Source organism: Malus sylvestris, chromosome 5, assembly GCF_916048215.2.
Source record: "Malus sylvestris chromosome 5, drMalSylv7.2, whole genome shotgun sequence".
In the NCBI taxonomy this organism is placed as follows: domain Eukaryota; kingdom Viridiplantae; phylum Streptophyta; class Magnoliopsida; order Rosales; family Rosaceae; genus Malus; species Malus sylvestris.
The window spans coordinates 42718771-42787750 of record NC_062264.1 but is presented as its reverse complement, the minus strand read 5'-3'; the positions used below and the strand labels follow the sequence as shown (position 1 = coordinate 42787750).

The 68980-nt window shown below is 38.0% G+C and overlaps 10 protein-coding genes and 1 non-coding gene across 11 annotated transcripts; 8 read left to right on the top strand and 3 right to left on the bottom strand.

Moving 5' to 3' along the window:
• The first annotated feature begins 3725 nt into the window (after window positions 1–3725).
• LOC126622261 (LOB domain-containing protein 6-like) lies at window positions 3726–5823 on the top strand. Its single transcript, XM_050290945.1, has 3 exons — window positions 3726–3768; window positions 3854–4931; window positions 5527–5823. The coding sequence occupies exons 2-3, from the start codon at window positions 3869–3871 to the stop codon at window positions 5565–5567; spliced, it is 1104 nt and encodes a 367-aa protein (XP_050146902.1). The 5' UTR covers window positions 3726–3768; window positions 3854–3868; the 3' UTR covers window positions 5568–5823.
• Window positions 5824–10806: 4983 nt separating this feature from the next.
• LOC126622260 (pathogenesis-related genes transcriptional activator PTI5-like) lies at window positions 10807–11715 on the top strand. The gene has a single exon (XM_050290944.1). The coding sequence runs from the start codon at window positions 10952–10954 to the stop codon at window positions 11522–11524; it is 573 nt and encodes a 190-aa protein (XP_050146901.1). The 5' UTR covers window positions 10807–10951; the 3' UTR covers window positions 11525–11715.
• A 125-nt stretch (window positions 11716–11840) lies between these two features.
• On the bottom strand, window positions 11841–13484 carry LOC126622259 (ethylene-responsive transcription factor ERF091-like). The gene has a single exon (XM_050290943.1). It carries the CDS (start codon window positions 13398–13400, stop codon window positions 12609–12611), a length of 792 nt encoding a protein of 263 aa, XP_050146900.1. The 5' UTR covers window positions 13401–13484; the 3' UTR covers window positions 11841–12608.
• A 2622-nt stretch (window positions 13485–16106) lies between these two features.
• Window positions 16107–16179, top strand: TRNAE-CUC (transfer RNA glutamic acid (anticodon CUC)). Its single transcript has one exon. It is a non-coding gene; the product is annotated as a tRNA-Glu (tRNA).
• LOC126622257 (negative regulator of systemic acquired resistance SNI1-like) lies at window positions 16111–21241 on the top strand. Its single transcript, XM_050290941.1, has 16 exons — window positions 16111–16488; window positions 16747–16813; window positions 17012–17105; window positions 17200–17280; window positions 17378–17461; window positions 17709–17780; window positions 18400–18481; window positions 18562–18611; window positions 18723–18935; window positions 19011–19081; window positions 19196–19265; window positions 19379–19444; window positions 19613–19768; window positions 20419–20555; window positions 20708–20790; window positions 20949–21241. Exons 1-16 carry the CDS (start codon window positions 16383–16385, stop codon window positions 21002–21004), a joined length of 1488 nt encoding a protein of 495 aa, XP_050146898.1. The 5' UTR covers window positions 16111–16382; the 3' UTR covers window positions 21005–21241.
• Window positions 21242–22467: 1226 nt separating this feature from the next.
• On the bottom strand, window positions 22468–24478 carry LOC126622258 (peroxidase 19). The gene is made up of 3 exons (XM_050290942.1): window positions 24025–24478; window positions 23697–23897; window positions 22468–23233 (listed from the first exon to the last, which is right to left on the bottom strand). Exons 1-3 carry the CDS (start codon window positions 24301–24303, stop codon window positions 22652–22654), a joined length of 1062 nt encoding a protein of 353 aa, XP_050146899.1. The 5' UTR covers window positions 24304–24478; the 3' UTR covers window positions 22468–22651.
• Window positions 24479–36669: 12191 nt separating this feature from the next.
• LOC126622256 (glutamate receptor 2.7-like) lies at window positions 36670–40555 on the top strand. Its single transcript, XM_050290940.1, has 5 exons — window positions 36670–37553; window positions 37692–38950; window positions 39066–39372; window positions 39633–40027; window positions 40247–40555. Exons 1-5 carry the CDS (start codon window positions 37259–37261, stop codon window positions 40514–40516), a joined length of 2526 nt encoding a protein of 841 aa, XP_050146897.1. The 5' UTR covers window positions 36670–37258; the 3' UTR covers window positions 40517–40555.
• Window positions 40556–45836: 5281 nt separating this feature from the next.
• Window positions 45837–48345, top strand: LOC126622248 (uncharacterized). The gene is made up of 4 exons (XM_050290936.1): window positions 45837–46261; window positions 47158–47237; window positions 47322–47380; window positions 47793–48345. The coding sequence occupies exons 1-4, from the start codon at window positions 45962–45964 to the stop codon at window positions 48095–48097; spliced, it is 744 nt and encodes a 247-aa protein (XP_050146893.1). The 5' UTR covers window positions 45837–45961; the 3' UTR covers window positions 48098–48345.
• Window positions 48346–49112: 767 nt separating this feature from the next.
• Window positions 49113–55740, top strand: LOC126622242 (apoptosis inhibitor 5-like protein API5). The gene is made up of 17 exons (XM_050290928.1): window positions 49113–49273; window positions 49375–49494; window positions 49608–49769; window positions 50003–50102; window positions 50198–50263; window positions 50511–50608; window positions 50697–50771; window positions 50948–51097; window positions 51983–52048; window positions 52144–52209; window positions 52885–52995; window positions 53478–53567; window positions 53653–53759; window positions 54054–54168; window positions 54254–54319; window positions 54426–54529; window positions 55081–55740. Exons 2-17 carry the CDS (start codon window positions 49408–49410, stop codon window positions 55286–55288), a joined length of 1671 nt encoding a protein of 556 aa, XP_050146885.1. The 5' UTR covers window positions 49113–49273; window positions 49375–49407; the 3' UTR covers window positions 55289–55740.
• Window positions 55741–56577: 837 nt separating this feature from the next.
• Window positions 56578–59324, top strand: LOC126622245 (E3 ubiquitin-protein ligase At1g63170-like). The gene is made up of 5 exons (XM_050290932.1): window positions 56578–57328; window positions 57606–57725; window positions 57830–57962; window positions 58507–58671; window positions 58884–59324. Exons 1-5 carry the CDS (start codon window positions 56781–56783, stop codon window positions 59058–59060), a joined length of 1143 nt encoding a protein of 380 aa, XP_050146889.1. The 5' UTR covers window positions 56578–56780; the 3' UTR covers window positions 59061–59324.
• Window positions 59325–60326: 1002 nt separating this feature from the next.
• Window positions 60327–64007, bottom strand: LOC126622236 (glutamate receptor 2.7-like). The gene is made up of 5 exons (XM_050290923.1): window positions 63661–64007; window positions 62299–63548; window positions 61897–62203; window positions 61243–61622; window positions 60327–61066 (listed from the first exon to the last, which is right to left on the bottom strand). Exons 1-5 carry the CDS (start codon window positions 63944–63946, stop codon window positions 60506–60508), a joined length of 2784 nt encoding a protein of 927 aa, XP_050146880.1. The 5' UTR covers window positions 63947–64007; the 3' UTR covers window positions 60327–60505.
• Between the last annotated feature and the right edge of the window lie 4973 nt (window positions 64008–68980).

The window sequence follows — 68980 nt, the reverse complement described above, 5'->3', positions numbered from 1 at the left end:
GTATGAATGCTAGCCAAGAATGTCAATGCTGGTAAGTCGTATCGTAGTGGAAGAATCCGTGGCTTAATATTCATATATAGCTGCGGAAGACAAATGTTTTGGGATTATAAGCACTCTTATTATATATATCAAGTGATTGGAGAATATACGTACCCATGTGTCCTAAGGGGAGGCAAATAACGATCTTTAAAAAGGTAATTGGGTTTTGCAATTTCTAATGTAAATTATATACTTATACATTAAGATTCTGAATCACGTACATATGTGCATAAAATTCTCAATCACATACATATTTGACCTCATTATAATTTCGAATACCCTACTTACATGCGCGGTTGTCTTAGCATTTGCGTGTTTATTAACTCATTAACAATGAAATTACAGTCACATGTTCTCTTATTTATGTATTAACTACTCATGGTTAAAACTTAAAATAAGAAAATAAAATGAAAGAGAAAGTGATAAACCAACAAGCCATAAGCAAGCAACGGCCTTTATGAAATATGATTGTTTAATTCTCGTTGACCAGTGTTGCATTGATTTAAGTAAAAATTCTAAGTACTCTTCTTCCTTAAGATAATGTGTTCAGATAAAGGGAGACCGACTTTATGGTTTCAGATTCATAATCTTTTTAACTTCGAAAATTTTATTTAGGGTCTAGGTTTAGTTGGAAATTAAGCGTAATGATAGTGAGACTAAATTTCTAAATAAAATTTTGTAAAATAAATGACATAGAAGTTGACAATTGAATTGTTGCTTAATCGTTGATAAATGTGTTTATTTCTTATTGGTAACATATTATTTAGTTTGTAAATTTTATTTATAAATTTATTCTCTCTAGCATTATCCTGGAAACTAATGACCATGTTTGTAACTTTGGTTTGAAGTTTGGTTTAGGATTAACCAAGCTAAAGCAGGCCAAGAAAGCCACCCTGCATCCCTTTGTACGCCAATCTCAGTCCAAGTACGGACATCCGGGATTCAGGGCCCGATGGCCCTGCACTGTTTCCAAACTAACGAATATATTCTTTTAGAGGTTTAATTTTTATTTTTGTTATTTTAAAATTTTTAAAATTAATTTTTGGATTCAAACTTCGTTGGTGGCTAATCTAGCATTTAATTTAATAAAAATCTATCATTTGACAAGAAAATTTACTTTTGGAGGTTAAACCCATAATTTTTAGGGAGTCTTAACAAAACGCTCCGGGTAATGTTCACTTTTAATATTAACGACATTTTTACTCTAAAAAGTCACTTCTGATTATTCACTTACAACATTTTTTTATCATTTTGGTTAAAACTCAAAGTTTTTAAACATTTTTCGTTATTTTTCCTTAATTTTTAGAGTAAAAGACACATTAATGGTTTACAGTTATATATTTAAAATTTGAAATATGAAAATACGTTTTTTAAAACATAAATTTCAATTTTTTTTCAGATTATGTGATCAAATTTGATGGGATACTAGTTAAACCTAACAACCTAATATAAAGTTACAATGGAAGAATTTATATACCCATTCCCATTGTCTTTTTTTATGGTATGATAATATTACAACTATAGATAATGACCTCACATTCAAGTAAAACCCAATCTTAGACGCACCACAGACCTTAATACAAAAGGGTAGGCGATTAATTGTTTTCACTCATTATAAGACTGTAAAAGTTCATTAGATAGCAAGGATAAATACCACCCGTTTATCGCTGATTAATAAGTTTTTAGGTTGATAAAACGAACGGCTATGATTAGCTAGATATATAAGGATTATGCGTAGGTAAGATTTTCAAACATAATCTTATAGTAGATACGAAATGAAAGCAAACATAATTAAGTTATAATTAGTGGTGGATTTTTTTCACATAAAAACAATTAGGGGAGATTTTTTGGTACATATAGATTTTGGCTTGAAAACATATAAAAATCTTGCCCTAATTTTAGCACTGCCTTATTGACTCATTCTTTTACTCCTCCAGCGTCTTTAGCTTTTCTCTTGTCTTGGACCAAAAAAATAAAATAGGGTTTAGGGTTTATCATAACACAATCTTAAACCCTAAACCCTAAACCTAGTAAAATATATAATAGAAGAATTCATATACCCATTTTCTTCAATATTGGTATGTATATTGTTCGGGCAGGAATATCACTGGTGGGTGTTCCTGGCTCGAGCACACAGCTCCCCGAGAAGTTGGCACTTTGGTTGATTGTCGATCTCCTGCTCGTTACAATGCTGCAAGAGGAGAACAAAGTTAGTTTTGAAAAGGTGCGTTTGCGGAGCCTTAGGTATAGGCTTGGAGGCTCACAATCAAAAACTAACTTTAAGTGCTTAGGCATGCCACTACCATCTTCGTATGGCAGATGTAAAACAAGTGTATTTAAGTCGATTACTTGTTCCCCAAGTTACTCTAACTTCTTGTTATCAAAGGATTGTCGTAGATGAGTTAAGTCTACATTAAGTTCTTTTTTATGCCTTGAGGTCAAGGACTTTTGTTCATCTTGTATGCTTTAAAGAGCAAATATCCAAATCTGGCTAAATGGTTTTATTTCAATAGTAATGCCCAAATGATACACTTTGAACCACTAAAAGACTGGAAATAACTTGGATATATATCGAAGGATACATGATAATGCTAGATCTATTAAGTAAGGAACAAAACAAAGGGAGTCGGGCTAGATTTAACCTTGTCGAGCAAGGTTGAATCTTGTATAGCGTCACTTCTTTGTAAGTACAATGGTTTGGGGAGAAAAGGGAGTGAATGGTGAGCAAGGTGAACATAAGAGAATTGATACTACTATGGTTGAAAGAGTAGCAGAGCTATTAAACTAGACAAAATATAGCTTTTGTGAGGGCTGATCCTGAAAAAAAATTGAGGTTGGGGGCTGACTACAGCTTCGTATGCAAATCTGGCTTGAACAAAGTTTGTGTATTTGTTTGTTTGATTGGTTGAGTGTCTGGTCTATGGGCCTTCTTCCTCCTTTTATAGCCGAATTAGCCTGACTGCTTGCAACTTGGCTTCTGCCCGAAAGCAACTAAGGGGTAGTGACTCATCAGTAATTTACGTACTCTGCCATTTAGAAAGTGCTTTTAGGCTGAGAGTAGACTGATTTGCATCAAGTGTCACTTCTTTCAAGCTACTAGCATTTGCATTTAATGTGGAATCATCATTTTGCCTTGGGCTGGGTGAATGGATTTGATGTTGGGCCTTCGGGCAGAGTCATGTCTTCTAGGCTTCCTTTTAGGCTTCTCTTCCTCCAGCTCAAAGTTTAAATATTAACCCAAACATATATCATAACATTATAACTGTAGATTATAACCATCCATACAGATAAAATCATATGTTATACTGAACACTTACTCTAATACAAAAGAATAGGCGATTGATTGGTTCTGCTCTTTATCTGATGGGAAATCTCATTAAATTGCAAGGATGAATATCACCCGTTGATCGCAAATTTTTTTGGTCAACAACATAAATGGGTATGGTTAGCTTCATGAGGAATGTGCGTAGGTGAGATTTGAGAAAATCTTATGATAGATACGTAATAGGGTGTAAATAAATAAATTATAACAGCGGTAGATTTTTTTCGAAAAAAAACAGTAGGGGTAGATTTTTTGGTACATATAGTTTTTGGCTTCAAGTATACATATAAAAAATCCTAACCTAATTTCACCACTGCCTTCTTGATTCATTCTTTCACTACAACACCCTCTTCTCTGTCTTCTTCCTCCCCTATATACGGCTTTCACCCTGCTGGTCTTTCTCTCTCGTACGTGCTTCTTTCTTCTTTTGTTTTTCTTCTGTAACATATATATAGCAAAAATTTTACATACTTGAAGCTAATATCTGTGCAGGTTTATCATACAAGTATGTCAATGGGTAGCAGTAGTTCTGCAGGGGAACTAATTGCATGCCGCCATGCATGTGCGGCGTGCCGGCACCAAAGGAAGAGGTGCGAAGACGATTGCGTTATGGCTCCTTACTTCACAAACAAGGATGAAGATTTTAAAGCAGCGCACAAAATTTTTGGCGTTAGCAACATGACAAAGTTGCTTAAGCAACTAGATGACCAAAATCATAGGGGCACAGCCGTACAATCTTTCATGTGGGAAGCCTATATATGGAAGCAAGACCCTGTGAACGGACCCCTAGGGATGTACAGAAAATTGGAGAGAGAGAATGAACTGCTTAGGAACGCATTGAATGAAGAACAAAAGGCTCTGGCTTTGGCTTTTGCTGCATCCACAATGGAGGAGGAGCCACTAGCTTTGGACCAAGAGAACCATAGCAATAGTGGCAATATCAATGATGATGTGGAAGGAGTGATACCTATATATGGAAATGCCCTGAATTATGGTTATGCTAATCAAAGTTTAGCAATTGATGGGTCTACTAATGGCACTTATACTAAATTATTACAAGGGCAAGAGGCCACTGAAATGTCACAGGAGCAACAAGTATTAGGGCAAGGGAGAGGCTTTCATCATGGAGCTGCATTGGCCAAGCAACAAGCACGAGACCAACAAGGAGTCGTTGGCCTCGATTCTTCTGCAGGACAGTTTGGGATGGTCGGCTTGATGTCCACCCTTCAGTCCCAAAGGCCTATGCAATTTGAAGGACGCCCTGATATAGGACCTTATATGTATGGGCAAGGAAGAGGTCAAGTGGTTTTTGACCCTTCTGTTGGGCAAGGACAGCAAAGAGCATTAGGCTCAGCCGGGGCAGCTCAAATTGGCCCACATTTTGGAGATTTTTCTTTACTGGGCCACACGAGATCAGCTATTACTCAAAGCCCTTATTCACCTTATCACCACCAACAACCGCATCATCCTGTGCACGCGCAGAGACTGGTGATGAGCCAAGGGCAAAATCACCCTAACTTTCAACAATACAGCTCGTTGAACAATTGCCACAATTACGACAACGTTCAAGGTAAATATCATACAATAATTGCATTCTCCTTCCATCTTCTTGTTCAAAGATTGATTTTGTATGATAATTATGGGCATGTGTACATAGCAAATTAAGTTGTATCAAGGTTGAGCAAGTGATTAACGGAACTACTTGGTGTCTGTTTGATGTGAACATGTATCATATCATTGTATTTCTACATTGTGTTTTTCATATTCAAAGTTTATCATGTCAAATTGTCAATCTTAATATGTGACGTGTTTAGGATGAACATTTTGTAGTTTTTGAAAGAATTGAGTCAGTTTGAAATGTATTATTATGAGGCAATCTTATTGTGGAATTATGTGAATTGGATTTTAAGTATACAAATACAATTAGGACAAGTAAATCAAGCCTAACTGTAGGAGGAAAGAGAATCCTAATTGGATTCACCCTCATTAATATATTCCTATTTAGAAAATATATTTTGAATAACACTTAGTACTGACTTTTTGTTTTGGTCCAATATTGATATTTTAACACAATATTTTATTGTTTTAAAATATAAGACGTTATTTAATTTGGTTGTTTGTCAGCTCCTGATGTGTTACTTGCTCTATCTTTTATATGATTGTAGATGGAGAGCAGTTCCATCAAGGGAAAAGTGAAAGGCCATAAAAGATCCAAAGTGGAAGGAAGGCAAACTACTCCTTTAATTCTAGCATCTATAGGTTTTTTGGGGGGTCAAAGTTGATCAAACTCCCATGTTCGTCCCCATTACTTTTTTTTTTGTATATATAGTGGGCAGATGAACAACACATTGTTTTTCTTGAAAATTAGTTAAGGTAATGCCTCCATCATAAACTATTTTATTGTCTTGTTATTTTGTTTTTAATTAATGTACGAATATAAATTCGAACTTAGAAACTCTTAATTCGAAATAGAAGTGGTTCTACTGCAGTACTTTCTTCTTCAATCCTCTTCCATGTGATATTTGTATCACGGTCTTTTAGTTAAAATGGTATTTAAATTGAAATTTAAAATCAATATAAGTAGTCTCTAAGATTGTCCACCTATCATTCTGTCATTCCGTGAAAAATCTCCGTTAAATTAAAGGTATTTTTATCAATTTAACCCCTCCACTTAAACAGGTGGTTTCTTCAATTTAATGGAGATTTTTTTACAAAAGGACAAAAATAATTGACAATGGACAATCTCGGGGACTATTTGTATCAATTTTAAATCTCAATGACCAAAGTAAGGAGTTATAACAATCTCAAAAACCATTTTGGCTAAAAAAAACCTTTGTGTTGCTCAATCTTGCATGGAGTCACCAAATGTGCAAAAACTAATGGTGCAAAACCGTAGTTTGGCCATCTCCAATCATAGAAAGTTAGGCATAGCTTAGGCTACGTTTAAGCTCTTCAAATATATAGTCTAGGCTATATTTTTTCCTTAATAGTTTGGTTAGAATTCATCTTTAGTGAGAATTGAATATAAGATCCTTCAAAAAATCACTCTCATTGCAACCAAAATTTTGGCCCATTGTAAAAATTTGATGGGTTTTTATCACAAACAGTCTCTGAAATTGACCCACGCCATCAAGATGGTATCTGAAATTGAAAATCAATTGGATCCACAAGTCTAATTGAAAATCAATTCCGTAAAAAATTATGTTATATGGTGATGTGACTCATAATTGGATCCACAAGTTTAACTAAATATAGTTATGTGGATTAAAAATAATAATATTTTTATTTTTATATAATTAAAAACTTTAAAAAAAGTTGAACAGTTCCCCATTCCCGGTGGCTCACGTCTTTCGCCACCTCCACCGTGTTCCAGACTTCAGAAGATCCTTCAGGATCTTGTTCGACAACACTCCTCTCGATCGAAACTGTAAAGTTGTGGAATTAGAAATGGTATGGAAAAAACTCAAATAATCCCCAAATCAAAAAAGAAGAAAACTGGAATGGGGGAGTTTTCAAGCAATTAGACCAAACCTAGTAAAAAGAAAACTCAATTCAAAACCAAATCGCAGCAATTCAAACCCAGTGTGGTTGAAAGGCTGGTTGGGGTTATGAAAGTAAGGCAACGCCGAGAAGAGCTCAGGGATGTCGCTGGGCTTGTAGTTCACCTTCTTTTTCTTTTCTTTTTTTTTTTAAAGTTTTTTTAATTATATAAAAATAAAAATATTATTATTTTTAATCCACATAACTATATTTAATTAGATTTGTGGGACCCAATATAAGTCACATCACCATATAACAGAATTTTTGACGAAATTGTAACGGAAGAACCATATTGATTCGCGACACCAAATTTCAAGGACTACATTGATTGATTTTCAATTTCAAAAATCATTTTGATGGAGTGGGTCAATTTCAGAGACTGTTTTTGATAAAAACCCAAATTTGATTTCTATATTGACGTCACACTTAATTTTTCCCACTCATCATAAAAGATCTTACAAATACATTCATTGTAAATAAACATACCTTTAACCAATCAAGCTACAATGAACAGTGTTAATAAACGTAAGTGATAGAATAAATTATTCCCACTACCATAAAACATAGTCTTCCCAGAATTATTAAATTTCAACGCCGTGAGTTAATTGTAAATCTTTAATTAGGACCTTCCACCTTCCTTAATATTTGTCACATTCCGATCCGGGCCCTCACTAAATTCCGAGCTCGACTCCACCGTAACATGATATTATCCGCTTTGGGTCCTGACCACGCCCTTACTCGGGCCGCCACCACATCCCGGACTCGACTCCACCGTAGCACGATATTGTCCGCTTTGGGCTTCGACCACACCCACACAGTTTTGTTTCTAGGAACTCACACGAAAACTTCCCAATGGGAGCCAATAAGTTCTCAAAATGCCTCGTGCTAGGTAGAGATGATAATATACATATAAAGCTTACATGATCCACCCCATGGACGATGTGGGATGTTACAATATTCACAAAAAATTTAGGATTTTTTTGCGGTTGCTTTTTGATTTTGAAGTCTTGGATAATTCTTAAAAAATAATGCTGGTTAAACTAAATTTACAAATTAAATAATTAGAAAACTTCATTTTAATCCCTAAATAAGATTGCTTTTTCAATAATACCGTATGTAAGATTAAAAACTAAAAATAGTCCTCCATGTCAGATTATAGTATTCCATGTCACATTTAATCATTTTTTAATAAATTTATTGCATTTTTAGTTTCCCTATTTACCCTTATTACTCTTTAAAACCAATTAGAGAAACAAATATATAATTAATTTTTCAAGAATGCTTAATTAACTAGATCCATAATTAACATGTTTGTTATAACATAAATCTCCATGTGTTATTCCAATCAAAGAACCCAGAAAACTCAGAAACCATAATCAAACAAAAAAAGCCATAAAACTTACAAACCAAAAATCTTGTTGTATTCAGAAGAAAGAAGAAAAAAGGGGTTTTTAGATGCCAAATTGAAGGTGAATCCAGAGATAAATGAAAAAAATATATACAAATTGAGAAAATAGAATGTGAAATCACAACTTAATTGACCGTACCAAATTAATCGGACATACACTATATAGTACATAACCGACCATACCGAATGGATAAGACCTAATTAATAGTGCCTAAATGATTAAGGTACATTCATATAGGTACCATGATTTAGGTGCATTCATATAGGTACCATGATTTAGGTGTATTCATATAGGTACCATGGTTTAGGTGCATTCATATAAGTACCATGGTTTATGTGCATTTGACTTGGTACTATGATTTATGTGCATTCGACTAGGTTATATGATTTAAGCACATTAGGACATGGTTTAAGTGCATTCGATTATGTAAAATATATGATTTGGCTATTTATATTTCCTCTATGCTTTGAATGGTGATAATGAATAATTTGAATTAGGTATTTGTTAATTCTTGTAATGTATCACTAATATTTTTTTGAATTATGTTTATCATTTTAGAAAGTCAAACAATAATCAATGCCAAAAAATATGGAGCAAATTAAAATCAAATATTTAATAGGGGCATTATAGGAACCCAAAAAACGCATTAAATATTTCAAAACAAGAAAATATAAATTTTAGGGTAAAAGACTGTTTACTACCCTCATGTTTCGTGGTTTTCAATATTTAGTACATCAAGTTTTTTCGTCTCAGATTCATACCTAAAGTGTAAATTTTGGGACAGTCTCATACATCCGTTAGTCAAACTGTTAAGTTTTCTGTTAACTGTGACGTGGCGCACTGATTGGGCGCCACGTGTCATCCACGTTTTTTTTTCTTTTTTCTTTCTTTTCTTTTCTTCTTCCTTCTTCTTCTTCTTCTTCTTCTTCCTCCGACTGCAACTTTTCCTTCCTCCTTCTTCCTTCCCCTTCTTCCTTCTTCTTCCTTCTCCTTCTTCTTCTTCTTCCTCCGAAATCTGGGGAAGTTTGTTTGTTTTTTTTTTTTGTTTCTTCTTCTTCTTCCTTCTTCTTCTTCTTCCTCCGACCTCAACCTTTTTTTTTTCTTCCTCCTTCTTCTCCTTCTTCCTTCCCCTTCTTCTTCCTCCTTCCTTCCTTCTTTTTCTTCTTCTTCTTCTTCCTCAAAAAAAAAAAGAAAAAACTTTCATCTTCCCCCAGATTCGGAGGAAGAAGAAGAAGAACGAAGAAGGGGAAGGAAGAAGGAGAAGAAGGGGAAGGAAGAAGGAGGAAGGAAGAAGGAGAAGAAGGAGGAAGAAAAAAAAAACTGAACTGGGCAGATTCGGAGGAGGAAGAAGAAGAAGAAGAAGGAAGAAAAAGAAGAAAGAAGAAAGAAAAAAAAGAAAAAACTGAATCTGGGTAGATTCGGAGGAAGAAGAAGAAGAAGAAGAAGAAGAAGAAGGAAGAAGGAGGAAAGAGAAGGAAGAAGAAGAAGAGAAAAAAAAAAAAAAAAAGCTTCCCCAGATTTGGAGGAAGAAGAAGGAGAATGAGAAGGAAGAAGAAGGAAGAAGGGGAAGAAAGGGAAGGAAGGAGGAAGGAAGGAAGAAGGAGAAGGAGGGAGGAAAAAAAAAAAAAAAAAAAAGAAAAGAAAGTTGCAGTCGGAGGAAGAAGAAAAGAAAAGAAAGAAAAAAGAAAAAAACTCGGATGACACGTGGCGCCCAGTCAGTGCGCCACGTCACAGTTAATAGAAAACTTAACAGTTTGACTAACAGATGTATGAGACTGTCCCAAAATTTACACTTTAGGTATGAATCTGAGACGAAAAAAACTTAATGTACTAAATGTTGAAAACCACGAAACATGAGGGTGGTAAACAGTCTTTTACCCTAAATTTTAATATTTATGCTGACATGGAAATTTAGTCAAAGGACTATAATGAATATATAATCTAACATAAGGTTTTAATTGAATTTCAATCTTTATCAAGGATTAAAATGGAGAAACCCCTTAAATAATATGTTACTAATTAAAAAAATAAGCATACTAATCAACACTTAATAATCTAATCATTATCTTTCATGTCATTTAATTTACAAAATTTAGTCTACACATTCAATCTCTCTAACATTATCCATTCTTAGATCATAGTATTAAAAAATTGTTGAAAGGTCAAGCTAGGGACCATATTGGGTCAATAACGCCACCCACAACCTAAGAAAGTTTATATCACGAACGCCACGACGTCATATACCCAAGAAAAGTTGGAGTTGTGATGTATATCTATATGAGCCCAAAATCAAATTGCTCGTCCAAATTCGAGCAAGAAACATCTTCATGCGCTCTTTGCAGATACAGTCACCTTTGTTGACTTTACTAACCCACCCATATCAACAAGCCAAAGTATATAGTGCAAATGAATTATTAAATTAGCTAATTTGACTACAATAATTACATATATTTAAATAATCATAATTTCTACAATTAGATATCATCATCTCTCTCATGCCAAAGAAAATTATGGCCCTACGTTTGCCTCCCTTTTTAGTCAAAGTTAAATACAAGTCTTGAGCTACATACAACAATCTTCACTATCCTTTTGTTTTTTTGCCAATTCATAAAGCTTAGGAGGAAGAACTAGCTAGGAAGCTATGGCTTTACACTTCTCACAACAAAATGAACTCCCATTGAATGAGAATGATTCACAAGACATCGTCATATACCAAGTCCTAAATGAACCCGTGTCTCTCATCCCCTCATTGTTGCCACAAAGATACCCAATTAATCGTCAACCAAATCGCCTCGAACCCACAAAGAACATCGGAAAAAAGCACTATAGAGGCGTGAGGAGGCGTCCGTGGGGCAAGTACGCAGCTGAAATCCGTGACTCTGCACGACAAGGTGCGCGTATGTGGCTAGGAACATTTAACACGGCTGAAGAAGCTGCCTTGGCATATGACCGAGCAGCTTTTCGAATGCGCGGTACTAAGGCCATGCTTAATTTCCCAGCTGAAATTGTGGCTGCATCTTCTTCACCAACATCATCAGTTCACAAAGTCGGGCCAAGTTTTGGTGTAACTTGCAGCTTAAATGGTAAAAACAGTACTACTAATTCAGACTCAAGTGGAAGTTGTAGTATGCTTTCAGTTGGGACACCAAGATCGGAATCTGAGACTGAATTAAGTGCCGTGGAGGTACCAAATATGCAGGGTCAGATCATCTAGTAATGTTCTTTTTAGTTATAAACTTCTGGTTACTAAGCGTTAGAAAAGTGTGTAATTTTTCTTTCATTGGCTAGTTATTCTCTTTTGCTATGCCAACATAAATGTACTGTAAGTCTGCAATAAGTGAGTTTTATTGGTTTTGTAATATGATTGAATGAGTTGGAGCTTATTTTGTACAGATACATTCTTAATTTTGGTTTTCTTTCTTTGAGCTTCACAATATTGATAAGGCTGTAGGTAGATACTAGAAATCATAATCTGCCAGTCACAATTTTGGTTTTGTTGTTAAGAAAAAGAAATGTAAAATGTCATTTGGATACGCTGATCAGGTATATAGAATGACTTGACTTCGAATACGGAAGAGAGATTAGTAAATAATTCAAAGATTTAAGGTCGGTTATGCAGTGGGTTTGCTTTCTTAATTTGTTTTCTTTTAATAATTTCAAAAAGATGGTTCATCATGTGAAACTAGGTACACTTGAGAGTTGAGATGGCCAGATTGAACTTGGTATTCATGGGAACCTTTATGTCCTTTACATGAGAACCTCTATATCCTTTTCCAGCCTTTTCTTTTTATCTCGCTTTCCATTTTAAGCCAGCTTAGAGAGGTCCTTTTGATGGTAACCAATCTCTCAGATTTAGAATAGTAAACTAAAATTAAACATGTCAAAGAACATAAAATTATTCGGAAGCCTGACAACATAAATTACAGCATATAATGAGCGGTTATAACATTGAAGCCTTTTGTTTTGTATAAAATCCTAACACTTGCTGATATGTCGACGGGGTTAATTAAGTAGGGGAGCCACTAAACGCTTCTCTGAAATCTTAACAAAGCACACTATAATTGTTGATTGATGATGTTGCATATTACATAAGAAATTGTGTATGTATATCGTGTTCTGCTATCTCTTCTTCTAAGGCTAGTTTCAAAGAAACTTACACAGCATGTTCTTGACTACAATTACAAATAATTCCGGACTGCTAAATTTTTATTTGGGCAGCAAAGAATGTTTTACAGACTCACTCATGTAGAAGATAAATATACATCAGAAGCATATTTCCTTTCTTATTCTAAGTTTTGTCAAAAAGAAGACAGCAAACTGTCCAAGTAGTCACTTCCCAGGTCTTGGAACTCAAATACATCAAATTCATCATGATCACCCAACATCTTTTGCATGCTCGCCTCCCTCTTCACTGCAGGTTTTCTTTCCGCAACATTTTCTTCCCAATCTCTCAACCTTCTCCTACGAGGATTTGAACCGATATTTGTGGATGAACAAATGCTGAAGCAATCCAATCCCATAGCCCTTGCAACTGTTTCAAGGGGGAAGTTAAGATGTGCTTTTGAGCCTCTAATTCTCAGAGCTGCCTTGTCATAAGCCAAAGCGGCATCCTCTGCAGTCTCAAAAGTCCCAAGCCAAACCCTAGCTCCTTTTCTTCTTGAGTCCCTAATCTCGGCTGCATACTTGCCCCACGGCCGCCTCCTAACTCCGCGGTAGTGCTTCGTAATTTCGACTTTCTTTGCTCTCTCAACCTTTGCTTCGCATTCCGAATTTGCAGCTCCATTGCCTTCTAACTTGTCATTGCAAGACTGCTCCCTATTTTGTGCAGGAGCAGCACCACTGTCCAGAAGTTTTTCCCAGGCCTCAGTTCCCATTGATATCCACCTACCTAGACTTGGTAGCCTTTGTAGAACTTCCATTGACCCTTCTCTCCCATCAAGAGGAGGCATATCTTCCCAGGATTGAGACTCTGTTGCGCTTTTCACTTCTTTTTTCACTCCATTCACACCGATAAAGCTCGCCCACACATCCTCTAGTTGTATAGCTTCAGATGCTGGCTTTTCTGCAGGATTATCATTATGTATAGTCATATTTACACAAAATAGTAAGTTGATATGAGGGGAGAGGGGAGAGAGGAGATTGAGAGAATGGGGAAATATAAAGGTATAAAGAGAAACGCGTGAATAGCTGAGATTACTTGTGGCTCAATCCAGCTGCTAACTTCATGAAGGATTTCAGGATTTTAAGTGCTTATTAATAAAACAAGATGTGGGATTCATATTTTAAGTCTCCCACATCGACTTGTTGCGGTGTTCTAATCATTTACGCGGCTTGATCCATGTAGATTCTATGCACTTAGTGTTTTATATTGTTAAAACCTTCCTCAAATTCATGAAGATCACATAAGAAATAAGGAAGACGACGAATTGAAAGCTGGATATAGAGTATAAGTTGAATTTTTATATTGGCGTGTTTACTCCTCTCCCTATTAAACGATCCTAATGTCACTGAAATTCTACATATAAAACCGTTTTTCCCTTACAGTACCCTCTAAAAATAATTGAAGAAAAGTGATGTCTGCAGAATTTAGAATTGTATTTTAGAACTCAGCTGAGACAATATAATATCATAAATAGATGGCAGAGTCAGGTGGAAAAGGATTTGGATCATTTTAGTAGATTACTTAGCAGAAATATCCAATCTGAACATAAATTAATTAGCAGAAATATCCAATTTGAACATATATAATTAATTCTTGCAGATCAGATCCCTTTGACTTGTAATTGAAGCCACTGTATTCACAAGTAAAATCCTTGTGTACTCTTGAAAAAAGATGAAATATTGAAACCCCTTTAGGGCTGGTTTGGTATTTCTGTGCTTTGAAAAAAACTGTTTCTGCTGTGATGTGAGAATAAGCTTATTTTTGTTGTTTCACGTTTTCAGCTTTTTTTTCACCCAAAAATGTGAAAATAAGCTGTTTTTAAGTGTTTACCAAACACCTTTTTGAACTCAGCTTTTTTTTATACCCATTTTTTATAAAAGCACCTAAGTACCAAACCAGTCCTTAGTCTTTTGAAATATTATATGGCAAATAGAATTGTTTAAATAATTGTAAAACTACATCCGATTCAACCTTTGTGATATTCATTTTTTGGACTAGTCCAGTCCAATCTAAGAAACCGAGAAATTGCAGTGAACACACGGTATCCAATAAGCTGGCATATCTTAGAACCCAAGACATGCCAACTTGATTGACAAGTAGATGCATAAATACAAGCTATCAATGTCATGAACTAGCCACAAGCTCCACCTTAGAATAATAAAAATAATAAGGGCTGATGACAAAAGGGGAGCTTTGATTGTTGCAGATCAAAGCAAGGGATGTTGTTATGAATATGCGGCGTATGAACAGGATTTGGAGTGGAATAGTTATCAAAATCAGTGGGTGCATTTGAATTAGGCGTTTTAGAAATGCATGCAGAGCAAAAGGGTTTGACTTTGATCACTTCTCTTTGCTTCTGTTGATGGCAAAAGGAGAACGTATTCTTGCAAACCTTAAGATGTTTGGTAACTCTCGCTGATTTTTTTCACTTGTGCTAGGATGTCATGCACTCCCTCAAGCTTCAACTTGATGTCGGTTTTTCTAGACCTAAACATTTGCGTTCAAGTTCGATTATACCTTCTTCATAAAGCATAATAGAGCTAACTACATTTTATACTCTCCAGGATTTAGGTGGTTTTTGAAAGACTTTTTAGCTATATTGGTCCATGAGATTGACATAACTACTCCTCACTGTGAATAATTTTGATCTTTTCGTAAAAAAACTATTAATATCTTATGCCACATGAACAACCACGTAACCTGCTTTTAAAGAGTATTTTTATCATCGATCATAAAGATTTGGCTTACTTATACCTAACTTGGAGGATTTCAAGGTGGCTTAGCGCGAAATACCATGCATTAATACGTGCTTAAATCAATCATAAACTTTATTAAGGCATAACTTCTTTTTGGTTTTTTGATAGCGAGAGAGGAGTAAATGAGAGATAAAAAGGGTGTGGAAAATTTATAATAAAATAGGTGAAGAAAAAGTGTATATGAAAACTAAAAGCAAAAAAATTTGAATGTTTTAAGTTTTTTTCACTTTCAACTCTACATTCTCCCTCCCTTCTTCTATCTTCTCCAAGGTTCTAAAAACCGCTAGGCACTATTCGGGTTGCGGGTTGGGGCCTAGCGCCTAGGCGGCTAGGTGGGGTCTAGGTGGGGGCATAGGTAGATTAGGCGGATTTAAGTAAATTTATTGCATATTGTATAAATAAATGCCGATATACTTAAAAAACACACATAATTGTATTGTGATACATAAATTGCAGCATAAAATAAGATATAAATTATAAAGTATTAGAACATATTGAAAACATGGGGAACAAACATATAATGAGTGTTCATCAAAGTATTCAACAGGTTTCTTACATTTTATTGAAAAATTAAAATGCAAAATGAAAGTTATCGATTTTCTGTCTAAGTGAGAGTCTCAACATAGGCGGATGCCTAGGTGAATTTGGCAGGCTATGCGAGTGCCTAGGCGGACACCTAAGCAGCTATAAGCGCACTTTCTTAATTTTCAAACGCCTAGGAACTAATCAGGGCGATGACCCAACGCCTAGCGCCGCCTTTAGAACAGTGATCTTCTCCTCCCTCTACTGTTCCACCCATTTTGTTCCTATTATCTCTTGTTGTTGCATCCAAAACAAAATTTACTTAAAATCAACCACTTAAATGAAATAGCAACACCTCCGTTGTAGTCTAGTTGGTCAGGATATTCGGCTCTCACCCGAAAGACCCGGGTTCAAGTCCCGGCAACGGAACTCTTTTTGTTACCAATTTTCTTATTTCATGTTCTAAATACAAACGGCGGCAGTCCGCGGGTATTTGGCGGGAGCACAATCAAACAAACGCCGTCAGTCCGTCTCCGGTATTTGGCGGGAACACAAACCCAATTTCTTTTCTTTTTACTTTTTCCTCAGTCCAAAATACGAATTAGGGTTTCGAAATTCCGACAGAGCAAAAGATGGAGAAGCCCGGCAGTACGAGAAACGTGGGAGGAATCGAAGAGAACATATTAGCGATCCTCGATTCTTCCGAAGCTAAAGACAATCAGGATGCTTACGAGGATAGTAAGTCTTAATTCTTTTGTTCCCTTTTTGTTGATAATTTTCTGTTTGGTTCCCGAGAAAATTTGCCAAGAAAATGAACATGGGGAACTAAAATCAATTCCGCTATCAGTTGTTTTGATGCCTGGAAAACGAAAGTTATAACCCTGTTCTGTCTCGAAGTGGGAATTTTACCGGTTTATTTCTATTTTTTTTTTCTTCCAACATTTTTGTCATGGATCAAAACAATGGTTGCTTATTTATTTGGAACTTGATGAACAGGAATCACTTTTCTGGAAGCCGTTCGCGCTGCTTCCATTGTACCGAAAGACGGAACTCCACCTACCTAGTCTCTCTCTCTCTATCTCTGTGTATTTAAATTCAAAAGGAAGGAAAAAGATTGGATCTTTAGAGTAAATTACCTTGTTAATAGGCATAAGTTTTACAAAAGATGGAAACTTTTGTACATTGTAATAGATGTTTACGATATATATCTTTGCCCAAATAAGAATAACCAACTTCTGTTCATGTCAATTTTGTTTGACAGTGCCATGTTTGAGGCAATCTTCTCCATCTTGAGGATTGGGAAGTCTCTAGAATTGACCATGGAAAGTTTTCGGCTTTTGAATGAGTTAGATAAGGTACTCCAACACTACTTTGAATCTTCAATTTATGTTTTTATACAATCAAATTGTGCAGTGTTTTCTTACAATTTTTTCCCCCTGTATGTTTTAGCGTTTTCCTCGGATATATTCTTCCGATGTAGATAATTCAACATCATCCAGTAGCGTGCCCGAATTAATCGTGGTTGAAGAGGTACTAAGATTTTGTTTTCTTTCCCATCTGTTGATATATGTTTTATGTTGTAACTGATTAATATTGCATCATAATGACATTTATGTGTGCTTGTTAGGCTTGGTATCCCTTCGCTTCCTCCGAAAATGCTAGTAATGAGAGGGGAGCTACTAATAACTCTGGGGGACCAGTTGACTCCTCTGTGAGTTTGCATTATCTCGATGTTCATATTCATTAGTAAATTGTAATAAGTTTGTTTAGTTTAACTTTTCTATTTCTTTTCGGAGGAGTCACAATGCATAGACAAAGAGTAATAGATGCACCGTAGACACTTGAGTCTAGTGTGAAAGCTTCTTCCCTTTGTTATGTTTAAGATCCTGGGGAATCTTAATTTCTTAGCTCAGATCTTAAATTACACCTTGATTGAAGTGTTCTCATGCCAATGGTAGGGTTTCCAACTTTTGATACAAGACCTTGCTGATGCAACTGATGAAGCAAACTTCCAAGCATCAGAAACAAAGGTTAGTTTACTTGCACTAAGATAATAGAAAAGGTATATGACAAGATTGTGAATTAGTGTATATCTATGGATATGTCTGATAAAATTGGTTTCTTTATGACTGTTTATGACTTGTGGGACATGTGCAAAACGCAAATGCATCTTGGTCTTGAACCAGCATACATGTGATATGTACCTTAGAAACTAAGATAATTGTGGAATGCAAAAATGTGAGGATGATCATGGAGACAACTAATAGTGTCCATCTATGTGCATAGTGATTCAGGCACAAATATGAGTCAATCAGGTTCAATATGCCTCACTTGATATGTAGTTCTGTGTTCACCAAATGTAGGAATTCTTCTTATGTTCTGAAGATTCATTCCATGGTTTAGATATTGGTACACTGTCGTTATTTTCTTTTTAAAGAGGAATCTGAAGAGGTAGGTGTCAGATTCAGAGAGCATCTTATGACTGTATTGTGCATAAGCACTCAACCTGTGGTTATGAGTTTTGACTGAGTTTTATGTTTCCGGTAGTTTAATGCAATAGAATTACTTAACCTCTAGTCTTGTTTCCCCAGATAAGCGAATTTTACCACCCTTATTTGGTCTTATATGATTTTTTTTTTTTTTTTGCAGACTTTAGCAAACATGCTATTGTTTCAATACCTAATTAATGTTTTGGAATGGGACTTTCTACCTCGTAACCGTATCTATAAAGGTAAGTTGATATCTGATTATCTGTAATGTTATGTGCCACTAGCTTTCTGGAAGTTTTAACGTGCTCCTTATTGTGTGCAGAAACCATGAACTGGGTAGTTCTGAGAGAGTCGTTAATCAACATGCTTCTGGTATACCTTTCTCTTTCAAGCCATGAATACCGAAGAGCCTGTTTTTCGATTGTGGAATACATTAAGTGATTCTTATACCACAACTCTTACCCTCAAACGTATTATTTGAAGGTGTCAAGGAAAGTAAACCAGAAAAGCTTGACGAAGGATTGCTTGACCATTATGTGTAACCTGTATCAAACCCATGCTGGATTCACCGATGATCTGATATGTTCAAAGAAATCTGTGGCACAACCCGCTGAAAAATTTGATGCTGCTGCTGCAATTGCTTTACTCGAGATAGGAAATAATACTTGCATAGCCATGCAGAAGTTTCTAGTAATTGTAAGTTGCTTAGAAATGTTTGAATGGAGGTTTGTATAATGATTTCAGCAGTGGCACTAATTTTGGACTTTTCAGATTATGGAGCTTGATGTGTCCAAGCAGAGTGCAGATATCCAAGGTTCTACTACCCGAGCTGATGGTATCAGGTACTAGTTTCGTGTTCTTGAAAGAATGATGGTTGCTTCCTCTCTCCTATTGTTATGTATCATCTTTTATTTTGATCATCTTGATACGAAAAATACTTTTGGCATTTGGTGCAGATCTCCTCTGTTGGAGATAATTCTGGAGGAACTAACGTACAATAAAGATATTCTTGACCCATTTCTCCAGGTTCATATTTCTTTAATTGCTATCCTCACCCTCTCCCATTTGCGGGTTTATATGTTTCTGTTTCCCTGTACTGTTTTCTTCTGCTAGTATATTTTATGAGGGTGCATTTGCAGGTTTTCGATGAACCTAAATGGAAGCTTGAGATAGTTGTTAAGTACTTGTGGAAATATATTGCTAAAGTAAGTTTCAGAATGCCTAGATATTGTCCTGACATTACTTTTATTATTTATGTTCCCTGTTAATGTCTTCCTGAAGGCATTTTGATATTGTTATGACGGAAGTTGAAGCACACTTTTCCCTCATTGATAATGTCCTCCCTTAACTTCATCATGTTCTACATGTTGTAGCCTTCCATTCGCACTCGTAGGTCAAATGGTCCTCCAGATGATGATGCATCTTTCAACGGAGCGTTGAAGTGCTTTTCAAATATCACCAGCGCAAAAAGTACCATAAAGAAGATTAGGACAGAAGTAGTGCAGTTGCTTTTAGCACATGGATTTCAGGTGATTATTTTCATTATTCATTCTAGGGCGATGTTTTGGTTGATTCTTCAAAGGATGTGATGTTATTTTTAACGTAACATTCATATTGTGTGGGCACCTGTTTGCATGGGTGCAAAAATGTTCATTTGTGGACTGTTTGTAGCACATAAATATAGCTTGGCTTTTCTTGTGGGACTACCGAAATTTGTCAATTACTGTCTTACATGGCCGGTCCCAAGCCCGGATAAAGGAGGAGGGGGAGGGCGTCAGGTAGTCGACAGCCGGCACTCCATGATCACGTCGAATCCTTATGAAAACTGTGTGCTGTTGATTTTGAGGTGGTAATGCAGTCAATGACGTTTAGAGGGCATTGTGCAAGCAAAATGCCTGAAAATTGTCTGCAAAGACCTTAGATGAGGTCTTGTTTTCCAATTTCATGACACTTGGACAACTGGGATGAATCGAGATACATCCATATCTGATTTGATGGCTAAACAAACATACTATGTACAACGTGTATCTGTGCATGATCTCGCACCCATATTCTATGATAAATTAACACTCCAAATGGCATTTATCTTATGCTGTAAGGCTTATAATGTTAAGTCTATCAGAGTAGCATGTCTTACGCTTTAACCATAAGTTTCTTAGACTTCCCAAGTTTTTTTCAGGCTCATTTGTCGCTGCCATGTGAAAACCTTCTTGTTGGAGACACCTCTACTTCTGATGGAGAAACAAGTAGCGGCTTGCTTGTTGAAATATGTGAGAATATAATATCAGCATTCAAAAATATGAAGGCAGCAGACAAGTAAGCTCGAATTAGAATCAGTTTTTACTTGTTTGTTTCTTTATTTCCTTTGCACATGTTTTATGCACGGTAACTTAAGCACGTAGGCTTTTTCTTCTTAACCTCGTATTATAACCAAACCTGGTTTCGTATTATAACGAAACATGGTTTAGGCGCATGGAGGTCTTGTCACTTGGAAAGGAAGCACTATTTACGGCAGCTACGATCGTATCAGCAAAGTCACAGTATGTTACAGGTAACCTGGATCAAAGCTCTAGTATCCTTACGTGTATTGGCTGTACTTGAATCTTGATCGCGTCGGTTGCTCAGGGAAAGATTCTGATCCTAGTCTACAACTGTATTTTTCGTCCGAAGAAACAATGATTGAGCTTTGCTCGTTTCCTCATTTTTCAGGTCAGCTGCAAATAGCTATTGGTGAAAGCTTAACAAGAACTGAGGAACGTGCGTGAGAGTTGTTTTTTTTTGGTCGGTCCTAAACCGTCATGGCCGTCTACTTTTGTTTTAGGATTAATCTGCATTAGGTTGTACAATCGCAGTGATATACTTCAGTCAGGATAGAATTCAAGTATTCGAACGGGTTGTCCTGGACTGCCTCATGAAATGGCTAGTATTAAACAGAAAAACCCAGAAGAATGTATAAACATTGACGAATGCCATCTTTCAATGTACCATATTTTCTACCTGAAGATTCACATGATCAATCAAGAAAGACAAATATTACACCGCACAAGTTTCAAATTCCAGTCCTTTCCACTGCTAAATGATTCTTCACTCGATCCGACCGATTCAATCATGATCGGTGTTCGATCACATCATTCGAGTTCCTGACATGATTGCTGACACAATTAAGTTCAGTCGAACGCAAACGCCGACGGAATACACTGCAAATACAAGGGGAGTACACTAATCTTGAACCCGTGTGGCCAACCAATTCATCAATGCCTTCTTGCATTCAGCACATACACTATATATACGTACTATTTTGTGATTATTTGAGATTTTTTTTTTTTTGGTCGAGAATGAAGCTCCATTGATGAAAGGGAAACCCAATTTGTGCTTAGAAAGGCTTAAACCTAAACAAAGCACAAAGTCTTACAAAACAAAGTAAACATAAAATAGAAACCAAGCGCAATAAAACAAGCCCAAAAAAGAGAGCTACAACCCTAGCCACAAAGGGAGGCCCACACAGATTTAGGCCCGTAGGCTACAAAAAAAGCAATGAACATTAAAACCCTAAACTCCAGAAGCCAAAAACCAGTCACCACCGCCACAACCGCTACTACCTCTGCGAAAGAAGACATCACACCAAACTGAAAACTACACCCGAACCAAAAACTAGACCTAAGAGTATTGCATAGAGTCAATCCATTAAGAGCCAAAGCCTCCATAGCCACACCTGCAAGAAAAGTCACCAAAAGTAACAGGAGGAGGGGGAGGGCAAAGGGGGTGTGTATAACACCCTTGTTCCGACGTGAATCGTTCCACACTTCGTCCAATTTTTTCGGTAAGCCGGATCGACAGTGAGTTATAAAGGTTGGGCCTTGTGTCAAGATAGAGCCCAACACTCAGAGATCTAATTCATGGTTATGAGTTGGAAAAGATGAAGGGCAGGAAGAAGGAGGTAGGAGAAAAGGGTGTGATGGGGAGGGAGGAGGGGGATGGTGGTGAGCGGCAGTTGACTGAGGAGAGGGTACAAAAGTGAGACAAAAGCTTAGATAGATGAGATAGAGCTCATAAAAAAGCATAGAAAAAGAAAAAAACAGGAAGAGAAGAAGGAAAAGTAGAAGAAAGCAAGAGAGATTGAGGACTGCCACAGACCCAAAAGCCAAAGGCTAGGGCCGGCGGCTGAGCAAAGTTTTCTTTTGGAGCTTTTTCAGAGAGAGAGAGAGAGAGAGAGAGAGAGAGAGAGAGAGAGCATCAAATGTTGGCGGCATTCCTTGGTAATATTACAATGGTCGTTGAACGTGTAGCTAGGCTAGCAATATACAACAAACCAAAACAACGAAAAAGAGAAGAAAAAGGCCGAACCAAGGGTAACCCAAGAAAAAAGAGTTACCCAAGATTCAATCGAGTAATTCAAAACAAATAAAAATATATCATAACATATGCAGGCTACAATCCTTCCTTTTCTCCCCATGCTTTCTTCCTCTTTTCACACCTATTGAACCCATTTTCTCCATGGCCACCGCAAAAGCTTGAAAGAATTTTTGTTTATCTTGTGCCAGAGCCTGGACAATTGGCTTGGTTCTTGGATCCGAAGATAGAGCTTGGTCTGAAGCTAGCAATCCCAGTTTAGCCTCTAAATTCCCGTAATAAGCATGATCAAACACAAACGGCGTAGTCACATCAAATGGTGCAACAACGTCGGCATTTCCACCAAAATGTGGGCATGACATTCTTAGGGCCCTCAGGAGTCTCTGGTCGATAGCTGGGTCGGGCTGCTTCGAGCCCCGGTAGTCATACAGCCTGCTTACAAAGTTCCTGCAATGAGCAAAGCCAAATGTATGTGCACCAGAAAGAACAACCAAGTCTTCAAGTGTTAGCCCTTTTGAATTGAAGAGTTCGAGTAGCTGATCCACTGTGAAATTTGCTTGGGGAATATTAGAGGGCACTCTTGAAGCCATTGATATTTTTCCATCCCACCTCCCTTTCGTAACTTGATAGTATGGACCCCCTGCCTGTCCCAGTTAAATTAGAATTAGAAAAATGTCAATATGTACGTGCATAAAATTAAAAGGGTAGCGATTTTGAAACTCCTACATACGAGTTCCATAAGCTATAGTGAATGTGTCAAACCATGGTATTATGTTATATCAGAGAAGAGTTGGTACTGCTGATGTTGGATACTCTCACTTTAGCTTATGATCCGAGTGTTTAATAATTTTAAAAGTTAAATTGGAAGTGCCGAAATCATAGCATATGTCATATATTACATATGTGTTGGCAATGATTTTGACACTCCCACTTCGAGGTGTGTAAAATTATTGAGTACTCAATTTCGACTGCCAAAAGCTTAATTGAAAGTGCTGAAATTACTACGTTATGTCTTATCACACATAAGAGTGGATAACAACCACAGGTCCACACTCCACATTGCAACTTAATAGAAATTAGAGGGCAAATAATTGATCTAGGACTTACCAAGTGGACATAATCTCTGGCTGCAATTGCAAGTATGTCTGCACAAGACACGACACCAGGACATTTGCTCTCCACCACAGCTTTGGCTTTAATCACGCTTTCAAAACCTTCCTGTCTCAGGTCCTTGTTATCAGCTGCATCCTTCTCGGCCAACATTTTGTTGCCCGGCTTTGAGTTTATGATTATCGATGCGTCGCAGCCCTTCGAAAAATAGCGTACCAGAAAAATTAATAAGGTGAATATGCATTAAAAGTACATTAAAACTTACATGCATGCACATTATTAAACCAAACAGATGTGCATTATTGTTGCGTGGAGTTGTGATTACTTCTACAAAGCAGTCGTGGAAGAAAAGGCGAATGGTTGCCGGGCCGGACACAGGCGATGCTTTGAACTGTTGGGATGTGATGGATCCGACAAGTTGTTCGAGTTGAGGACATGATCTGGCATAGTAATTAACCGAGAGTTGGCGGCTTCGATGAGTCACATTGGCGGCGGTTTTGGATGAGGAAATTGCAGTACTATTGTGCAGAATAAGCAGCAAGAAAATGGTCAAACAAGTGAATGCAAACGAAGAAGAAGAAGAAGAGGAAGTAAGGACAGGCATGGTTTTTGGAACTTTGGATATTGTGATGCAGCTTAAGACAAAGAGTGGAGCAAGTGGAAGTTCGCTGGGGACAAATTGCCGTTGTTGAACATATAAAGAGAATCAGGACCCGTGAAATGAAGTGGAAGCACATGAAGGTCTAATGTATAAAAAGCTAAAATGAAGCAGCCGCTTTGAGGCTTGCAGAGTTATAAAATTACACAAGTGGACTGGCTTATATATTTAGAAAAGTGATATACCATCGTTTTATCTGGCATTCATTTTTGTTTCCTTGTTTTCGCACTGAATAAATTAAAGAATAATCAAGAGACAAAACGATAAGACAAATCAGAAGGAGAAAACGAGAGTGTGAAAATCTATCATTTGTATATATTAATTGAGAATAAAATATCTAATGAGGTCTAGATGCTTAATCTTACTTTTATAGAGAATCATTCACGTGTATGAACACCAAATTAGCTAATTATATTGGCTAACCACCTAGTTTTCTCTATTGATTCTGTTTAGCCAAATAAATATGCATATTTTCTTATGTAACTGAATAAGTCTATAATAGCATAGACATAGTTTTAAGCTGGAGCGTTTGTCTCTTTGCACTCAAGTTCAAACTCTTTTTACGTAGATTAGAATTTATATTGGTGTAAAAAAAGAAAAAAAGTTCTGAAATATATAGCTAACTAGTTTCAAATGGCGATGTAAGGTTTGGGAAATTTGTGAGAAGATTAAGGGCAAATGCTCATCAGTGCCATGGAATGGAACAGTGACTACAAATTTAGTTGTGATTCAGAGGCTGATCAGTAGCTGATGCTTGCTGGGTGCATGCTTGGGGTAAGATGGACCCCAAACCCACTGACCACCCAAACCTGATGAATTCTTTTATTGCAGAGAGCATGTGCAAGGAGGGACCTTATATATCAGATCATAAATTCCTTTGTACGTATATTTGTTTTGATTTGGAAGAATAGCTTATTCACTTGCCCATTTTTGTATGTCTGAATAAATGCAAGCTTTTTGTTGTGAGTGCAGTGAAAGCTGTGGACCATCTGATTTATGGACCTGAAAAAGAGAAGGCAAAGCAGCCAATGGCTGAAAGGTCAAAATTTAAGTGGGAGTCCAGGCCCCAGAAAGATTAATGATGGTAAATTGGTGATGTAGACAAAAATAAAAGGACTTTATATCTTACCTTTACATACTGTCATGTAAAAAAATTAAAATACATATTAGTGTGTGATAATTTTTTTAATATTATTATCGTGGTATTTTAATTGTAGAAAGGGTAAACTTTGTATTCAACTATTTAGTAATGGCCACATTGCACTAACAATACTTCTAGCTTATCACCTAAGTTCATATAATTAAGGTAAGGTGAGGACTCTAGAGTCAGACACTTCTAATTAGGAAATTTTATATATCTTAAAAGATTTCGATACAATTTAAAAAAAAAATTACTTAAGATATATATACCCTTCTCGATGTGTGACGATTGTATTTGATCCACTTTTTTATTTTTTATTTTTTTTACAGTACGAGGATAATTTTATTGATAACGAAAAAATAAGTTACACCTAGTCAGGGAGGACATAAACCTTACCCCTCAAAAAACAGAGACAACAAAAAGGAATACACTAAAAAGAAGGGGGGACATAAACCTTATCCTTCTAAAAACAAAAAACGAGAATGATACAAAGAAAAGGGGGGGGGGGGGAGACATGAAACCTAACCTCTCTAGAACCAAACATAAAGGTCTAAACCTGCAAAACAAGTTAAACAACACCATAAAGTTAGGAGAAAAAAAAGAAAGTGAGACAAACATGGATGCCGGCATGCACATTAATTTGAGAAGCGGTAACCAGGCAAGCCAACATAGTCAGAAAACAGAGCAGCACGAACCGCCATCGGAGGAGAATCATGTCATGTTAAAGATGGAGAAGACAAGCCCATGTTAGCAAAATTATCCGCAGCAAGATTTCATTCGCGATATATGTGAGATGCATAGAAAGTCATTTTCCAAATGCGATCAAAACAAATAGACCATTGCGTATGAAGAGGCCAAGGAGGATCAAAATTAGACGATTGAAGAGCAAAAATAACACTAGAACTATCAATTTCCAACCAAAGACAATGCCAACCCCGCTGATAAGCAAACTCAATACCAATAATAATTGTTTATAACTCTGCAAAAAAAGAGTTGCGATGACCAATCCGTTGACAGAAACCTCTAAGAAAATGACCATGACAATTCCTGAAAACTCCTCCACATGCAGCAGGACCGGGATTTCATTTAGACAAACCATCTGTATTAAGCTTAACCCAAGGAGGAGACCAAAGGACATGAATAATAGTAGGTGCCTTGCAAGGGATATGTTGGATCCCCAAAGAAGAAATGATCTGAGTGTCGAAACCTTGAGAATAACCAGGAATAAACTTCCCACCATGAACAATCGCTGAATTGTTAGACATGCAAAAACGATGAAAATAGATTAGACGATCCTCAAAAATAAATTTATTTTGAGCCTTCCAAATGGACTTGGATTCTCTGCCCTCCTAATTCGGTGCCCTCCCCGTGCCCTCCTGTTTGTGTGGTCACGGTTAAGCCACGTCAATATTTTATATTACTATTTTTTTTTGTCTTATTATTTTTATAAAAAACAATATAAAATGTTAGCATGAATTAACCGTGACCACACAAAACAGAAGGGCACGGAAAGGGCACCGAAATGGGAGGGCAGAGAATCCAAGTCCTTCCAAATAGCTGAAACAGTAGAAAGACCTGCAAAAATCATTCTAACCTAATTGACATGCTGTTACATCTCGGAATAACTAAATTGGTGCACACGTAATCATCTGTTCACATACACCATAAAATAAACATAACCTGATGCTTACAGCGCCATTAGATTAAATAATTGTAATTATTGGCGCAGGAGCCCATAACCTAATGCTTATTAAGCTTTCATATTTTTATTCCCCATCAATTCATATTTTTATTCCCCATCAAGTAGGTCCTCTCCTTCCAGATTTGTTTCAGCTTTTTAACAGAAAAATGATTTGTTTAAAACCTGCAGGCTTCTCTTTTGAGGCCAAATATATACAAAAAGACCTGCAGGCTTTGAACTTTGAAGTCAAACTTGAACATACTTGGGTTTTGAAGTCAGGGGCTTAAAATATGGATCATGTTTGTGCTGGCTAGCGGCTGCCTGAGACTCTAAATTTCCCATCAAAGGATCAGTTTATCTAGGATTTTGTTTTCTCTTGGGCTTGCTGGAGCGCACCCAGGCACCCAGCCAAGGGTTGGACCCACCGAATAACCGAGGTTGTAGAGAAACCCTAGCTAGGGTTATATACACATGCAGCTAGGTTCAAATTCAGAAGTTGTAAACTTATATTTTTGTTGCCCATCTAGGAGATTTTGATCATTTAAGCTTATATAGACGCAGAGTTTTAGGACCTGACTATTGGGCCTTACTCCTCTTTTCCAGTCCCGAGCCTTTTGTTAATAATTACTTTTTCTTGACTTCATGCCTAAGCCCCATAGCTAGGGTTTCCCTTTATTGGCTTGATATATATATATATATATATATATTAATCTCAGCCTCAGAGGGCTTATGAATGAAAGAAAGAATCCTTTTACTCTTTGTCTCAACTTCTCCCTTTCTCTCCCTTTAAATTCCTGTACTATTCTTTATTTTCTAACAATTTCAGCTTCTGATCCAATTGGGCGTACCAGTTGGTATCAGAGCCCGTCGACAGATGGGCAAAAACACACCATCCGCTAGCTCTGACCCTGACGTCGTCGCCGCTGCGGTGGATGTTCATCATGAGCACCTCCATTGCCAGGTTGATGATGTTTACGACACCATTGCAGTTTTGGAAAACCAACAAGCCTCATTCCAGAAGTCGCTCAACCAACTAAGCGACTCAAACACGACCTTCCAAAATACCATGACCTCTTAGTTCTCAGCCTTCCAGTCCTTGTTGCTTGACGAGCTGCGCCTCTTAAAATCAGCCCTCCCACTGCTACCCTCAACCCCCCGCGATGCTCTACACCCAACCTCCAACCCTCTTTCCACTCCCTCTTTCCTCCACCGACTACCACCTACATGGGCCTAGGCCTTTTTAATCCACCTACCTTAAACCCAATACCCACTTACACTCAGGCCCACTCCATCTTCTAATACCATCACAAACAGGCCCACCCACTCTCAACCGAACCAAGCCTCTTCATCCAATTGTCACCTCACCCTTACACCCCCAGCCCATCCTTTTCCCATTCATTTCATGTTGCACCATCCCCCACCCTTACTTCTACTACCCACACCCACCCAACACCATATACTCACCAACAACCTCTCAATCACGTCAAATCCATCAAAATGGAACTCCTTCGTTTCAATAGGGAGGACCCCTAAGGATGGTTAGCCATGGCAGAACGCTATCTTGACTATTACGAGGTCCCCCCTCAATAATGGGTCCTTATGACAACACTTAATTTTGGGGCAGATGCCTCTATTTGGATGTGGGGTTTCGAACAAAGACATGGCATAGACAATTGGGGTCTTTTTGTTGAACTGTTGCTACAACGTTTTGGTGGGGGTGATAGAGCTAATATTGAATCACAGCTCACCCACATCTAACAAATGGGCACTGTGGATGACTATATAACAGAGTTTACTAAACTCTCATGTAGGGTGATTGATTGGACAGAAAATCAGCTTAAACATGTTTTCTTTAGAGGCTTAAAATAGGATATTCGCCATGATGTCCTAGCTCTCGAACTCGATTCCTTACACCAAGCTTAAAAATTGGCCAAAATTTTTTATACCAAAAATAAGTCCAAAAGAATTTCTCGCCCAAATTACTATCGGCAATACCTTCCTTCTAACTTTCCAAACCCATCCAACCCCAACTCCATCCCTGCCATCTCATCCCCTAAACCCCCATAAACCCCAAACCACTCATTTCGAGTTGAGGTTCAAGAAAAAATTCGCAAACGTGAATGCTTCCATTGCACAAAACATCATGTCCCTGGACACAAATGCAAAGTTCCTATGATTGTGATGCTTGATTCCCCTACCACTGAGGATGATTCTATTGAATTTCATGATCACCAGTCGGAGGAAGAACTCCCTCATAATCCCCCATGTCACATGCTAGAGCTCTTTCTGCTCCCTGAACTTAGCATGGGTCAACCAATGAGATTGCAAGGCTCTATTAACTCCCTTCCGATTACGGTCTTGATCTATTCTGGAGCTGTTTGCAATTTGCTCCATACGGATGTTGCACACCACCTAGGCCTGCCAATTGAACATATTGCCCCTGTTCATTTCACCACAGCCTCTCACACTCAAGTTGCTACATCTTCGCGAGTTCATGATGTTGATGTGAATCTGTAAGGCTACACCCTTTGAGGTTCATTCCTCATTTTGAACATACCAGGCTATGACCTTATCTTGGGGTCTGAGTGGTTGGAGCCTCTCTGTTTTATAAGATGGCACTTCAAACATAAAACAATGATATTCAATGTCCAAGGCCATACCCACTCTTCAAGGACTAGTCAAAGCCACCCCACCTTTTTGTACCTGTCACTCACTGAAACCCATTTACGCACCCAACCATCTCACTTCCCAACCAACCCCACCTACGGCTACCTCTTTCTCTCCACCAACCCATACCCACCCATCCATTCTTTCCATCCTAACACAATACCACCATCTTTTCACCATACCATCTGGTCTCCCACCTCAACGCCACATAGACCATAAAATTCCACTCTTACCTAACATTACACCTATCTCAGTATGTCCTTATTGATACCTACATTCCCAAAAAGCTGAAATTGAGAAACAAGTGCAGGAACTCCTATAATCAGGAGTAATTCGAAACAACAATAGTCATTTTTCCTGTCCAGTTCTCCTTGTCAAAAAGAAGGATGACTCATGGCATCTTTGTATTGATTATCGAGCTTTGAATGCAGCAACCATCTAAGACCGTTTCCTCATCCCAGTTATGGATGAGTTACTTGACAAATTGCATGAGGCATCCATATATTCCAAGCTGGACCTTCAGTCAGGCTACCACCAGATCCGCATGTGTTTCGAGGATATCCCAAAAATAGCATTTCGTACACACGATGGCCATTTCGAATTCTTTGTGATGCCATTCGGCTTATCCAATGCTCCATCAACTTTTCAAGCATTGCTGAATTCCATTTTTAGGCCATACTTGCGTAAGTTTGTTCTTAGTTTTTTTAATTTTATGATATCCTTATCTATAGTCCTTCATTGGCTACTCACCTTTCCCATTTGGATATTGTTTTTCAAGTTTTGTCTACTCACAGCTTGAGGGTAAAGCTTAGCAAATGTTCATTCGGGCAAGCTACGATTGACTATTTGCGCCATTCTATCTCGGGCCAAGGTGTGGCAGTGGACAGTTCCAAAATTCAAGCAATCACAAAATGGCCTCAACCGTAGTCTTTCAAAGGCCTCCATAGGTGCTTGGGGTCTCACGGGTTATTATCGGAAGTTCGTCTGTCATTATGGCCTAATTGCAAAGCTCTTGAATGATATGTTAAAACGGGGCAATTTCTCATGGACACTAGACTCCATTGTTACATTTAACAAGCTTAAGCATGCGTTGGTAACCATACTTGTGCTTGCTTTCCCCGATTTCACCAAACAATTTGTAGTGGAAACAAATGCATCTGGTATGGGTATAAGTGTTGTCTTATGCCAAGAAGGTCATCCAATAGCTTACCTCAGTAAGGCTTTGTCCGGTCAAAATCTCAATATCTCTACGTATGATAAGGAAATGTTTGCCATCATCTTTGATGTGCATAATTGGCGCCATTATCTCTTGGGTCAACAATTTCGGATTGTGACTAATCACGAACCCATCAAGTTTATCCTTGAGCAGCGTATGATGACTCCACAATAACACAAATGGCTTGTTAAGCTTCTTGGGTATAATTACACAGTAGACTACCAGCTGGGTTCCCAAAACGGAGCCCCGGATGCACTTTTTCGCCAACATGAGTTGATGCCTCTTATGGGTTTGTCCTCTCCAGTTTTTAATTGTATATCGAACCTGCAACAATCATATGCTACAGATCCACAGGTTCAAACACTTTGGCCTTCATTGCTCTAAATACCAAACAGTAGTGTGCGCAGCTTCACACTTGTTAATGGTGTCTTTCATTACAAACAGAGAGTTTTTATCCCTTTTACATCACAATGGCGTCCAAAGATCATAGAAGAATTCTACTCCTCATTGCAAGGTGGCCACTCCGGCTTTCTCCGTACTTACAACTGAGTATCTTGTAACTTTCTCTGGCCCGACATTCGTAAGGATGTAAAGAATTTTGTATCCACATGCTCAGAATGCCAACGCTAGAATCATGAGAATATTCCCCATTCCCGCCAGCATATGGCAGGATATAACTTTTGACTTCGTCAAAAGATTACCGTCTTCCAATGGCTACACAATCATTTTGGTAGTTGTCAATCGCTTCACTAAATATGGCCATTTTATTCCACTAAAACACCCATACACAGCTGCAACCGTTGCCGACACATTCATCAAGGAAATCTTTCGTCTCCATGGCATGCCAAAGTCGATTGTCTCGGATCGTGACCCAACCTTTCTAAGTCACTTTTGGCAAGAGTTTTTTCAACAAAAAGGGCACCAAACTGTGTCATAGTTCAGCATACCATCCACAATCTGATGGCCAATCAGAAGTCTTAAACCGAACACTCGAGCATTTTTTTCGATGCTTTTCAGCAGATTGTCCTCACAAGTAGGATGCCCTCCTTCCCTGGGCCAAGTGGTGGTACAACACCACTTTTCAATCTTCCATTAAAATGTCGCCCTTCCAAGCGTTATATGGACTACCACCCCCAACCATTCAATCATACATCCCTGGTACTATGGCAGTTAACTCGGTTGATGTGGTGTTGCAGGACTGTGACAAGCTACTCCTTCTCTTACGTGCTAACTTGCAGCTGACACAGAATCGAATGAAACAAGTTTACGATAAAGGCCAAACTGAACGCCAATTCAATGTGGGTGATTGGGTCTATCTCAAGGTCTATCCCTATCGCCAACAATTTATGGCAACTAGCCAATTCAACAAACTTGCACCCAAGTTTTATGGCCCATTCCAGGTGAAAGCTCGCATAGGTGAAGTGGCTTACCATTTGAATCTGCCTCTTGACTCTAAAATACACCCAGTCTTCCATGTTTCTCTGCTCAAGAAGAAGATAGGTGCTGCCATTTCTCCAACTTTAATCCTGCCCCCTATTGACTCTACAGGTCACTTACATTGGCAACCTGAGAAGATTTTGGACAGAGGGATGTTCAAGAAGAAGAACGTTGCAATCACAAAATGGCTTATACAGTGGTCGGGCCTTCCCACAAAAAACGCCACATAGGAGAAAGCAGACGAGATCATCGCACGCTATCCAGACTTTCAAACCTGAGGACAAGTTCCTTCTTAAGGGGGGGAGTTGTTAAGACCTGACTGTTGGGCCTTACTCCTCTTTTTCAGTCCCGAGCCTTTTGTTAATAATTACTTTGTCCTGACTTCAAGCCCAAGCCACATAGCTAGGGTTTCCCTTTATTGGCTTGATATATATATATATATATATATATATATGTTAATCTCAACCTCAGATGGCTTATGAATGAATGAAAGAATCCTCTCACTATTTGTCTCGACTTCTCCCTTTCTCTCCCTTTAAATTCATGTACTATTCTTTATTTTCTAACAATTTCAGCTTCTGATCCGATTAGGCGTACCACAGAGCCTCCAACTCTGGGAAACTTAGGTAAAGTTGATCCGAAACAAAGAAGAAAAAAAAAAAGAAAAAGAAAAACCTAATTCAGTTCGAAAAGAAAAAGATTGAGAAAACCAAACCACTAAGAATTGTTACGAAAGCACTAAAGAAAGGTAAGTCATGCTCAAGTGGGTAACAAAAGTTCTCCTGATCGATTGGGGCTTCCGTGACCAATTGGTCTATATCTGCAAAAGGGATGAGAGTTGCAAAAACGGTACAAATGCGACGCAATTGGAGGGTGCTGATTGCTCGATTCATCATCGTGAAACACCACAAGGGTGCGCACTTTCCTTGTGTGATTAGGCAACACAGTCCCTAGTTAGTTTTGTTTCTCATAATATCATCATTCACCAATAAAACACAAGAAGACTTTCTTGTTTCGTGTTTTCCTGATGAAATGGGGATTTACAGTTCCTGTTTGGGGGTGTTATGTCGTCCATTTCAATCCAGATTCTTGTTTCAATTGGGGTTATCATGTTTCATGTGGCTAGTGGCTGGAGTATTTATCATTAATAGCCAAAATTTAATGCTAAATTTCATAAATGTCACTTTTTATAAAAACTTTCAAATATAGCATAAAACTCACATTAATGGACCTAAAAGCCCTCAAAATCCAAAACCCATTTACACAAGAAAAGCTAAAACACTTGAATAGATCTCATGTCCATTGTTGTTCAAAGTGCAAGGCTTGGAGGGGAGTTGGTAATATCTAACTTGTGCAAGTTAGTTTCTGATTAATTTGTAACTCATTGAACATGGAGGGTCAATGGAATTTTTGTGGGAGTTGTATGGAAGCAGCTTAACCGCTCCAAACTTGGAACTCTTCTTACTCCAAGAAGAATATAATTGCAAAAGAGTTCATAAAGCAAATGAAAACTCCTATAAAATTCTTGAACATAACTGACTGGTCCGAATATAGAATCGATGGTCATCCATCCATATAAGTAGCAAATTACATTTAGAAGGGAAAAATTGCCTATTTGATAATATAATGCAAGTGACTAGATGATTTTTTTTTATGAACAACTCACATTCAACAATATTATTCCCAATCAACAACTCACATATCAAAGTCTATCAGATGATCTTTTTTTGTTGAATTATTTGTGTTTTCCTATATAGCTAGGCAATTGATACATCATAGACAAGCGTCTGCAAATTCTCATTGATCTCCATTTCATTGACTTTTTGTTGAGGTAAAGTACCATATTCTTTCATAGATAATAGGAATACACGTGTAAACATGAGGATAGGGTGTAATTACATGGGCCTTGATAAAAACCTTGTCAGGGATTTCAACCTGGACAAAGGGAAAAAGAGCGTCTGACACCAAAATTAAATATGAATTCTATCCTAAAAAAGAATGTCACAAATTATATCGGGTGGTTCTTCAAACCATGCTCGTTCCGCCTCCAAAAGCAATCCGAACTGTGCTAATTGATGAGCCACCCAATTTGCCCCTCTCCATGTATGCAAAATCTTCAAAATTGGGAGTGATCGTAGATAATAATGCACCTCGTTAATTACTGTACCAAAATGGGAGTTATCATCACGGTCCTTCTGGTTTATGGCAGCAAGTACACTGGAAGAGTCCCCTTCAAATTAAATCGCCTCAACTCCCAGTTCCCTGGCCAATTCTGTCACTATACATGCAGCAAGCACCTCTGCGAGTGGTGGCGAAGTCACACCCTCCACCTTCTGAGTTCGAGCAGCAATAAATTCTTCCACATCATTTAAAAAAATCTACGTAGTTATGAAGAGGCAGCAGCTGAGAATTTTTTTCCGTTACACTACCAACTACATCCTTATGTTTATTTGGTTTTAATTTTGAGGATATTTAAGTCTATTTAAGTGGACTTTCTGTTATTTTTGAAAGATTTTATAAAAAGTGACATTTATGAAATTGAGCCATAAATTTTGGCTATTATTGATAAAACTTGTAGCGGCTGCCTAATAAGACTCTGAATTTCACATCAAAGTATAATATATCTAGGATTTGTTCGAGGAGTATTTATTCAACTTTCCATTGCGTACTCTTAAACTCTCGTACTTGTAGCTCGATCAATCGCATTTGCTCTCTCTCTCTCTCTCTCTCTCGTTAAGGATGGCTGATCATCAAGAGCTCATGCAGCAGTTCCACACCGTCAAGCTCAAACTGACTTTTGAGTACTGTGAATGTAAAGGCTGTGAAGGGAAAGTAAGGAAGCAGATGAAGAAAGTTGATGGTATCTATGAAAAAAGTCTAACCATAGATAAAGAGCAAGGAGCAGGGACGTTGATTGTGAGTGGCAGGTTTGACAAAGACAAACTCATCATGAAACTTTTGCGGTCAAAGAAATTACGGGAGGTAGACAACATGTCTGTTGAGAATGAAACTCATATTTTTGGTAAGTGTAACAAACGTAATGGGAAAAGTACTGAAAAGCGCAAAAAAGTTGTCGAGTCTAACTCGTCCGATGAGGGGGGAACTTGATGCAAGTGATGGTGACGACCAAGCCGGAGGAGTTGAACCGTCCGATGATGATGATCGTGGCCGTGGACGACCTGGGGCCTAGAGGAATGAAAGTAAAGGGACCGAATAAAAAACAAGATGGCAAAAAAGACAAGGGAGGAGAATATACATCTAATGCCAAAACAACAGGGGTGCCCATGGGTGGCTATCCAATGCATCCAACAGTACCAGAAACGATGGGGTTCGGGAATCCATATAACCAACAACAGCCGTACATGCCGGCGATGATGATGGGTGAACGTGTAGCATATTGGAATTGTATTTACCTGCCACCGCCACCGCCGCCACATTACATGTATGCTAGACCACCTCCGCCCATGAATATGTAACAAACAGTGATAATCACCTGCACCAATCGGTCAACTTAATTTAGTGTTATTTTAAGTAGGGTTTTTATTTTTTTATTTTTTTATTTTTTATTTTTTATGGTCGAAAAAATTGCATTTTTGTTAGGGTTCTTGTGTCCCCGTACGCATATTGTTGTTTGAATTATAAGATTTTTATTTTTTATTTTTTCAGCTCCAATGTTAACGGATTTTTGCTAATTATCTTATTAATTTGGTGGTTGGTGGTAAATTTGAATTATGTTACTTTTCTCTTTATCTTGTCACCCCTATACGATTGTGATGCAGCAGAGCTCTTGCGTTATTTTGACGTCTCTGCTATATTAGCCGGTTTTATGTATTCCTTTCATACCTAGAAGACTAGTAGCAACGTTGTTAAATTCTAAATACTTCCAAAAGCTAATGGGGTCATACTCAGAAAGATATGTGTAACTTAATAAATACCAATAGGTCAACTTTGTCTACACGGAAAGGATCTACGAAATTTAAAAAAAAATATAAGATGGGCCAGTTGATTAGATCGGTGTGTGTCCCTCCACATCCTAACTCAAATCTTCTTCCCGTAAGTTAGAGTAGTTTAGAATCAATACCAAAAAATTGAGAGGCTATATGCATCATGATAGGTCTACATCCAAGTGAAATGTTCCATTACGGAAAGAATATTCCCACATCCAAGTGCTGTAATGTTTGACAAATCATATCCAAACAAGAGCTGCCATTTTTGTGAATAGTTATGTTGACTCATTCTGAAAGGCTCGTTCCCCCATATCTCAGTAGTCTTCTTTTCTAGCAGACCAATTCCGAAAACTCTTACTCTTGCCCCGTTTGAGGAAAACTCGTCCAGAGCCGGAATCTTCCTCTACAGATTGAGGCTGAGGTCTCTTGTCAAAAGCCTAGTCTTTGTGCAGTAAACCCTCCGGCCGAAGACCCACCTTCGTCAATATGAATAAGCATAGGAGAATGACCTGAAAGCTAAACACTCGAGTGACATCATTCAGCTCATAGTCATAGAGATTTCGACAAAAAATAAAAAATTGCAAGTTTGAAAAGTACAAAATAGTTCTGTTGATTCATTCTAAAAGACTTTGTTCCCCCATATCTCAATAGTCTTCTTTTCTGGCAGACCAATTCAAATATACAAATCCACACGCACATTTTCCGGGAATATACCGCGTTTTCTCTTACATACAATCGGAATTTTACCTAGCACAAAAGAAAAAAAAAATCTTGTGCAAGAGTGCAAGACAGAGATCGTATATAAACAAAACATGTGGGGAAGGTTAGATCAGAACAAAATGTCTTTTCCTTTCCCTAAACTTGGGACCTTCGCTCCTGTGCTCATCGTCTACTTGCTAATTGTTATCTCCCATGGAGTTGGAGCTAACAATAGTAGCAATGTCACCAACATTGGAGCAATCATTAATGCTAATGGCCGTATCGGGAAAGAACAGAAAACTGCCATGGAAATTGCAGCTGAAAACTTCAATAACCATTCGAAGACTCATAAGCTAATCCTTCATTTTCGAGACTCTGGCAGAGACCCCTTTCGTGCTGCTTATGCCGGTTAGTATACGCATGGGTCATTATAATATTCATCGTTATGCAATTAATTTGTACATATAAGTACTTAACTCTACATACATACATACATATATATATATATATATATATATATATATATATTATTTTTTATGGTTGCAGCTAAAGAATTGATAAAGAAGAAGGTAGACGTGATAGTTGGCATGGAGACATGGCAGGAAGCAGCTCAAGTAGCTGATCATGGAAACCAATCGAATGTTACGGTGATTTCATTCGCATCGCCAACTATCACCCCGCCCCTAATCCAGCGCCGCTGGCCATATCTAATACGAATGGCAACAGACGGTTCTGCTCAATTAAAAGGCATAGCGGATATAGTTTCTGCGTACCATTGGAAAAGGGTGGTTGTAGTATACGAAGATGATGGTTACGGTGGAGCTGTTGGGATGCTAGCTGTTTTATCTGAGGCTCTTCGAGATGTTGGTTCGGTGATTGAGCACCGTTTGATTCTCCCGCGAGTTTCTTCGATACATAATCCAAACGGGGATGGGTTTGAAGAGATGCTGAACCTTACCGCCATAAAATCCCGTGTGTTTATTGTTATTCAGTCATCTTTGCCTACAGTGACTCGTCTGTTTCAGGTAGCGAAGGAGACGGGACTTGTAGGAAGAGACTCAGCTTGGATAATCACAGAGGCTGTCATTAGTAATTTGCCTGACTCTCTTGACAACTCTGATATGGAAGGCACTCTCGGAATGAAGACTGACTATGCTAAAAATACTAGTTCTTATACGAAGTTCCTAAAGGAGTTCGAAAAAAAGTTTTCAGATGAAGATAACATTGTGCCAACGCCAGGAATTTATGCACTTCGAGCCTATGATATGATGACAATCATTACACAAGCCATAGGAAGAATGACTAGTAACAACAGTTCTACTACTACTAGTAGTAGCCTTCAGGTATTGTTAAACACATTGTTGAACAATTATACCGGTCTAAGTGGGGAAATGTACTGCAAAGGAGGTGAGGTACTTTTTCGTTCTCCGACATTCAGGATCATAAATGTTGTTGATGGGAAGAGACAAAGAGATGTAGGGTCTTTAGAAAGCATTGTCAGCCAAGGCACAGACGGAAGTAATGATGTTGGTATAATTTGGCCCGGGAAAGACATTAGTGCCCCGAAAGGTTGGGCTATGCCTACTAAAGAGAGCCCAATGAAAATTTTGGTTCCTGGTATAACACCCTTCAACGCATTTGTAAAGGTTGATTGGTCGCGGAACAATTCAGACGAGAAGAAATTCGATGGTTTCTGCATTGAACTTTTCAGATGGATACTACCAAATTTGACTTATACTCTGCATCATGAAATTGAAGCCTTAAATTGTACTTACGATTCTCTGATAGAACTGGTCCAAAACAAGGTAACAACTTAAATTTCTATTTCTTTTGCTATATATCTTTCTGCGGCATTTGATTTGTATCTGACAGAGAGAACGTATGCTTTTCATGTTCATCAAAACATTGGTAAAATGGAAGACATATGATGCTGTGATCGGTGATATGACTGTGCTAGCTGATCGGTTGGACAAGGTGGACTTCACTCAGCCATATATCGAGTCTGGTTTGTCGATGATTGTTCCTGAAAAAGATGAGGAGTCGACATGGCTATTTTTGAAGCCTTTCACTTGGCAAATGTGGGCGGTGTCTGGTGGCATTTTACTCTACACAACGCTAATAGTCTGGCTCCTCGAAGGCCCGTCAAATCCAGAATTTGGTGATGGGTTGAAGAATCAAATCAGGACAGCAACTTGGTTCACTTTCTCCTCTTTGTTCTTTGCTCAGAGTAAGTAAAAAAAATTCAAATAGGGAAGTGATTTCCGTACAACAATTTTATCCATTGCAAACCCTTGTTTTTTTATGACATTTATGTTCAGTATATCAGAGGAGAATCAAGGGGGATATAAATAAACAAGGCGTTTAGAAGGAGAAAAGGAGTTTGCAGAAATCATTTCTCTTTCAGACATTAGTACAAGACTAACTATGAAAAGGGTCAGTCCAAATTCTTAAACAAATAAGATTAATGCATGAATTTTCATCTTGCAGGAGAGAAAATCTCTAGCAACTTTACTAAAGTAGTTGTTATAGAGTGGCTGTTTGTTGTATTGATCCTAAGCTCAAGCTACACTGCTAATCTTTCCTCAATGCTTACCATCAAACGGCTGCAACCAAACGTAACGGACATTGAAATGCTGAAGAGAACCGAAGCAAAAGTTGGTTCGGATAAAGATACATTTGTCAGGAACTACATGCAGCGTGTTATTGGATTCAATGACTCGAACGTCATGGAAATAGGCCCCCTTTACAACGTGGACGAGTTCAAGAGCAAACGTATATCTGCTGCCTTTCTTGAACTCCCATATGCAAAAGTATTCATGAATCAGAACTGTAAAGGATATACTCAAACCGCGCCAACCTACAGATTCGGAGGATTCAGCTTTGTGAGTAGCAACTACATTAAATACAGCACACCATCTAACGATTCAACATAAGGGCACCAGTTTGTGCACACCGTTGGTTGTTTGTTCCTATTGATTCTCTTTTGATTTATTAAATCCAAAGGACAAAAAAACAAACAAATAAGGGTGTGCATAAATCACTTCCCTCAACTTAAGTAGTTTTTCGAAACTAACAGAATTGATTTCGTATTCACCATGCAGGCATTCCGGAAAGGTTCTCCAATAGCGAGGGATTTCACTAGGGTCATTCTAGAGCTATTGGAAAATGGAAAACTGAAGGAGCTAGAAAATAAGTGGTTGACTACAAGGGAAGAGTGTTCAAGAAATGCGACTTCAGATACCCCGAAGAGCTTGAACCTCAAGAATTTCACCGGCCTCTATATAATAACCGGCGTTACTTCTACATTTTGTTTTCTAATCTCTCTTTTTATCTTGCTGAGGAAGTTGTGTTGGCGTGAGTCAAACTTGTAGGTGGAATAATAATGTTTGTATTTCCTAGTTTGATTATAATTCTTTGTAATATTCCTTGTATCACAAGGTATAGATGTATATATATATATATATATTTCCTCCTAAAGGAGAGGAATAATAGAAAAACAAATTGAAATCTAAAGATAATTTCAACTTGGTATCAGAGCAGGTTTCGCCTGTCTCTAAACCCTAACCCCCGTTCACTGCTGACTAGAGTGCTTCTCTGTTGGCTGCCTAACAACCGTTTGAAATCCCAAACCCAGGTCTTGAAACAAGAGTCCAGACATCTGTTAAAACCCAAACCCAGAAAAATAAAAAACTTAAAACACAACCTGCTTCTACTATGGCAGACGACAGACGTACGGCACAAGTAAAGGTCGCTGAGGCAACATCTGGGGTAGCGGCCCTAACTACCAACGCGGAAAGACTTGGGCCTGCCAAGTTTGGAGCCCACAATCTACTCGAGAAAGGTGATGATGCTGGTGCTGCCAACAAGGCTGTCACGGACTCAGTCGGTCCACCAGCTGATAGAAAACAGGAACGGAGCCCAAACCTGGAGCCCACGATCTGAATGTGCAGTACGCAGGTAAGGGCAGCAACTTGGGCATGGGCCCGCTAAGCTCACTAGCAGGCATCCATCATAATTTGGGCAGTACAAGTGATCCGGACCCAAACAGTTTGGGCCAACGACTTTCATTATTAAATTTCCTTGCTTCCCAAGAACAATATGATAATCCAAGTAACACGAGCAATGCTTTAATTGCATCTGTTAATTATGATATAGGTTAGATTATCGACTCCAAAGCTACTAATCATATGACTTTTGACCATACTCTTTTGACCTCCACTACAACACCTAACGGGATAGCATTATCACTGCAAATGGAGTTGAGGCCCCAGTCACAGCAGTGGGTTCAATAACACTCACTTCTATTCTCTCTTTACACAATTGCTTATTTGTTCCCACACTCTCTAGTCATTTATTATTTGTGAGACAAGTCACCGAGCAATTAAATTGTGCAATGCTAATGTTTCCGTCTTTTTATTTACTTCAGGATATCAGGACTCAGGTGATCATTAGGCGTGGTACTAAGAAGAGAGGGTTGTACTATGTTGATGATGTTGCACAAGGTCATGCTTGTCAAATTCAAAGTTCTGATAATGGCAAGTTGAAGACTGTTCAATCGTGGCATCGTCGACTAGGTCATGTTTCCTTTGTTTATCTTGGAAAATTACTTCTATTTTTATTTAGTATTGTCTCATATTCTTCATTAAAGTGTAAAGTTTGCCCTTTAGCTAAAATTTATCAAGCTTCTTATTCTCCGAGTTTGAATAAATAAACAGTTCCTTTTGAGTTAATCCACTCTGACGTGTGGGGCCATATCCAGTTACTACTAAGCATGAGGTGCGTTGGTATGTAACATTTGTTGATGACTGCACTAGAATGACTTGGTTGTACCTCATGAAAAATAAAAGCGATGTGGGTGAAATCTTCAAATTGTTTTATCACATGGTCTATACTCAATACTCACTCCCTATTAAAGTGCTTCGGTTCGACAACGGTTATGAATATCTTAAATTAAGATACTTTCTTAGTTTTTCACAGAAAAATGATGACTACACTAGAATGACTTGGTTGTACTTCATGAAAAATAAAAGCGATGTGGGTGGAATCTTCAAATTATTTTATCACATGGTCTATACTTAATACTCACTCCCTATTAAAGTGCTTCAGTTCGACAACGGCTATGAATATCTTAAATTAAGATACTTTCTTAGTTTTTCACAGAAAAAAGACATTCTCCATGAAACTACGTCCCTCATTCACCACAACAAAACGGAGTCGAACGAAAAAATCGCTACATACTTGAGATTAATCGCGCCCTTCTTATTGGTAGTTGTGCACCCAAAACATACTGGGTTGATGTCGTGACCTATGCTATATATCTCATGAACTGATTGTCATCACGTGTTCTGTCTTTTAGAACACATTTGGATGTGCTAGTCGATCATGTTTCGCTCCCCTTTACTCTTCATTTAGAACCACGAGTCTTTGGTTGTGTGGCATACATTCCATCTTCACAAAAATCAAAGAAGCAAATTGGATCTATGTGTGTTGTGGTGTGTGTTTGTTGCCTTTAGTTCAGAACAAAATGGTTATCGATGTTATCATCCATCCTTGCCGTACTCCTCAGGGGGAGATAACCTAATTGACGATTATTGCAAATTCGGTATAGATGAATTTGAACTTCCTTTTGCTAGCCCAAGTGGGCCCATTGATCATGCTGCACCATCGAGAGACAAAGCCCAAATGGGCAGAGCCCAAGAAGGTAGCCCCCATGCACTGAGAAATGGCATTCTTGGAATGACGTTTGAAAATCCTAACCACGAGCTATGTGAGTGCCCAAACATTGACAGCCCAAGTTGGCGTGTAACTGTCCAGCTGTTAACAACCCAAGTAGGCATAACCAATCAACCACTGTTGTTGCACCGAATACCCAAGTGTCTGAAATTAATGTTGAGCCAAGTGGTCTTGATTTAATAATGGCAGTTGCAGGCCCAAGTGATTGGCATCCAGAAACATGTCAACAGATGAGCATCAACTTCAGTGAAAAAGAACACGTCAACCTCCATTATACTCCTCTAGTACGCGACCATGATCTAATGGGTATCCCTGAGGTAAGTTTTCACTTAGATATTATCAAACCATCTTATGTGTTGCCTCATCGAAAAAATCGAGGAAAACCACCAGACATGTACTATTTAGAAGGAAAGGTGCGGTATCCCATTGCAAACTATGTATTCGATCATTGACTTTCATCGAAATACTGTGCACTTGTTCAACAAATAGAGACTATCAAAATACCTATCGATGGAATAAACTTTGAATGATCCGAAGTTGACAAAGGCAATGCAAATTGAGATGGAGGCGTTACAAAAGAACAAAACATGGAGTGTGGTTACACTCCCCAAGGGAAAGAAATTTGTGGGATACAAATGGGTATTTACCATTAAACATAAAGCGGATAGGACGATCAATAGATACAAGGCGAGATTGATAGCCAAAAGGTATACACAAACCTTTGGTGTTGACTATCAAGAAACATTTGATCCGGTTGCAAAATGAATAAATCAGAGTTCTACTCTCTCTTGTTGCTAACCTTGATTGGCCATTGAGACAGTTTGATGTGAAAATTGCATTTTTACATGGGATTTAGGGGTGGTTTGGGAGTGAGGTGCTTAAAAAAAAAGCACCCATAAAAAAAAAGCTGTGAGGGTTTTAGGTGTTTGGTAAACTAAAAAAAAAAGGCTTATTTTGAAAGCTGCTGTGAGAATAAGCTGAAGTAGCTATTTGCAGCTTTGGAAAACTGTTTTTTTTTTCAAAGCACACGGAGCTACAGTGCTCCTTTAATGAAAAGACCCACTATCAGACTGCTTTTTTTTCTTTCCAAAAGCACTTTTACAAAAAAGTTTACCAAACATTCTGCTGATTTATTTCACAGCCGCTTATTCTCACAGCACAACCGCTTATTCTCACAACAGCTTTTTTTCAAAGCACAGCAATACCAAACCAGCCTTTAGAGGAAGAGGTATATATAGATTTTCCACTAGGATATGGCATTGAGAATTCTAGTGGAAAAGTATGCAGACTTTGAAAGACATTGTATGGGCTGAAACAGTCGCCGAGAGCTTGGTTTGGGCGATTCACTCAGGCTATGAACAAGCATGGATACCGACAAGGGAACTCAGATTATACATTGTTCATCAAGCGTATGGATGGTAAAATGACCTTACTCATTATATATGTGGATGGTATGATTGTCACTGGTGATGATACAATTGAGATTGAACGGTTGCAGGGATACTTGTCTTCCGAGTTTTAGATGAAAGATCTTGGGGGACTTAAATACTTCCTAGGGATTGAAGTTGTACTATGATAATCAAGCAGTGTAAGAGATAGCAAACAATCTGGTGCAGTATAATATGACTAAATATGTTGAGGTGGATACACACTTCATAAAAGAGAAACTGGATGTTAAGTTGGTTGACATTCCGTTTGTAAATACAGCCAAACAATTGGCATATATTTTGACCCATGCAGTCTTGACTAGATGGTTTCAGGACTCACTTGACAAATTGGGCCTAGGAGATATCTATGCTCCAACTCGAGAGGGAGTGTTGGCGTGAGTTAAGGTTGAAGGTGGAATGAGAATGTAATTGTATTCCTAGTTTGATTATAATTATCTTTAATATTCATTGTATCACAAGGTATAGATGTATATGTATATTTCCTCCTAAAGGAGAAGAATAATAGAGAAACATGTTGAAATCCTAAAGATAATTTTGACTATTTGAACACCAAAAACTGATGGGGGCAATGCAAGTCCAAGTCCGAGTGATGAAAGTATTTGGAAGAGAACAGTTAAAAGTAGCAGGATTCATTAATCAAAGTCTTGTTATTCCAAAGGAAGCTTCACCTTTTGCCAATACAGAAGAATGTAGTTCTTCGTTAAGGTGGAACTACGCGATTGCTTCCAACACTCCCGATGATCATCCACATGCCTTGATGCCGCCACTGGAAATTGAATCCGTAACGCCGCGGGAAGCTGAATGCATTTCAGCTTTTTGATAACACCTTTAGGCCAGATTTTGGATATGTCCATAGCATGGCTATTGTATCGTCCCGTTTCTTGTTTCTTAAGAAATGGGGAGTTTCTAAGTGCTTCTTTTTCATTGTAATATGCACATTAGTTCAATGGAAAAAAAAAAGAAGTTATTTATAAAATCAAATGTGATTCATGAATAACTAGCCTAAGCTCCTCAACGAGTGAGCAAAAAATGACTTAAAATGCGTTTATCTAGTCATTTAGTGGAGAAAATTTTAGATAAAAACGTCTAATCACGTAGCATGCCTGACTACCTAATATGAAAAAACATATTAACATATTATCAGCTATTCACATATTGTCTCTACTATAAAACTATTAGTACTTTAAATAGATAATCGTCAAAATACTCAAGAAAAGTTAAACTAAAAATAAATAACAATGCGACAACATTTTATTAAACAATCTGACAAAACACGTAAAATGCAATTTCTTGAGCCTTAGTTGGGCTTACGCATCGAAACCATCCATTGCCACTTCGTTCAGCTTTAGCCCCTCCAAACTCTTTGGGACTCTTGAAATCTCTTTATTTTCTGTGTAGGAAGAGATATTTTTCAATATAATCGAAATATGAGATGGTACATTACTTGTTTTTATATAAATAATGAAATTTTTATGTTAAAATATTAATAACATCAAAATAAAATTTCGCAATACTTATGTAATGTTACGAAAAATTCCCGAAGGTGTTTGATAAAATTCCTGAATGTGTCCAGCTCTCCAGCAGCGATCACAATCCCATTAACCCTCCACTCCGAACACTTCAGAATCTTCTAAAATGCGAAGAGCCTCCAGAATCATTACGCTTCTAGCTTCGATCCTCATCGGCCATTCTTCTTCTGCTGGTGCTGTGCACAACCACTCCTTCACATCTCTGACCCTGCTACAAAATCGCCGCAACTCGCAACAACAATCGTTCCCGGGAGATTTTCTGAAATGGGGTTCGCTAGGTTTCTTCAGGGCTTCGAGCTTCGCTACTGGGTTCAATCCCTTGAAGGCTAAGCCGTTGGATTCAATCATTGATGTTGAGAGGGTGAAAGATCGCTCGGCCGAGGACATCGCTTCCGCTTGGGACGATGTAAGCCTCAGTTTTCTTACTTTTCCTCTCCTCCAATTGCATACTTTTCCTCTCCTCCAATTGCACATTTCACTGTAGAATTTTATTTACCTGTGATTTTTTGAATTGGGTTTTGCTTTATTTTGCTTAATTTGATTAAATTGCTGCTTTTCTTTCGATTAATTTGATTGTTTCAGAAGCTTGTCTTATTTGCTATAGTATTCTGTGATTTGATCGAATTGGTAAAAAAATATATCGACTTTAAGCTGCGCAGTACGTGTTGCTGTAAAAGTTCTAGCTTTGTCATAGCTTTAAAGCTTCGTTCTTGAAAATTTGAAGCTCACATTTTTGTGCTGGTTGAGCCATTGTTTTTAATTTTTTCGGACAATGTGATATTTATTCTAAACTACTCTAACTTACGGAAGGGGGATCCGAAGACGGGTGCAAGGGAATTCTTGCCACTGCATTTTATCTACTTGTCCGGTAATATGAATTCGCAATGTGTCAAATCTAAAGCTGTCTGCTGCTTGAGGCCACTGTGTAGAGTATTTTTCTAACCCAATTTTCATGATATCCTCATGAACTAAAATTTGTGTTTACCATGCATCATGCGAATGTAGGAGCCTTTTTAACTCCTCAGGCTAAAGTTTGAAACTTGTTTTGTGGAATGAGCCAAAAATTTCTTTACAGCAGATGGAATAAGTCCATGTGAAGACATTCTTTCCTCTGCCGGTCTCTATGATCCCTTTGAATATCTTTGGCCTGAACTGTCATTTAATCTGGAAATTTGTATCTGAAGCGTTTTTTCATGTGGATTGATCTTGCGTATCATTTCATTAGTGTCTCGCTAAATGAGGCTTCCGTTGCAAGATTGTTTTCTAATATCATTAATGTTTGGATGGGTTATCTTATATCAGTTTCACCTGGGAAGAGGTCATATTGGTGCATCCATGAAAGCAAAACTATATAACCTGTTGGAGCATAGAGCGGTAGATTGGTAATCAATTTACGTAATGCTTGTCTTCCTTTATATTCTTTCCTCTTCTCGTTATTTTAACCATCAACTTGTCTATCCTGGCAGCCGGTATTTTGTCATTCCCTTGTGGAGAGGAAATGGTTATACCACAATGTTTGCTCAAGGTTTGCCCTCTAGTCACTTTATTTACGACTCTTTTTAGTGATCACTTTAGCACATCTTACCAATGCTGAACAGTGTAATTGTTGTGTAGAAGCGAAAATTCGCAAATGTAGGACCCCAAATGTGGCGGCAAACAATACTTAAACTTTGCTTTTGTTAGTTTATATCAAGAGTTATCTATGTCCTTCTTCGATGTTGTTATTTTGCAATGTTGAGTGGCAGCATCAAAGAACTTGCTCATTAGATGGGACCTCTCGAGACGAGTGACATTTTGTAATGTTGCAAATCAGTAGAGAACTTGCTCATTAGAGTATAAAATTAAAGAGTTTCAACAAACTTTTTTCTGGTCATAATAACTAAACAGTTGGATAACGCCTTGTCGTATCAAGTTTTTGATTTACAACTCTCTTGCAGTACAGATGCCACACATGATTTTCACCGGTCTTGAAGATTACAAGGCGAGGGGAACTCAAGCTTCTCCCTACTTCGCTGTAACTTACTACAACGAATTTGCAGAAAGCAGGGACATGGTGCTTATCCGAGGGGATGTCGTACTCCCAAGCAAACTCACTGACTCGGAGGCAAAATGGCTCGTGGAGACCACCCAGTCATTTTATTTGAACGACATGAGGTATAAGCTGGTCGAACGGTTCAACAAACAAACACACGATTTTGAGTTCAAGGATGTCCTGCAAGCTTTAGAAATGCCGAATCTGTGATTTCTCCAACGGAAACGAAGCTGTCTTACTTGGAGTGATAGAAGGAGATTTGTCAATAAAGGAGAATTAACTTAATTGGTTTTTGCAAAATGGGTGTTGTATGTTTGAGAAAGCCCCATATTGGGATACCATGTTTCATTCTGATTGGTCAAGAGAGTGATTTCCGCACACAATTTTTCTTCCGTTGTACACCCATGTTTATTTGTATCATGGTTATCTTATGAGTTATTCAATTTAAAAGTCAAAAATAGGTATGAGAGTGCAAAAAGAGAAAAAAAATGTTCGGAGATTATTTTTCTAGTTAATACTATATGTTCTTTTAGAAGTGCTTTTAAAATGATTGAAAATGTTTTTAGCATTTTGGGTTCTAAATGCATTTAAAAGTGCTTCCTGCAAGCAGCACATAAGCGGTGCTTTTTGTGAGAAGCATATTAAGTGTTTATTTTTTAAGATTCACTTATATTTTTATTAAGGATTAGTTTAAAAAACATTTGTACCGGAAGTGTTTTCAACATTTTAGAAACACTTCCAAACGAGCTCTATTACATGTTGTACGAAACAAAATTGCAATGAATCATGCAATTAGAAAAGTTCAATAGCCATGTCGATTGGATGAAGAAAATAAACTTGAAATTTGGACAGACTCAATTTATTAAAACATATATAAGTTTTCAACTCGGGTGCAAGAAAATGAACACACTGCCCCAATCTTCAAGTGCATCTTTTTAAATTCAAACATTAAGGGACGAGGATTGTCTGCCTTCCTATTTTTCATACCTTTCTGTGTGTGTGGTCACGGTTAAGATACGTCAACATTTTATATTACTATTCATTTTTGTTTTATTATCTTTATTAAAAAAATAATATAAAATATTAATATGATTTAACCGTGACCAGACAATCCTTGTCCAACATTAAGAGGTAAGACGGTGCTTGTCTACGCCAGTAGAAACGTTTTATTTTATTTCATTTCTTTTGCGGTGAGAAAAAAGCCTAAAGGCCCGGCGGGACGACGTCGTATTAATACCGAAAACGATAAAGTGAAAGGCAAAGAGAAGAAGCTCCGCTTCGTCTTTTTCCCTTCCCCATCAAACCCTCGTCTTCGTCTTCGTCTTCCTCAGTCACTCTCTCTCTCTCTCTCTACTTTCTCTCTCTACACTCCAGAGCCAATAACCAGTAAGCCCTCTTTCGAATTCCAGAATAATAACTATGAAATTTTTTCGAAAACCTTTGCGTTATTATAATAATTCAATTTTTTGTTCCAAATTTCGCCTCAGCTTCCTCCGAGGGCCAGAAGAAGAAGAGCTCCAATGGCCGACCCCTCCGACGAGGCTAAGCATATCGAGAAGCTTTACGAGTTTGGCGAACGCCTCAACGAGTCCAAGGACAAGTCCCAGGTACCCCTCGCCCCGCCAATTTTCTCTTGCACCCTTTTGGTGTTTTCTATTTTTTAAAATTTGATTTCTAGGGTTTTAATTGTGGGCATTTTTTTGTTTGTTTGTGAATTCAGAATGTCAAGGACTACCAAGGGATTATCAATGCGGCCAAGACGAGTGTCAAGGCCAAGCAGCTGGCTGCCCAGCTTATTCCGAGGTTCTTCAAGTTCTTCCCCGAACTTTCGCAGCCCGCCATCGATACCCACCTCGATTTGATTGAAGAAGAAGAGCTCGGGGTCAGTTCATATCTATACCCCACTCATAATTACTTGCACTCATTGCATTTTTTATGCCCTGCCTATATTTGGTAACTGGAAAATTGTGGTATTTTTTCTATGGCGAAAAGTTTATGTTTTAAATTTGTTGTTGTGACATAAGTGAAGTAATTGACAGCATGCCTTATATCTTATTCTTATTCGGGGTCTTGGTGGGTTTAAAATTTTGTTTCGATCATCAATGAAATGTGCAGGTACGAGTACAAGCTATTCGGGGCCTTCCCCTTTTTTGCAAGGATACGCCTGAACACATTGCGAAAATTGTAGACATTCTTGTGCAACTCCTTGCATCTGGTACTTATTTTCCATTCTTTGTTGGGAACTTTGATTCTGGGAGTATGGTAGGTATGTTATATGAGTCTGATGTTGGGCTTTGTTGATGCTTTTAGAGGAATTTGTGGAGCGTGATGCTGTGCATAAAGCACTTATGGCCCTTTTGAGGCAAGATGTTAAAGGTATATTTGTGATCTTCAAATTAGCTGATAGTGCACGATTACAGATTATATGTTTATTACAAATTAACTGATGTATCAACATCAGATTTTAAGTTGGCATTTTTATTTATAAGTAAATTGTATATATGTACAAATGTATACACATTTTATGTATTTTTCTTACTAGCCTTAAGTTCAACACCTGATACATCTTGGATCATTGAAATCTCTCTCTTTCATAATGTACCTCATCTTCTTGTATGTACAGCTTCTTTGACAGCATTATTCAAGCACATTGGGAGTGTTGATGAACCAAGCACAGATGAGTTCATTCGCGAGAAGGTTTTAAGCTTCATTAGAGATAAGGTGAGAAGACCACTTTTTCAAATGTCCAATATGATTGATATCATGTATCTCTTTAAGATAACTGGATGTTAAATGATCAAAATTGTAGGTATTTCCTATTAAAGCTGAACTTTTGAAGCCTCAGGAGGAAATGGAAAGGCATATTACTGATTTAATAAAAAAGGTATGTACATGAATGCTCTGTCAATTGTCTTCATGCGCATGTTTAGATTTAGAGTGGCATGATCGCCTCTAATTAGTAAATTTATATGTTGTTCTCTTCCCCTCATGTTGCCTTTAGTTAAAAGAAAAACCGTGGACATTTATAATTATGATCTCTTTAATTTTATTGTATTGTAGAGCTTGGAAGATGTAACTGGTGCAGAGTTTAGAATGTTTATGGACTTCTTAAAAAGTTTGAGCATATTTGGGGAGAAAGCTCCTGCCGAACGCATGAAAGAACTTATTGGAATTATTGAAGGACAAGCTGATTTGGATGCCCAATTCAATGTAAGCACTTGTTTTATTGTGTTGATTTAAGGATAAAGAATAGCAGTTTCTGACCAAGCCCAATATGCCAAATGTACTCACAATGAATAATGCTGAAATAAGCCTTTTTGATATTACTCTGTTATTCCATAAGATGGCTTGCATTTATTTTGTCATCCCTAGATGTGATGCATTGACTTTGTATTTTGATTACTAATTGCATGTATGGTTGCATGACTCTGGCATGGGCTTAGGGTTTAGGGTTAATGATAATCATACCTGGACCAATATCAGTCATAGTGATTATATTAATCCTTGTATGTAGTTCTTATTCATGACTTCTTACCAGCTTTCTCATCATAATATTGACTGCATGCTGTAGATTTGTTAAGCGATAAATTTGTTTACTTTTCTGTTTTGTGTTGGGATGATCAACAAATCTGTCAATTGTTTACAGGTGAAGCTCTACTTAGTTATTTACTATTCCCAGGATCCCAATTAGACCTGTAATCAAACCAGTATATGAGCAGGTTGTTTTTGGTGCTGGGATAGTCTAGTTGGATTGTTTTTCAAGATATGTAGATTCATTGGAAGCTTGATATTCATCAATTTCTTAAAGTATCAGGGCATCTATAACTATGCATGTCTGTAGGGTTGAAAGTTTGATTTAGAAAATTATTTCAAATTATAATGACCACCAGTGTCTTGTTAATGTCATTTAATATAAGCCACCCTTCTATATGATATTGTCCTTTTAGGCTAGAAGGAAACAAAAGTGATCGTATTGGAAAAGATGCTTCTACAGTGTATATTCTGCTTCCTTTTTTTAAGATCGTAGTATCAATGTATTCTTTTTAATCACTTTGGTTTTATCGATAACTTAATGCCAAAATGGTTGGGATGCAGGTTTCAGATGCTGATCATATTGACAGGTTGATATCCTGCCTATTCATGGCTCTACCATTTGTTGTGGTATACCCTCTAATATCGTAGATTTTTCCTTGTGCTTTTGATGTGTGTATTTCTGGGAATCAAAGACCAACCCTGTTAATTCATATTTGATACAGAGGGGTGCATCAAGCAGCAAGTTCCTAAACTATCTGGACAAACACATCCTTCCTGTTTCGGATAAGGTAACATCATCACTTCCGCCGACTTGGTATATTATTCTATATATGTGCGCAAGTTTCTTGGTAATCTGAAAGTTTTATTTCTATATTCTTCCATCAGTGTTGGCCCAAAAAAATGAAAATGTTTACATTTTCTAGTAAACAAGCTGATATATAATTCAACACTGGGATATAATTTTTTTCTATATTTGTTTGCTTTATTTGTTTTTGTGTGAAATGTTCCATCAGAATTTGGGATGATATATCCTTTCTGCTATTGGTCTTCTAATCTTGCTTTATTTCTTTTCTTGAGTCAACTACTCCAATACTAAAGCAGTGTTTAGATCAAATAGTTGATTCCTTTATTTCCATATGAATCCAGAAGTTTTTATTGGCTGTAAGTGGTCATACTGTTTCATACTTGTCTACATTGTTAAGAGGACTCTTGAGAAATGATCATTAGGTTCTGAAATGAAAAAAAGGAAGATATGGAATATAGAATTAAGTAAATAGCTTGGGGATTGCGGTACTTGCAAGCCTTTAGTGATGATAAATAAAATTTTAATTCCATTTCAATTTATCATTATCTTTTTATGACTATTTGACAATTTTATCCTCTGATGTGCCGTCTTTATAGCGTTTTGGTGTAATGGGCAAGCTCATCAAGCATTTTTATTTAAACAATTTTTTCTTTGTCAGCTTCCTGATGAAAGAAGGCTAGATTTGCTCAAAGCCCTTGCAGAAGTTTCACCTTTCACAGCACCACAAGATTCTCGTCAGATTCTTCCTTCTGTTGTTCAGCTGTTGAAGGTACAATATTTTTAATCGGTGATGCCATCAGTTTATATATTCAAAATTATTAGATGTTTGGACTATGTGCGTGAAGATCCAACCTGTAAATACTCTCGACTATTAGAATCAGTGTTTGTAAATGTAAATGCATAATGCGAGTCATTTTAATTCTGGCAAGACGAAGAATAAGCCTTTGAGACTCAAGTTATTCAATTAAAAAGATTTAAATATATGTATTATTGTACTAATTATCATTCAACCATAATATTCAATCCCTGAACTTATAATATTAATTTGTCACTCAAGGCGCATTGCTATGAGGTGAACCTCAATTGTGCCTTTAAAAACTTATTAGAATCAATATATTCACATCCAGTCTTTGGGCAGTATCGGCTTTTTTGTTTGTTCCATGGCTGGATAACAAACCATTTTTGGAGTCATTTTTTTGTTTATTCTCGTCGCAAAATAATTCTCATTTTTATTCTATTTTTTCCTTGCAGAAGAACATGCCTCGGAGAAAAACTGGAGAGGAGTTTAACTTCACTTACGTAGAATGCTTGTTGTACACTTTTCACCATCTTGCTCACAAGGTATTTTGAATTCCATTCAACCTCTTGTCAATACTACTGCGAATAAACATTTTTTTTGTGCTTACTTGATTTCTTTATCATATAGGTTCCTAATGCTACTAACAGTCTATGCGGTTACAAGATAGTGACTGGGCAACCATCAGATAGGCTTGGCGAGGACTTTTCGGAGCAATATAAGGAGTTTACTGAGAGGTTGGTCTTTCTTTTTCCCTGTTTTACTCCTTGTATATATGATTACTTATTCTAGTCTATACTATCCTACTTTCTTGTCAATGTATATATTATCAAAAGCCCAGCCTTTTGTCCAAAAAAAAAAGAAAAAAAAGCCTAGCTTTCAAGCCACAGGATAGCTAAAGTTATTAGTAATTTTCAAAAGGTAAATTTTTTCATGTTACTGATATCTCAGCAAATACTTTGAAAAGTGGATAATCAAGTGGCCACACCTCTATAAGACTATAACTGGAACTATTATGATTGATTGTGCAGGTTGAGCTATGTTGAGGAGCTAACTAGGGCCACCATGAAGAAGTTAACACAGGGAATGGCTGAAAAGAACAAAGCGATGGCAGCTGCAAAGTCTGAAGAAGCAAAGAATACCATTGTGAGTTAATTTTATGAACATTTCAGATTGTCTTGTGGACCTTTTCTACTAGCAATTATCTTGAAAACAATAATTTGATGTGCAGAAAACTGAAAAGCAGAATACTACAACTGGGTTGCGAACCTGCAATAACATATTGACAATGACAAAGGTGAGGGCAACTGTTTGATTATTTTGAATGGATGATTATTTTGAATGGATGATCATTTATTCATGATCTGTAAGAGCTTATGTTTAAATGATTTGAAACAATGCAGACTCTGCATTCAAAAACACCCTCGTTCATTGGAGATAAGAGCATCAATCTGTCTTGGAAAGAAGCAACAAAACCTGCTGTGCCCTCTAGCTCGCCGACCACAGGGTAAGAGGAATCCTCTCGATCCCCTTTTTTATTACATTCTCATTGGTTTGAAGAATAAATGTTGATTTATGTTATGCTAGACTTTTGGATTCGTTAGTTTTACACAAGTTGGGATAATACAGTTTCTTGAATTGCTTGTGCAAACAATAGGATTATTACAGTCCATTGGTTTCAGTTGTCTTGGCTAGGAGAAAAAAAATATCAAACGACTAACTTTCTATGTTTTATCGTATTCTTTTAGTCATAGTTATGGGTTACTGATGGCACGAGCATCTCTTGGAGTTTCATTAAATGATGCATGTTTTCTTGTAATTTTCCTTCTTTTCCTGATTTTTGACAGACGTCTATATTTTTCCATGTTTTTGCAATTACTGACCATTTAGATACATAGACATCGACATTTAATAGTTTAGTCTTTATCTATACGAGATGCACTTTGAATCTTGAAGGGGGAGATATAAAAATAATATGCTGTGAAAGCAACATTTTTATTCTTTTGAAATTATATTTAAAACGATCTATTCTTATGTGGTTTAAACCTACTGGTGCAGAGCAAAACGACCTGCTAATTTTTCCAATGGATCTGGAAATATGCCTTCAAAAAAGAGCCGTGGAGGTGGCGGTTTACAAAACCAGCTTGTTAATAGAGCATTTGAAGGTCTATCTCAAGGTGGAAGAAGCGGGGGAAGGAGCGGTGGTGGAGGAAGGAGCAGAGGCAGAGGGTGGGGTGGACGTGGAAGGGGAAGGGGTTACAGATAGCTGCACCGTGAGCCAATTTCGGAAGATCATGATGGTAAGATATGGATGCACCCCAGGAATATGCATATGAGTGCGCGATGTGCTGAATTATTTCTCGTCTTAAAAACGAGTTTGAAACAAGTTTTGTTTCATCGAGCAAGCTGATTATAATCTGGATTCATTGTTGATTAACACTAATTATGTTCTGGAGCTTTGTCTAACAAGAACCTCTCGAGTATTTCCCTCCGGCGTCGAAAAAATACGCAGCTTCCCGAGACAGCTCCAGGGATCTATCCGTGCGTTAGTGAATGTATGACCGTTATGTTCGAATATTACGACTTCTCTTGCCATTTTCTAGTTGTACTAATTACCTCTTTACTTTTTACTTTGTCATTAAAGTTTGTACAACTACGCCGTAAATTGTGGATACAAAGTGTGACAAATGTGATGGATCCAAAGGTTGAAGCTTTAAAGGGTTTTTGCAAACTTGGGCCTACCCAAAGTTGGTTAGGAACAATGTGCTCCGATCTCTGCATTTAAGTTTGAATTGTTGAGCAGACATGCGCTAAAGTATCCCTTGAGGGGATGAGTGTACATGCATCTAAAAATTTTATTATGTTTCGGCGTACAATATGCATTCAGTGAGTGGAACTTTGGATGTGTAGTAAGGAACGAATGTCCACGTATGTCAATGTATACTAGAGAAACCTTAAAATATCACTTTTTTATTTTTTTTATTTTTTAGGGAGAGAGTTCAAAATTATTACAATAATTTAGACGAGGAAGAAACGCATGTATAAAAATCAAATATGTTATTCACTAGGATATTGGATCATATATTCCTAAAATCACTTGAACAAAAATAATTATGCCAAGGGTCCCCGCCACCATATTCTTTATCTTTTTAACTTATATGTATAGTGACTATAGTCCCTTTGCCTCTCCAAATAACAAAGAATTATTCTTCTACAAAAATAAAGCAAAGAGCTTGTAACTCAATCGATAGAGAATATTTATTTTTTGTATCTGAACAAAAATCGACCATTAATAGACAATATTAGACAAAAATCGAATATTTATTTTCCTATATTAATAGAAATTATATAAACAGAAAATAATAGACGATTCTTTTTGCCACATTCAGGAGGACTGTTAATTTGTTTTTGGTAAAAAAAAAAAAAAATCAAATTTTGTAATTTTGGTAAATATCCAAAATTAATTTTCTTTTCTCTTTCCTATTTAAAATAAAAGAAAATATAGTTGGTAGTCCCGCGCGTGTCAACTCCGTTGTATTTAACCGTTGACGAAACCCCATTTCATTGTCTTAAAAAGTGTGTTCTTCCTTAACCACGATACAAAAAGCTCACCAAATATTCCGATCAAATCATCCCCAAACCCAATCTTTCAATTCAACCCCCCACTCTCAAACCCTAAAGTTCACTTCTTTCAGATCAAAAGGAAAACCCCAATTCAATTAGTTTCAAAATTTCAGTAAAATTCAAACCGAAAGACGATGTTGAACTCAAACCACCACCAACCCCCGTCTCCCTCCGACGCTTCGTCGCCGCTTTTAGGCCAATCGATGGCCGACAACCTCGTCCGCAGCCGGCTGCTCATGCGTCAGCCGCCGCGCCCTCTTCGCGGCGCGGCTCGCTTCCTGCGTCGCGCCAGCAGCCGACGCATGATGCTGCGCGAGCCGTCGGTCCGGGTACGGGAGGCGGCGGCGGAGCAGCTGGAGGAGCGCCAGAGCGACTGGGCCTACTCTCGGCCGATTATCGTGTTGGACCTATTGTGGAACGCCGGGCTCCTTGGGATTGCCGTCGGGGTGCTGTCGATGAGCTGGAAAGAGGCGCCTTCGGTGCCTTTGAGGACTTGGATTGGCGGGTACGCGTTTCAGTGCCTGGTCCATATGGTCTGCGTGGGGGTGGAGTGCAAGCGGCGGAGGCGCGGAGGTCAAGCGGCGGCGGAAGCGAGTTCCGGGTGGGAAAATTCATCTGCGTCTGGGAGTGATGATGGTGAGGACTATGGAGTTGAGCAGAGCGCCGACTACACTGTCACCAGGTTTTTCATTTTTTTTTAAATGATTAACTTTTTTTTGTGGGGTTATTGAGAATTTGAACTGGGGTTTTGAGTATTAATTTTTACTATTTGTAGTATTTTAGCTGTTGCAATATCTATTTTTGGGTGAAAAATTGTTTTGTTGATTAAATTTGGGAATTTTGGACTGGATTTGAGCCTCTAGGAAAGTACCCATTTTCCATTTGAAGAATTTGTTTTGACTGAGATTGATTGATGTGGTGTGTATGTAGAAGAATATTCTGATGGTTTGATCTGGCAGTGTTGCAAAGCATATGGAGTCTGCAAATACGGTGTTTTCGTTTATCTGGTGGCTTCTTGGGTTCTACTGGGTGACTGCTGGCGGTGAAAGTTTGACACGAGATTCCCCACAGTTATACTGGTTTGTTTGAACTAACTGTCCCTTTTTGCTACTGTTTTCGTTCAAGACATGTCTGTGCATGATGTGATCATCTTTGGCTTATAAAATGTGGGTTGTTTATGCAGGATTTGTATCACTTTTCTTGCTTTGGATGTTGTTTTCGTAGTCATCTGCGTTGCTGTCGTGTCTCTCATTGGTATTGCCGTTTGCTTCTGTCTCCCCTGCATCATTGCCATATTGTATGTTGTGACAGATCAGGTATGTGCTTGTAGGAAATGTTTGAGTTGATTCCATACATTAAGAAGCTTGATATTCAGTGATATTATGATGCCACTCGAAAAAATATTTACTATTTGTCACTTTTCTTATAGACACAAGCTCTAGTTTGATTGGTGAATGTTAGTATCGCACAACATAAAGCCTCTGATATTCTCAAGCTTCAAAGCTATATATGAGGCAAACTAAGAATATATTGTAATGTTCCCATTGTCTAGTACAATTGAATGCAGATAGTCCAATCGCCACTAGGATTCTGAGCTAAGATCTAAACATGCCATGTGAAGACATTGTCTAGAGTTCATTTCCGCTCTTGGAGATTTATAGTGACTTTGTTTTTATTTGTCAAATTTGACTATCATATGTTGCATGGTTTCTAACTTTCTGTGTATGAGCCGTTTACTTTAGTTCACTTTAGAAGAATTTTGAATTTCATCAGAACCTGTGTGAGTTTTATACCTTCCTTCCATTTATATGCTGTTAAATACTGTCCCTAATTTCCTGGTCATTTTTGGTTTCTGAACAGGAAGGAGCAACAAAGGAAGAGATCGATCATTTGCCAAAGTACAAGTTCCACATGATACCTGATTTTGACAAAGTTAACGGTGAGATCCTAGAATCTTCTGGAGGAGTAATGACGGAATGCGACACTACTACACCTACTGAACATGTTCTTTCCGCAGAGGATGCTGTAAGTTCCATGATACATTCTTGATTTCTTTTTACTAGGAAGTCTCATAACATAGTTATTTAAAAAAAAAAAAGAATATGCTGAAATCGGTTTTTGTATTACCAACCAGAAATCATACCATGTACTTGCTCAGGAATTAAGCCTTTCAAGCAAGTGAGCCTACGCTACATGACTCGTGTGCTTATTACCTGAGTTTTTGTGTTAAATCTCAGGAATGTTGCATCTGCCTTTGTGCCTACGAGGATGGAACTGAACTGCGTGAACTTCCATGCTGTCACCACTTTCACTGCACCTGCATAGACAAATGGTTACAGATCAATGCCACCTGCCCACTCTGCAAGTTCAACATTTTGAAGTCCGTTAGCCAAAGCGGTAGTGAAGAAGTATAAAAAGCAAGTTCCGCATAACAGTTATGAGGAGATTGTATGCCGTGCTCCTATGTATATATAGTAGACCATGAAACATTCCACCATCTGCCGGGAACCATTCTGCCGGAATCCAGATGCAACTTCAAGGTCAGGTTTGTTGCGAGAACATCTTCTCCTCCTAGAATGTTAGTTTGTATATTGAGTTTTTTTCTACGAGTCATTTATGTGATGTCTAATAAACAAAATGTTTAACTACATATGAGTTCCTTACAAAGTATTGGCTTACATATGAGTTCCTTACACCTGGACGCCACCATGGTGTCCCAAACCAATGGTACAGTCCTATGTCGGAAGTTAAAACACATAGCTTGCATCATTTGGTATGGGACGCCATACTGGCATCTCAGGGACGGATGTAGGCAAGTCCTTCGCCATGTACACGAGTCACGAGCCTATGGTATAATTGTTTTATTTGTATTTTTCGGGACGCATGCTCTATGCTAATGATGTGTGATTACACAATAGATTGGGTGCCAACGAGAGGAAGTAGATACGCAAAAACAGAGGGTGAAAATGAGACAAAAAACCAAAACTGCACCAGCCGGCAATCGAACCCGGGTCTGTACCGTGGCAGGGTACTATTCTAGTACTAGACCACTGGTGATTGCTTGACTTTTATTTTCAATTTTATATTATTGTTCAACTGGGTTGATTTGCATCCTTAAGGAATTTGTCTTTCTTTGAAAGCTTTTATGTCTAGTTTGCATGCAAGAATGGTTGCCCCCTTTAATCGCATAGTTTTCCAAAGGGAAACGGGAAAGGAATAAACAAAGTGATCATTAATTTGAAAGAATGTTGGGCGTTCAAAAATCAACAAACAAAAAATGAATGCAGCGGAGATGAGAGAAAATTGAAGGTAAAGTAGGAGTGGCTACACGAGAAATGATATGATTAAGAGCGAGGATATCGGATGTAAAGTAGGAGTGGCCGCAGTTGAGATAAGAGTAGAGGAAATCAGGTAAGGTGGTATAGACACATGAACCGAAGACCTATAGAAGCAATTATGAGACGAATGCTAACATCAAAAGGGGTAGAGGAAGACTTGGAAAGAGATCACAGTAAGAAAATGTATGGAGTATTTGGAGCTAACAGAACACATGACGCAAAATCGAGCGTAATCGCATTCTAAAATCCATACAACCCACTTAATGAGATTAGCCTTGGCTGCTGTTGTTGGAAACCATTATCTGTAAAAGACTACACGACATGATTCAATGTTCACACTACTTCTGGTAAAAATAAGACGATACAGTATTCATCTCTTAATGAGGTATTCTATACAAATTACATGAATTAATCAAATGTATAAAAGAAACAGAAAGCAAAGACAACTGCCTAAACATTAGTCTAAAACTATATGCGCAATTTATCAGCATATACAATCTGGAAGAATATAAAAAAATGTACTAAAATGATGATCTATGGTTCAAAGGAATTGAACCAGTTGGGTTGATTTCGGTAGGCGGATTGGATTGGATTGGAATGCATTCGATTTCTGTTGGATTGTAGGTGTGATGAGGATGCTGAGTAGTGGAAGTGGTGGAGTACTCCCACATTGGAGAACTCCATTCTTCTGCGAAAAAAGTAAAAAATGGAGCTCTGGTTGGAACGTCAATCTGTCGAGTGTAAATTTTTTTTGCCATTCTAACTGCCTTGTTCGAAAGCGTTTCTCTGGTCGGGCTCGGACTTGCACTGCCTTGTTGTGCTGCCTCTTGATGCTGAAACCTCCTCAGCCTGATGGTAAAAGAGAGCAGAAAGCATAAGGTGGAAGTAGCAGCTGATATTACATAGAGGCCTGTAAAACTGTTGAGGGTCAAGCTTTCTGGTTCGTTCGAAGTTGCATTTCTTGGACACTCCTTTTTGGGAGTCAACCATTCATTTTGTAGCTTCTTCACTTCCCCATTCTCCAACAGCTCTAGAATCACCTTCGAGAAATCACGCACTATCGGAGAACCTCTCTGGAATATCTGCAAGGTGAACACGAAAACAATTTTATTAGTTTCGCTATGTTGGTCAGAAATATGGTTAACTTTAATTGAGATATTTTCGACCAAAAAGTTTGTAACCAGTTCTATTTGTGCATATTTTCGTATTTTGTACGCGCAGAGAGAAATAGAATGTGAACAATTTAGTCATTACTCACAAAGCTCAAGCCTCCAAATCTATAGGTGGGTGCAGTGGCAGTATATCCTTCGCAGTACTCATTCATGAAGACTTCTGCATATGGGAGTTCAAGAAAGGCGGCCTCTATAGTTTTTTTTTTGAATTCATTCGGGTAGTTGTATTCGCTTTTGACTTTGATGATGTTTTTGAATCCAAGGACATTCTGCAGGTACTCAATGACAAATGAGTCCCCGTCGCAACCAACTTTCGAGTCGGTGTCGATGTATGTTGCATTCGGTTTGAGTCGCTGGACGGTAAGCATTGAAGAGAGATTAGCGGTGTAGCTTGAGGTCAGGCTCAATACAACAAACAGCCACACTATGACCACCACTCGCGTTAAGTTGCTGTAGATTTTCTCTTCTGTGAGATAAAAACATAGGTTTACAATGAGGGTAAGAATAGTTCTCAAACAATTCTGGACCGACTATTTTCATAGTTAGGCTTGTACTAAAAAATTTAGATTATCATTGGTTATCATACATTACAAAGAATGAAAAAACGGTAGGGGCGTTTAGAATGGTCGCTACAAAACCAAATAGGGGCGTATTTCAGGGAAAATCCGCCCCTCGCCTCTAAAAGAAGCGCTTCTAATACTCACTTTTTTGGTAGTGAAATGTTCAAAATTGGTACTTACTGTGAGCAAAGAACAAAGAGGAGAAGGTGAACCAAGTTGCTGTGCCAATCTGATTCTTCAAGGGGCCACCGAATGCTGGATTCAACGGGCGCTCCAGGAACCATATGATGAACACTGTGTAGATGAAGATGGAACCAGTCACCACCCACATTTGCAATGTGAAAGGTTTCATAAACATCCATGTTGATTTTTCGGGTTTTGCTGGAACTATCATTGACAAACCAGACTCCATATATGGCTGAGTGAATTCCACCTTGTCCAGCCGATCAGCTAGCACGGTTATGTCAGCAACCACAGCATCATAAACCTGCAAGCGTACAGTCGAATCAAAACCAATGAAAGAGAGAAACAGTATTCGAATTCATCTTTATGAAAAAATAGAAAAATAAATGATGGTTTTACCTTTTTATGGACTCGTTCCACAAGATCATCGTGCAAGCCATCGAAAACTTCAAATTGATACGGCAGAGAATAGTTCAAACGATTTATGACCATATCAAAAATTGCAATGCAGAAACCGACATACTTCTTCTTATCTGAGTCTTGCCTGGACAGATCAACCTTCACAAATTTGCTGAAGTAAGTATTACCCGGCACCCCAATTCTCATCGGCTTGTCAACAGTAGGCATTGCCCAGCCTTTCGGGGCACCAGTTAGGTTCCCAGGCCAGATTACTCCACCAACATCACTGAATTTGTTTTCCCCTGCTTCATCCGATGAGAACCCAAGTTCCGGTGTCCAATAGTTCAATTCTTGGAATCTATTCTCATCCAAAATATTTACAATCCTGAAAACTGGAGAGGACAGTACCTCACCGCTGTTTAACCGCATGTTCGCACTCAAACCTGTATAACTGCTCAATACGGTTTTCAACACCTCAAGGCTAATTGTGTTGTCAGTCATTTTTCCGATGGCCTGTGTAATGATTTCAATAGCATCATATGCTCGAAGAGCGTAAATTTCTGGCTGCGCGCTATTTCCTTCTGAATACTTCGTTTGGAATTTCTTCCGGAAATTTGTATAAGAACTAGTATTATTGGCATAGAAGGTCCTGATTCCCAGGGTGCCTTTCATGTCAGAGGTGTGTTGAGGTTCAAGCAAACTTGCAATACTCTCGGTGATGATCCAAGCTGACTCTTTTCCAACAAGTCCCATCTTCCCAGCCAATCGAAATAGATTAGTCACCGTAGGCAACGATGACTGGAGAATGATAAACACCCGAGACTGCATGGTGGGAAGCCTCAACATCTCTTCTAGCTCAACCCAGTTTGGATTAGACAGCGAAGAAATCTGCGGAAGAACCAAACGGTGCTCAATCTTTGAACCGACATCTTGGAGCGCCTCGGTCAAAAGAGCTAGCATCCCAACATCGCCGCCATAACCATCATCTTCGTATACCACAACCACCGTTTTCCAATGGTAAGCTGAAACTATATCCGCAATGCATTTCATCTGAGCATAACCATCTGTTGCTATTCTTATCAAAAATGGCCATCGGTGTTGCATTAGTGGTGGGGTTATAGAGGGCGCTGCAAACGAAATCACCGGAATTTGAGTTTGGTTTCCGACAAGATCAGCTACTTGAGCTGCTTCCTCCCATGTGTCCATGCCAACTATTACTTCTACTTTCTTCTCCTTTATCAATTCTTCAGCTGCAACAAAAATTGAAACGAAACATACATAAACTCCATCAGTACTAATACATGTCCAAACTAGTTAACTATTATAAATACCGTCATGTCATGTGTTTACTGCTTTACTCACCAGCAGAAGCAGCAAGAAAGGGGTCTCTGCCGGAGTCGCGAAAATGAAGGATGAGCTTATGAGTCTTTGAAAGGTTGTTAAAGCTCTCAGCTGCGATCTCCATGGCGGTTTTCTGCTCTTTCCCAATACGTGAACTAAAGTTAATGATAGCACCGACGTTGGTGACATTGGTGCTACTGTCGGCTTCAACTCCATAGGGGAGAATGATGAGAAGGTAGATGATGACCATGGGAAACAGAAGCCAGAGTCTTTGGACACGATTCGCGCTGGTTTTAGAGACAGACATTTCGGTATTGATTTTGAAGCAAGAAATAATGACAGAACATTTTCCATATATCTTGTTTATATGATGACATTATACGTATGTGATACGGAAAATATAAGGTCGTGTGTAAGAAAATACGCGGTGTTAATTGTTCCTGGAAAATTTGTCCGTGACTTGGTCTGGAATATTGACAAATGGCTTATCGATATATGTGACTTGGTCTTCTATGAAACAGAAATTCAATCTCTAAGTTTTCTCTTCAAGTTTAGGAATTAGGGTTTAGGTTTAGAGGCGATCGCCAAGGCTCCCAGCAACATGCAAACGTCTCTTTTTATCTTTTAGCTAATTACAAAAGGTGTGATCACTTAGTACTATGGTCTAGTGGTATCTTTTTTCATTTGTAAGTGAGAGGTCTTAAGTTTGATTCTCGCCAAAGACGAATTTGAACCACATTATTGCTAGTTTATTGTGAGGCTAATATCGTTTATTAAAAAAAAAATTACAAAAGGTGCTAAAAATTACGAAAGGTGCTATTTGGATTGGGTCAAACCGAATCTGTTTGTGTCTAACTTGACTTTCAATTCGATTGGTCGGGTTAGGATTTGGTCGACCTTCCAACCTGCTTGCATTGCACACACAAATATACTCGTGAGGATTGAGTTCATTCTTGTATGTAACTAATTGTCCAGGCCTCCATTAGCAGTTTACGCATTAAAAGTGGGCTCGCTTCTAAAAGATGATTAGAATACAAGAATGATTTCAATTGTTAATTAAACTTTTGATACTTAATTTAGTAATCTAAGAATTGATGGTCTTTTTCTTTCTTTCTAAGTAGCTCCAAATTTCATGGAGATATTTTGCCAGTGGTTCTTAATTTTTTCTTTTATTTTCTGAATTGTTAAATGATGTCATTGTCCATACCATACTATTATAGTTGACATATTTTATTGAATGTACGTGTCCCTATTTCTGCCTCAGTAACTTTCCGAATGCAAACAATAGACTTGGATCTCAACCTCACTTATTGTCTTGTCTAGCCCCCGTTGCAGACCGTTCTTTTTAAACCCTTGAAAATGACTGCATTAGCGTGAATGAATTTCATAATTTTTTGTTACAATTTAGTAAACCTGAGATTGAAACTTAAAATGGAAGCGATTAACCAATTCAAAATTAGAGAAATTGCTAATATTGAATAGTAAAAAAATCACTTTAAAATAATCAATAATGAGATTAATAAAAAGGGTAATGTTAGGGAGACTAAATATGTAGATAGAATTTTGTAAACTAAATGACATGAAAGTTGATGATTGAATTATTACTTAACTGTTGATTAACGTGCTTATTTTTTATTGATGACACATCATTTAGCTTGTAAATTTAGTATTCCTAACATAACTTTTAATAAGAAAATATTTATCCACACATCCATGGACAGACGTCTCGAGAGAATAATTGAAAATTATAATTATGTAAACCATACTTTTGCTTCTGGGTATGAAAGGTATCTGTAGACATCGAAATTTTAGTGAAATAAATGTTGACCAATAATTACAATTTCAATGCTCACGTGTCACATAAATTTTTACACGTAGTGTGTGACTAAACGAAAACTCAAAATAAATCGGAAAAGTCATCAAATAAAGACACGTGTCAACACCTAACAGAAATGATTTATTTCATCTGAATATTATATTCAAAATTAGGCCTTGAAAAAATTCTATAAATACAAGACCATTTCATTCATTTTAGGACACCAATTCATAACCAATTCACATCACACCAAAACCTTGAAGCTTTGAAACTTTAAAGCTCCCAAGCCAATCCCGAAGGATCAAGAAAGCTCTCTTCGTTCTTCGTCAAATCCTCCTTCAAAATCAAGCCCCAACGGCCCTTAAAGAACTTCCACCAATTCAAGATCAAGCCCCGACGGCTCTTGAAGAAAGTGTTCATCGTTCATCGTTCATCGTCCGTTCATCCTAAGATCAAGCCCCAACGGCCCTTTGGATCAACAACATCAACAAATCCACACATCTAACCATTCTTCAAGATCAAGTCTAAAAACCCTTGAAGATCCGTTCACCCATCAACCTTCAAGATTAAGCCCAAAAGCCTTTGAAGAAATCCGCACAACTGTTCTTCAAAATCAAGCCCAAAAGCCCCTTGAAGACCCGTTTGTCAACCTTCAAGATCAAGCCCCAACGACCCTTAGATCAATAGCACAATCCACAAATCTATGCATTACAAAGATCGAATCAGAGGCTAAATTTGTAGAAGAGATTGTAACCCCTAAATCATTAATACAAATATTATTTTGTATACGTATTCTTGTCTCATTCATTGCAGGAATATTCGTGTTTACAGTATCATTCCTCATTTTTCATTGAAACTTGTTTGTTTACAAAGTCAATTGTCATGGATGAAAGAATGGTAAGTCAAGAACGTTTAATTTGAAAATTTTGCCCATTAAAAGTAATAAGCAAAAATCCAATAACACTAACTAAAAAGTATAATAAAATCTCGCAACTCAAACAAAAATATGAATACAACCACCAGGGGGGTGTTCTATGGTTGAAGATGTATTCTAAACCTGTTTTTCACACGAAATGTCCTGATTCGATTCTTGATGCTGGTGAATCACACGATGGTGGTCAGAAAAGACTGAAATGCCTTTGTAAATCTTTCCAACCCCTAGAAGAATGGACTAGCATGGCGAATCCACCAGCTAGTCCTCTTTTGAAGAAACAAAAATATGAATCCTAGAGGACATAACAATCCAATGAGATAAATTTAATCGACCCAAAAAATAGACAAAAATCTAGCAATTTTACAAAATAACGCAACTATGAACATTGTCATCACTGAATAAAGTGAAAGGATCAATTGCTATGTTTTCATCCATCATCAGCATGGCCACTGTATCCTGCTGTTGCGGCGGTTGGTTATTGGGAGAAATTCTAAGGTCCGTCCACGTGGTCCGACCACACCCACACACAGAGGAAGTATTCTGTATTCTCTCCCCACCACCCCAAGGGCAGGAGGATAGAAGATCCTCTAGGTTGTCAGGATTGCTTACTTTGCCTCCTTTGGCGCCGTCTTTCCCTTCTTTGCTATGATTCAAAGCATCAGTGTCATGTTCCGTGTTATTCATCAGTTGCTTATTTTCATGTTTATTGCCATAAGGTTTGACTGCATTCCCAAATAAAGACTTACATAAACCGATGACGATTTAAAGTAGTCGTGTCCTAAATCAATCACCCGACAGCACGTGGAAAATTTAAAACATGCAGCAACGCGTGATAAGCATCCCCAGCAAATCCTCCAACACCATGTGGAGAAGTCAAAACACGTAACAACACTCGATAGGTTTGGACACCACCACCTGGACAATATTCTTGCTTATCATGCAAATCCTTGAACTAGCAGCACCATTGTGTCGTCTCCTCACCACCTTGACATTCCTGTTTCATGTAATCCAGTCTTTTACTTATATTTGTGCCAACCCATCCTCACCCACTTCTTCATCAGACAAATCGAGGTCGACAAATTTTTTTCCTTTGCCACCACTTTGATACTTTCACCAATGACCATGTCCTTGAACTGGTTTTCGAGTTGAATCCGCTAGTTTTTCGAACCCTTTTGACTTCTCCAGAGCTTCGCATGTTTAATCGCCGTGATGAGTTGCTTTTTATCAAGGGTTCTTTCTTGTCACAACCAACTTCCCTTGCTCCACATCAACAATATAGTACACCATCAATTTCAGATACAAATTTGGTTAATTTTGATAAATTCCGGTGAGTTAGTTGGTTCCCGGATGGTGTATTTCTAGAGGCAGACAGGAATAAAGAAACAGAGAGCAAAAATCAGAGGAATGTGAAAGGTTTCTTATCTGTGAAGTAACCACAGATATTTCATTAAATATCAACTCATAGGATATTTCCTTACAAGCTAATCTAGAGCAATCTCAGCCCTTGATTCACAAACAAAGATCTAAAGCATACACTTGTCTTATGAGACTAGACATACACTTTTCTATTGGTTTCTTCCTTCTTAACCACTTGAACAAAACTAAATTCTATTTAATTCCAACACTCCCCTTTAAATGAATTCTGGTTTTGATCCCAAGCATTCCTCTGAGATAGACAAATCTTTCCCTTGGTAGAGCTTTGGTAAAGATGTCGGCCATTTGATCCTGTGATTTGCAGTAGATCAATTCAATGGTATTCTCCTGTAAGGCTTCCCTTATGAAGTGAAACTCCCTTTTGATATGCTTGGTTTTCTGATGAAAAATAGGATTTTTGGTCATAGCTATTGCTGATGTGTTGTCACACATAAGTGGTGAAGCATCCACTTGCATTTCACCAAAATCCTTTAACACAAACCTCAACCATATAGCTTGAGAGGTAGCCATTGCAGCACTCACATACTCTGCTTCAGCTGTAGACAATGCAACACTATGTTGCTTGACAGAGGCCCAAGAAAATATCCCAGAACCAAATGTAAATGCATATCCAGAGGTACTTCTCATGTCATCTTCACTGCCACCCCAATCGCTGTCACAGAAGCCTACCAGTATTGCTTTTTCTCCCTTTTCATATTTGATTCCATAGTCCAAGGTCCCTGAGATATACCTTAGTACTCTCTTAGCAGTTCCCATGTGAATTCTTGTGGGATTATGCATGAACCTTGATAAGAGATTGGCTGCATACATAATGTCAGGTCTTGTAGCAGTCAAATAAAGCAGACTTCCAACCATTCTTCGGTATAAGCATTCATCAGCAGATTCAGAACCATCCACTTTACAAAGTTTCTCATTCGTGATCAATGGTGTTGCCACAGATTTACATCCTTTCAGATTGAATCTTTCAAGCAATGATTGTGCATACTTCTGTTGATGTATGAAAATCCCAGTAATTTCTTGTATTACTCCAATTCCCAAGAAGTGATGCAACAACCCAAGATCCGCCATCTCATATTGTCTCATCATGTCCCTTCTGAATTCTTCAATCATTTCTTCACAATTACCAGTAAAGACCACATCATCAACATATATAGACA

Excerpts from the sequence above, each read along its gene's own strand:
- LOC126622261 (XM_050290945.1), top strand. The coding sequence starts at position 3,869 with ATGTCAATGGGTAGCAGTAGTTCTGCAGGGGAACTAATTGCATGCCGC. Across the intron at positions 4,932-5,526 it reads CAATTACGACAACGTTCAAG|ATGGAGAGCAGTTCCATCAA; the intron begins GTAAATATCATA and ends ATATGATTGTAG.
- LOC126622260 (XM_050290944.1), top strand. The coding sequence starts at position 10,952 with ATGGCTTTACACTTCTCACAACAAAATGAACTCCCATTGAATGAGAAT.
- LOC126622259 (XM_050290943.1), bottom strand. The coding sequence starts at position 13,400 with ATGACTATACATAATGATAATCCTGCAGAAAAGCCAGCATCTGAAGCT.
- LOC126622257 (XM_050290941.1), top strand. The coding sequence starts at position 16,383 with ATGGAGAAGCCCGGCAGTACGAGAAACGTGGGAGGAATCGAAGAGAAC. Across the intron at positions 18,936-19,010 it reads TGCAGAAGTTTCTAGTAATT|ATTATGGAGCTTGATGTGTC; the intron begins GTAAGTTGCTTA and ends TGGACTTTTCAG. Across the intron at positions 19,082-19,195 it reads ACCCGAGCTGATGGTATCAG|ATCTCCTCTGTTGGAGATAA; the intron begins GTACTAGTTTCG and ends CATTTGGTGCAG.
- LOC126622258 (XM_050290942.1), bottom strand. The coding sequence starts at position 24,303 with ATGCCTGTCCTTACTTCCTCTTCTTCTTCTTCTTCGTTTGCATTCACT. Across the intron at positions 23,898-24,024 it reads TCCACGACTGCTTTGTAGAA|GGCTGCGACGCATCGATAAT; the intron begins GTAATCACAACT and ends TATTTTTCGAAG. Across the intron at positions 23,234-23,696 it reads CCAGAGATTATGTCCACTTG|GCAGGGGGTCCATACTATCA; the intron begins GTAAGTCCTAGA and ends TAACTGGGACAG.
- LOC126622256 (XM_050290940.1), top strand. The coding sequence starts at position 37,259 with ATGTGGGGAAGGTTAGATCAGAACAAAATGTCTTTTCCTTTCCCTAAA. Across the intron at positions 37,554-37,691 it reads CTTTCGTGCTGCTTATGCCG|CTAAAGAATTGATAAAGAAG; the intron begins GTTAGTATACGC and ends TTATGGTTGCAG. Across the intron at positions 38,951-39,065 it reads TAGAACTGGTCCAAAACAAG|ACATATGATGCTGTGATCGG; the intron begins GTAACAACTTAA and ends GTAAAATGGAAG.
- LOC126622248 (XM_050290936.1), top strand. The coding sequence starts at position 45,962 with ATGCGAAGAGCCTCCAGAATCATTACGCTTCTAGCTTCGATCCTCATC. Across the intron at positions 47,238-47,321 it reads GAGCATAGAGCGGTAGATTG|CCGGTATTTTGTCATTCCCT; the intron begins GTAATCAATTTA and ends CTATCCTGGCAG. Across the intron at positions 47,381-47,792 it reads TACCACAATGTTTGCTCAAG|TACAGATGCCACACATGATT; the intron begins GTTTGCCCTCTA and ends ACTCTCTTGCAG.
- LOC126622242 (XM_050290928.1), top strand. The coding sequence starts at position 49,408 with ATGGCCGACCCCTCCGACGAGGCTAAGCATATCGAGAAGCTTTACGAG. Across the intron at positions 52,210-52,884 it reads TCCTTCCTGTTTCGGATAAG|CTTCCTGATGAAAGAAGGCT; the intron begins GTAACATCATCA and ends TTTCTTTGTCAG. Across the intron at positions 53,568-53,652 it reads TTCACCATCTTGCTCACAAG|GTTCCTAATGCTACTAACAG; the intron begins GTATTTTGAATT and ends TTTATCATATAG.
- LOC126622245 (XM_050290932.1), top strand. The coding sequence starts at position 56,781 with ATGTTGAACTCAAACCACCACCAACCCCCGTCTCCCTCCGACGCTTCG. Across the intron at positions 57,329-57,605 it reads GCCGACTACACTGTCACCAG|TGTTGCAAAGCATATGGAGT; the intron begins GTTTTTCATTTT and ends TTGATCTGGCAG. Across the intron at positions 57,963-58,506 it reads TGTATGTTGTGACAGATCAG|GAAGGAGCAACAAAGGAAGA; the intron begins GTATGTGCTTGT and ends GTTTCTGAACAG.
- LOC126622236 (XM_050290923.1), bottom strand. The coding sequence starts at position 63,946 with ATGTCTGTCTCTAAAACCAGCGCGAATCGTGTCCAAAGACTCTGGCTT. Across the intron at positions 63,549-63,660 it reads CTTTCTTGCTGCTTCTGCTG|CTGAAGAATTGATAAAGGAG; the intron begins GTGAGTAAAGCA and ends TTTTTGTTGCAG. Across the intron at positions 62,204-62,298 it reads TGGAACGAGTCCATAAAAAG|GTTTATGATGCTGTGGTTGC; the intron begins GTAAAACCATCA and ends GTACGCTTGCAG.